We start from the raw sequence: 70291 nt of genomic DNA, 5'->3' as shown, positions 1-70291 counted from the left end.
CAAACCCTAGGCAATATAATTAGTACAGATTTATGTGGGGTTCAATGTCCACTGCAGGTCATAGTTTAGGGCACCCCCTTGCCTGCCGACACTTTTTATTTTTGCTCTCTTATTTTCCAAGAGACAAATAAAATATTGTGCTCCTCACGCACAGAGTTCGATTTTTTTTTTCTTCACTTAAATTAGAGCAATTTAGAATATCAATCACTTTGCTAGAAAAAATAAAAAATAAAAAAAATGAAGAGAATATGGTATCAATTCAACTAATGCAACATACACATTTAAAAAATAATAATAATGCACTATACAGAGAGTTTTACATGTGTAAAATCCGAAAATTCAAATAATTAACAAACCTATCTGGTGTTGGAATACAATATTGGCACCAACACTCCACACAGAAGCAGCAATACAAAGGCTTGAATTGGACAAGTCCTAAATTCTTACACAACAACAACAAAGTCTTATCCCACTAAGTGGGGTCGACTATATGAATCCTAAAACAACGTTGCGCTCGGTTTTGTGTTCATTATCATAAGAATTCGATGTGAGACCGGAGTGCCGACTGTCGACTACCTAACGTCCTCTCCCTCCTTCTTTATCCGGACTTGGGACCGGTAGTGTAATATAAGTCCTAAATTCTTATATGTAAATAAAAATCAAGAAAACAAATGATTGCAGCAATACAAGGACAAGAAAAAAAATCTAGAAAATAATCCATAAGGGCAATTTTAATGAGAAGGAGCTATTTTGGCATCTGCCTCTTCCAATTTTGGAAACCAAGCATTCTCTTATTCACCCTTTATTTTTTAACTTTTACCATGATTTTTTTACCTCAAATTTTTAGCTCATCTGCTCACCAATTAGATCAAGACCCACCAGTAAAAATGAGACACCTTGGAATAGTAGGAAGTAAAAGTGTACTCCTTGTGCTGATAGGAGGCTCCTGACTGCAGCAGTGAGCAGTAAAAATGCCAGAGCTAGCTCTTTCTTGTATATCTTGTTCAATTTCTTCACATGAGGAGGTTTGGGAGCAGCTTCTTGTTGCTCTTTTAATTTGCTGAGCTCAGAGAGACCGCTATCGGATGTTCCTCGGTACAGTTGGGGGTGAATCATGGCCTTTGTTTCCCTCTCCTCTAGTTCTAGCAGGTCGGGCTCTGATGACCGACCAGCCTTCTTGGTAACAACCCATTCGTAGGAGCTCCCCAACTTGAACAAACCGGAAACCATAGCGTTGAATTTGGTCACGGACATGGTGTTTTCAAACAGGAGGTAAGGGACAATGAAGGGGAAAGATCTAAGGGAAGGAAGAATGTTCATGAATGACATAAATACAGGCACATAGCAGATAACCCACATGGAAAGCTCAGCTTCCGGGACAAACATTGTCAGGGGAAGAATTATGCAGAACAACGTGAAAGAATAAAATGGGAGAATTAACTTCCTAAGAAGAAAGAATAGTAGTATCAAATTTGCTTTCTTCCAGAACTTCATCTGCAATACGGCATTTAGCAGAGTTATTCTCAGAACGGTACGATTCAGGACAATAAATTGATCAAAAGGAAGAATTAAATTGCAACAATACCTTGGAACGAATGATTGCTGGAAGGCACAAACGGAAAAGATGCATCGGACCAGAATGCCAACGATGTTGTTGCTTTTTGTAAGCTTCATAAGACTCCGGAAGCTCACAAAGAACCTGAAAAATCAGTTTCTTAAACTTGAGACATCATTTGAATTTATCATGTGCAACATGGAAAATAGCTTCCCATTAGATACACACTAATTTACGAAGATTCCAAATTGTCGGAAACTAAACGAAGGATCAGGTAAAGTTGGATTGGGGCTTGAATTGATTAAGTTACCTTGACATCATTGAGGAATATGAATTTCCAACCACAAAGATGGGCACGAACTGCTATATCCATGTCTTCTACTGTTGTACGCTCCAGCCAGCCTCCAGATTCTTCAAGTGCTTTGATTCTCCAAACTCCAGCAGTACCATTGAAACCAAAGAAATTGAGGAAAACCCCATTAACCTGCTGTTCAACCTCAAAGTGGAAGCACAAATTGATGTTCTGGAGGCGTGTCAATAAGTTCTCATCCGTGTTAACAAAACACCACCTAGCCTGAACCAACCCGAGCTCAGGATTGTCCTACCACACAAGTTAAATTACAAACCAAAATCAGTCACCTAAACCAGAAATAGCTAGAAACTGCAGAGAAAGAACTAAATGAGATCTAGCCACCTTAAAATGGGGAACTGTGAGCTTGAGGTAGTCAGGGCTTGGCTGGAAATCGGCATCAAAGATTGCAACAAACTCATAGTCCTTCACATAATCACAATTCATAGCAGACTTGAGATTTCCAGCTTTGTAACCGGTTCTAACCAAACGATGCCGGTAGATAATATTGACACCCCTTTGGTTCCACTTGGAAACCTCCCCCTTAATCAACCACTGTATGCTCTCATCATCAGAGTCATCTAGAACTTGAATCAGCAACCGTTCCTTCGGCCAATCAAGTTGGCAGACTGCTGAAATAGATTGTTCATACACCTAAATACATTTTTATGTTACAGTCATTGTCACCAATAGAATGAATGATATATTGAAAACTACTAAAACAGTGCCTAAAACATCAATTTCCACAGTTATACACACATATAGTATTAGTTAGTAACCCTTCCAATTATAAAGTTACTTAAATTTGAACTAAAAGGATCAAACCAAATTAGTAATTTTGTAGAACATTAACCCGAAAAAGCATTGAGATTATTACCTCTCTTTCATTGCACATAGGAATTTGAACAAGAACTTTCGGATAATTGCATCCTGGACCTTCCAAATCATCTGATTTCAATGGAACCTCTTTAAGTTTTGGCTTAATCTTCTTAAACTTGATCCAGAAGCAACCTAAACACAGCAGCATCCGGTCGGCGGACTGGATTAAGAAGAGAGCAACACAGAAATTAGTCAAACCCTGAATTGCAGGAGCAATGTAGCCAGCCCGGAACTCCAACCACGAAAAGTAAACCGAATGAAGCCATCCTCTAATCTCCAAACTTTGTGGGATATGCAAATGCCATCCCTTCAAGTGAGCCATCAATTCAAAAGCCAGAAAAGCTAAAGCCATCACTAAGAACACCACAATAACCCTATACAAAATCCTCCCTTTCCCAGATTTCTCAGTCTCCAGTGTCCCAAAAATCAATCTTTTTTTTATTGAAACAAACAATGACCAAACAATGTTTCCAATCCAAGAAACAAAGCCAATTGCTTTATGGGCCTTGAGAAGCAAAACCCAGGTAAATTGCTTAGCATTTTTGCCTCTGTCCTTATCAACCGGCCTGAAAACTTCATCTGGACCGTTTATCTCCAGCACTGAGTAATTACGGTTCTCCATGGTTACCACCACTGGATTTCCCCTACTTGTACTCTCCTTTCCCCACCACCTTGGAAAATCTAGACTTGGTACCATTATTTTGCTCCCAAGCTTCAAGCTTTTACTGTTCTGAAGTAGCAAAAATTTAGAATTCAAATCCAACTATGAAGTGAATCTACAGAAACCAGATCACAACATTGAAAATCTCAAAAACCCATTTCAGAACTGAGGACATAAAGCAGAACCAACACTAAAGACTGAAAATTTGGCACTAAATATTCAAACCCAGAAACCAAAAGTGAAAAAACTCACAAACCCATTTGGGGACTGGTAAAAAAGAATCAGATCCAACACTGCAACAACTTGACAAACACTAGTTCAAACCAAATGCAGCAGAGTACAAAGGCAGAGAGAGAGAGAGAGAGAGAGAGAGAGAGAGAGGAGTGAGAGAGTGTGTGGGAGTGGTTTCTCTTTGAACACTAACATAGAGCTCCAGAAGCTGAGGCTACCAGAAATGTGTACTTTACCTTTGTAGCGAAATGTTTTTTCAGCATTCCTTGAACGTTTAATCCATGTGGGCGGCATTAATGGTAGCTTGATTAACCCAGTATAGAAACAAAGAGTAATCTGTCGATTTGCCCCCTGAACTATCACTCAACTTTCGATTTGCCCTCTGAACTTTTTAATTGGAAAATTAAGGACTTAAACTAATTTTTTTGGCCGATTTGCCCCCTGCTGTTAATTTTTCATTCATTCCATCCAAATTTCTGTTAAATGGAAGCATATGCACAACATGTGTAGGTAGTTCGGTCGCTTCATTCTTTAAAATAATTGAAAACCTTAGATTTCTAAAATATAAACCTATGCAAATATGTGTGATTCTATAGCTTTTTTGTCTGAATGTCTAGTGAAATGACGCTTTTGTCCACAAATGAGAGTTACGTGGTTTGCACACGATAAGAGTTAACGTTAATTTGGATGAAATCTATGAAAAACTAATGGTAGGGGGGAAATCGGCAAAAAAAATTAGTTTAAGTCCTTAATTTTCCAATCAAAAAGTTCAGGGGGCAAATCGAAAGTTGGGTGATAGTTCAGGGGGCAAATCGGCAATTTACAAAACAGAAACCCCATGCTGCCCTTCCACATATTACCATTACCGGATTGGAATTAAAATAGATTCTAAAAATCAGACAAATGATTATAGAAAATTATATGAATAAATAAAGTGATTAACTAAATCCTTCAGAAACTACGTATTAATACAGTTGACCAAAACAGGGTATTCAGCTCGGTTGACTTTGAATCTCTTTTATAGTGCATTAAAATATTTTAGAATATTGGTTTATGAAAAGAAGAAAGACTCACTAATCCCTTACTGAGATGTAGTAGCAGATCGTGTGAGAATGAAAGCAAGACTTCATGAAAATTCTCTCGTGTTCTAATATATTATATATTGTAAATTTTTTAATTGTTTAATCCTAATTATTGTATCTTAAATTAATAATTTAACGATTAAAACACTTCTTTTTGTGGAAACTTTTTGTTTTTTTTTGGGAAACACGATTAAAACACTTCTAGTATACAAGATTTCAAATTATAATAGAAAAAAGTAATATTAAGTAGATTAAATTTGCAATGAAATGATTTATCATTATAAAAAATAAACATGTTAGTTAATACTTACATAATAATATAACCATCTTCTTTCATGTTATTTAATATATAAAATTTTATCTACAAATTCAATCTTTTTAGAGCAACTCCAGCGGAGGCTGGTTGCTCGGGCGACAGGCGAGGACAAAGGGCCCGAGGGCCGGTGGAGAAAGGTCCAGCCGTGTGGAGGCCGAGCGAAGGTGGGGTGGGGAGTCGACGGGCCTGTGGCCCGAGGGCTTTGCAATTTTTTATTTTTTTTGTGTCAGAGAGAGAGAGAGCTTTTGTAATTTTTTATTATTTAAACAAACAAAAAAAACCTATTATTTTAATTGCTTATTGCCAGGAGGAGGGTTCCAAGGGTGGAGATGTAAATGACAATTACTGTTCATTAATGGTAGTTACTATTCATTTAAGGCAGTTACTGTTCAATATGGTAGATTGAATAGTGGATTGCCAGGGGGAGAGCTCTATGGGTGGAGTTGCTCTTAGCATTATCCTAATAGAAAATCCCAATACTTGAATCTTCTTGTTAAAGAAAGAAAGCACTTTGTTGGTATTGGTGTTTGGAATTTGTGCTTTTGTATTAGAGTTGCAGAAAATGGGGAAGATGAGCCCTTTGATTAAAATAATCATAACTTACCAGAATAATATGATTAAAGATAGAGAAATTTTATTTGAACTCATTTAATTTCTTTCTACACCTAACTTAAACTTTAAAAGTGAAATACCTTTATTACCTTATTGCATAATTATCATCAAGTACAAGATAAAATTAACAAATAAAATAAGATATTAGTAAACCGACAATCGGTAACTAAACTCTAACCATTATGTACCTTTTAACGTACGTTTTGTTCTAACAAAAACCCTAAGATGCTTTCATAAAAAATAAAAAAAACTCTTTCTGACGGATGGAGGGTGATTTTGAAATTTTTAATACTCCAACTAAAATATAAATTTATTTATGCGAGAGTTGAATTATTGATTTTTTTATTTATATGCCATATACTAACATTATGACTATTAGCTGTATAAGTTTACCAAGTATTTGGTGTTCTTTTTGGACACCATATACCAAAGTCTTCTACTTCTTAATTTACATATAACCATAACATCCTGCTTTTGTTATTGGATTACGTATCAATCTGCTACTACTTAATTCGAGAGTTACAGTTAGATAATAGACGGCATTGATTAGCTAAGTTCCTCATGTCTGCGTTCGTATAATATCTTACTGATAATATTAGTCATAGCTTTGCAATCTAAGTTCTAATTAGCCAAACCACCAATAGCTACATCCTTTGCATCATTGTTTTCGCATGTTTCCTAGCTCTTTTCATTTGATTTTGGTATTTTTTTTTAAATGAATGTAAAGATAAATTTACATCCTTGAATTGGGTTTGTGAGGATAATTTAGGCAATAAATTTGGATTTAAAGAGATTTTGAAAGTTTAATTAAAAATAATATAGGTGTAAAGAATAAATTGGATGTAGAAAAAGATTCAACGGGTTCAAATACAATTTTTCTAAAAAAAATACAATAAAATAGATAGAGAGGAATGGCCACAGACAATGCAGATCCCAAGTCTTATCTGCCCTCCTTCCTTGTCTTTTAACTAACCTAAATTTGTCGATGACCCACACACTCACACACACTCTCTCTCTCTCTCAGACACACACGCACACACTATGTCGGTCATATTAAAAAAATTGAAAGAAAAAGCCTTTTATACAAAATCATTTTTTCATGTATAAATTAGATAGTTATATATTATATTAGATCATGTTCAGAAATCACAATCATGAACATTGACTGTGTCTAGCAGTAGTAGGAGATTAGGATTCTTTCTAAGTAAATAACTTACAAGTTTCGAGTCAAAACAGGTTTACAGGCAAAGTTAATAAGGGATGCATTTTTGAGTCTCACTTTGAACTATGTTTTCATAATCTTAAAATTATATCTTAAAGTCTTAATCATTTATTTATCCAAAAAAAAATTTATTTTATATCATATATATTCTCGAAAACAGAGAAGGAAAAAAAATCTCTCCAAAATATAATCTAATGTGTCTCAAATCATTATATTATAAAGATGGTTAGTATATTGGATCTGAATATTTTCTGATTTCACTATTTTGATAGAAAAATTATATTAATATACTAAATTAAGAAGACCTCATTGCATTTTCATCTAAAGTCTCAGCTTGTATTGGATGACTATGTTCGAGTGCATATGTGCATACTTTTTTTTTTTTGTCTCTCTCCTCATGTGATTAGAGAATGAAAATACAATGGTTAAGTACAACCGGTACTAGTAGGTTTCTTTCCGCTTCTAAATTGTATTGATGTTCTTTAGGTTGCTAAAGGAAAAAAAAAACTATAATCTCAATTTTTTATTTTGATGATTGCTAATTAACAAGTGATGAGATGTTTACAAAGATATTTTATGACCAAATTACGCCACTAATATTGCTGGTTTATCACTTTATCATACTCATTCCTATAAATATATGTATCGTGCTTGCATTTATATGAGTTCGAATCTCTCCAACCAAGTGGTGACAACTTACAATCACCACTCGACTGACGACTCATGGCTTGTTGTAAGTGCACTTTTTTTTTACTCAATTGAGAGAAAATGAAGATTTAAATTCATACTTTAACACAAACACTATTGCAGTGTAGTTGAAGGCGGTAACCATTTGAGTGAGTATATTGTTATTGGGTGTTTGACGTCCAAATTTTACATGGATGGTCAACGTTTGGTCAACATTGTCAGCGAATATTCTTTATATTCGATCTACCCCTCAACCAATATTCTTTGCAAGTAATAATAGAAAGACCACTTATTTGGACTGTATTAGTGAACCGTGTGATGTGATAAATAATGTATGCATGTATATTACTTGTTATATCAAATAAGGGGTTTGGATTCTCTTTCACCCTTTTTTCCTTTCTGGCCCTCCCCTCCTCTCTAAGTTTTTTTTTCTTCTTTATCTCTCCTGCAAAGAAGGTAAAACAAGATGATGATATGATTTAATCTTGAGCGTTTAAATAGGAAGGGATTGAGAGGAGGACAAAATAGAAAGGAGATAATCCAGATCTTTGGTATAGTACACCAATATAATAGTACGAAAATGTGGTTTTCCTTATCGAGGTATGTCATGTTTATTTCCATATTGTTACTCATATACGGATTTGTTGTAATTGTAGTTTTAATACCATATGGCGGCAGATAGATTTGGTTTTTTTAGGATCATTCATGCATGTATCTGCTCTAATAGCTTTCCAACTATAATCTTGCCAGTGTTAAAGCTTGATTTGGTATAAAGATTATACCATTTCTAAAAGTAGTCTTGCAATATAGAATTTCAGTGTAATACAAATAGGATGTTCCTACCACACACCAATCGTCCATCACATACATCAAAGGAGAAAAGGAACAACTATGACCAGCATGCCAAGAAAATCTGTAAAACTACAAAAATTCTATGTTAACGAGTTAAATCTTAAAAATTCATCTCCAATAACTCTAGAAAGAACACTATACAATAGTAAAGTGAACAGTCGCTCTTCAAATTTATAGTCACTATTCATTTGTTAAATGTCAAAAAGTATCTGGTCTAATATCTTAGTAGATAGGGTGTTAGGTTTTCATCCAATATCCAAAGTTTGTTAAAATAGTGTGTTATTGGATGTGAAAAGTTAAACAGACTAGCTAATGTAGTTTTCTGACACTGTTCACCCGCTAAACTAGCAAAACTGTTGCAAATGCTAATCAATATACTTGAGAATATGGCTTCCATCAACTTTGTTGTTCTTGCAAGAGGCCTTTTCATGGCGCTCTCTTGTATGTAAGACTTTAGCATACTTAGTACCTGAGCTCAGAGGGTGTAGGCAAGATTTTCTTGTACTTAATATACCAAAACAATATTGTGGGAATAAGGTTGTTAGTACAAATTCTAGAAAATAGCCTACATTTTTCATTTTCTTTGAGTGTATCCCACTAAAAGAAATTAAGAGTGCGTTTGTTGCATCAGACCAACTCGAATTGGATTTGCATCAAAGACTAAGTTGGACTGGCTTGGCATGGACAAAGTAGTACTAGAATTGTGAAACATTTGGTGCAATGTTGGACTAGCTAAGGCTAAATTTTTATTTTTTATTTTTTATTTTTAATTATAAAAACTTCCACTTTCTTGTCTAAAAAACTAGAATACACTATAAATAAAAACAAGACCAAAAATTAGAGTTTATACCAAAGAATCAAAATCTTGAATTTTCTATCTTTCCCATCAAAGAGTTGAGTTGCAGATGTGAAAGTGGATGTGAGGGGAAGAAGCAGATGTGAGGGGCGTAACAGAAGGGCAAAGTGGAAGCGTAGCAGAAAACCAGAGACAGTTGTAGAGAGTCCTATGGTTTGGGGAGGGTCTCGCTAAGAACTTATATTGAGGTCTCTAGTCCAAGCGAGTCCCCTTTATTCTCATTTAAGTTAGTCCCACTTAGTGAGCCCAAACACACCCTAAGGGCCCGTTTGTTTTGGCTTCACTAAACTTCCTTGCACTAGACTAGATTGTAATCCGGTGTTTGTTTCACGCGGGGACTACATTTAATAAGACTCGCCTAGACTAAGTTCGACTAACAGCTTTGCTACAGGTCTTGCGAGACCCCCCGAAATTGGGCGGACTGCTAAGACCACTCTACTCCGCTTCACTCCTACCCACTTCGTCCTCCCATCTACCTCTTCCTCGCGTCCCACAACCCATTTCAAACCCAGATCCTGCAAAATCTGAAACAAAAAAGCAACAAAATTTCCTAAGGTTCCCTTTCAGAACCAGATCCAACTCCCAAAATTCGAACCCAGAAAACCCAAACCAGATCCAACCCTCATCTTCTACCTTCGAGCCAATCACACATGCACCTCGCCTCCTTCAATCTCTTTCTTGCTATGTGTTTTGATTTTAAGATTTGCAACCGATTTTGTGAGAGGAAGTGAAGAGGCAGAAGGCGGAGAGGAATGAAGAAGCATAAAGGATTTGCTTTGGAAATATCGGTATGTTCTTCAAAAAATAAAGGTTGTTCTGCTAAAATAAAAGTAAAGGTAGCAAATGAAACATTAATTAGGATTTTAAAAGTTAAATAACTTCAAATAATATTTTAATATTTGTTGTTTTGTTGCTTTTAAGCGTAAAAGTAAATAAATAATAATAATAAATAATTAGTCTGTAGTTTAGTCCAAACTACACCAAACACTTCACTATTCTTATCCAGTTTGGTCCAGAGCAAGCCAGTTCAGTTTAGTCCCTGAAGCTAGTCGAGTCCGAGATTGTCCGATGCAACAAACGCGCCCTAATGGTTTAGGGTTTAAGGACTGGTGAGCAAAGAGGGATGGTGTTTCTTTCATTACCGACTAAATTATTATACTCTAAACAAGATTGTCACTTAGTACAACGATTTAGTGATATTCCTCTTCATTTGTAAATGTGAGGTCTTAGGTTCAATTCTCGCCAAAGGTGAATTTGAACCACATTATTGCTAGCTCATTGTGAGGTTTAGCTCAATTCCCTACCCCCTTAGTGTATGTAATATCATTTGTTAAAAAAATAAATAAATATATAAACAAGACTAGGTCATTGTTCACCAAGAAGGAGCAAGAGTTTGAACTGGGGTTGAAGAAGTAGGCCTATTCACCAAAACTATCCACCACTTGTGCAAACTAAAAAAGAATGCACTTTTTGGCAACAAATCAGCAATGTTTAAGAGAGGATCATGCACATCCATAAATTTTCCGTTTATCGCTCTTACAAAGATTTCATTTCTAAAAAGAGTTGCAAAGATATGAATTCAATGCAAATTGTAAAATAAAAGCACATGCTCTCTCTCACCACATGATTCAATCATCCATCGCGATACAGCAAAAGAGAGAAAAACAACAACTACTAAAACTATACATATCTTCGACAATATGACTTCCACCAACTTTGATGTTCTAACAAGAGGCCTTTTCATGGTGTTTCTTAGCGTCGCCTTACTTCGTGTGAGCTCAGGTATGTACTAAGGTCATCTAACAAACGTTGCGTCGTGCACATTCACATTTTACGATCATTATATATGTGAAGAAGGTTGAGATTTATAAGTGGTTTCCAAGTTGCAGAAGTCCCCGCAAAAGCACCTGCTGGATGGGTAGATGAACTTGCCGTGGGGTCGTGCGAAATTTTTAAGCCTGACTGCAACCAATGGTGCCTGGGTCATGAAAACCGTTTATATGGTGGATATTGCAAAGTTAATGAAGGTGGAATAAACATGTGTTTCTGTCGAATATGAGATGAGAAGAGCTGGAAAAACCCTAGCTTCTTTAATTTTCACAACTTTATGAATATTTGAGTTTTACGAGTTCCCAATTGTTTAATTAATAAAACATATTTACCTGACTGTGATCGGATATTTTTGTGTTTGTTAGAACTACGAAGTGGGTGTTATTGTATCAGATGGGATGGTGAGAGCAAGTCCATCCCTAAAGATTTTGCGCCAGTACCTAGCGTATTTATCCACTTAAGTGAACAGTAATAGACCCCAGTGAACAGTAATAGGCCAAAGCATCTCCACTCCTAAAAATATGCTGGCACCCAGTCAATCTAATATTATATTATTTTATTCATATCAATTAATATTTTATCATTTAATTTCTTTCTCTCTGCTTCCATTTCTTCTCCGGCAGAGCACCTTCTCTCTACCCTCTCATTTTTCCCCTTTTTCTCCATGTTTTCTTCTTCAAATGAGCTGATGCCCGTGAAATGGACCTCTTCCCCCAAAAATGGGAGCTCGCCGTGGAGCCACACCAACGGATGGGACCTCGCCGGAGCTCCACACAAACGCCTGCAGGCACCTCGTTGTCGTCTCCTCACCGGAGCTCGCCATGGAGGTGCTCCACACCCAGGGAGTCGGATCTCGCCGTGGAGGTGTTCCACACCAACTCTCCTAAAAAAATGGACCTCCTCCTCCTCCGCATGACCTGGCTGGCGTTAGCATGAGTCAGATGTACCGGGCAACACCTCAGTCAATTTTGGATTGGGCTAGAGACCGGCTTGAGCTAGGTGCCAATCAATTGGGTCGGGTGGAGGGGTTTCACAAGGTGCTGGGCAGTTTTTTCAGTTGGGTGCTGGGCAAAATGCCCTCCGCTGGAACTGCTTTGAGGGGAAGTGAAAAGTGTAATTGCACCGGGCCCCAAATTTGAAAGGGCCCCTAAAATTTTTATTACCTAATATTTATATGTAATGATGTTCTATATTTAAAAATTATTTTTGTTAGCACTTTAAAATCTCATCTTGCATTCCTTATAACATTTAATTTTTTTCCTTTCTAAATATAAAAAATTTGGAGTACAATGAGATACTTTTAATGGCAATAATAATACCTTTAAAAAGGGTATTTTTTTTTTTCAAATTATTATATAATAATGTTATATATTAAAGCGAAACTTTAAAGTTAGAGTTTTTGAAGTTTTTTTTTTCTTGTTTGGTTATTTAAGATTGAACTGCTTTTGATTATTTAGTGAACGTTATGTTTGTAGTTCTTTTTATTTATTATTAATGATATCTTTAAACTTGCAATTAGTAAGTGCTAAACTTTATTTTGATTTAAGTGATTACTTTCTAGCGTCAATACATTGTCCTATCTTAAAAAAAAAAACCTATCTTATATAGGGGCCATTTTATTAATTTTGCACATGCCCTCCAAATCTCAGAGACGGTTCTGTATTGTATGCGAAAACCAGTTGGAGCCTCATCGTTTAAAACCAAGTGCAACAAAGTAGAAAGGCTACCGGAAAGGATTAAAACAGCATTATAAAGTAGCTAGAGTTCCATGGATCTTATTATCAAATAAGTCAAATCTTAATCTAAGAATAATTACATAAAGTTACTAAATTGGTTTCTTATTTTCATGATGTTATTGGTAACAAATCTGCAATTAAGAGGACATAATCACATATTTAATCAAATGATTTAGTAGTGAACCAAGAGGATCACCATGATTACCTATTATTTACCCATAAAGTTCCCTTAAGAAAATTCGTTTTTAATGTAACTTTCATAAAAAAATATAGTTAAAAACGTACATCAAAAAGGCATATCCAGTGTGGTTCTTGGAACAATTTATAAAGAAAAAAAAGTAGTCCTTAGAACAATTCAAAACGCGCCCACACATGTCAAAACACCACAATTCCACATTACAAACTCATAAAAAATAGAATACAACTCCTCGACCACATAGGTCCACTAATCATGAACCCAAAACCCTAGTCACAAGAATTAAACATTGCAAGTTGAATAACTAACGGCAACATGATTATCTTGTAATTGTCGACAAAGAAGCACTGATGTGAGTAACTTCTAACAAGTCCTCCTCATAGTCTTTTGTCAGCACACAACCCACAAAAATCATCACCTCATGTCTGAATAACAAACGCCAAAGTCAACACAATGACCACAACCATGAAACTCCCATTGACAAGTTAAGAGAGCGACCACAACAAAAAAAGACTCTCCTCAATAGAGCACGAGAGAAACCATGACTAAAAACAAAGAAAAAAAGTGAGGCAACAGATCTGGAAGGATTTCCGCCAACTGTAAGATCAAAACAAGGAGTCCACGGCTAGGATTTTTCTTTCAAGAGCTAGGTTTTTTCGAGTAAAAGACAAATTAAATTCACTAATTTGACCTTCATATCTAAACAGTCTTGAAAGATAGCTACAAATTTGATGTAATATAAATAGACCTGCCGCATTATTCAGTCATCCGTCATAAAGAAAAAGAGAACAACCATTAAATTGACAATATGACGATCCAGAGGCCTTTTGAGATTTTTATTTTTATTTTATCTTTTATTTTACTTTAGCATTTCAACAAACACATTTTATATAGGAAAGTTTTTTCTTCTCATGACAACGTATTATTAGATTGAAATACTACAGTAACGGTAAACACATTCCATATAATTGTTCAAACCAAATGCCAGCTGCCAGCCTGCCACTTTATTCGGATCATGGGGATCTTCTTAATGCAGTATTACTGGTAACAGATCAACACTAATAAGGAGGAAATCGTATTTATCTCCATGAATGAAATTCAGTTCTTGCATTGGCATCAATCATTTAATACAAAAAAAAAAAAAAAACGTAATTATTAGTATAACGTCATATCTCTCTCACGATTTCTCCGTCTTCAATTTAAAGCAATTTTTGCAACTGTGGTTCATTTATGGTGCAAAATCCCATTTGATAATAATTTTTTTTTTTTTTAAATTTTAACAAACGATATTGCCACTCAGTACTACGGTATGATATTCTTCTTCGCTTATAAGTGAGAGGTCTTAGATTCGAATTTCGTGGATAGCGAATTCGATACCAAATTAGGTTGCCCATTGTGTGATTTAGCCGAACTCCCCATCCCTCTAGTGTAAAAATATCAATGTACTAAAAAACAAACGATATTATCTATACGGGGGAGGTGGTTAGCTTAGCCTCACAATAGGATAGCAATAATGTGGTTGAAATCCGCTTTTGGTGAGAATCGAACCTAAAACCTCTCACTTATATGTAAAAATGAATACCACTAGACCATAGTACTAAGTGGCGATAATAATCTTTACTTGATTACATGAAATGAAATAAGCGAACCAAAGTGATCATTAAACCGATTGTTTTGGTTCATATTTGCCACTAGTTTGGGGACTAAATCGAACCAAGGGAGGATTGGAAAATATAAAAAACCAAATTTGGGCTCAAAGCCTCTCTAAGGCATATATTTTGGGGTGGGAAATTTGGAATTCTGGGTTTTGGGGTGGGAATTTGGTGCTATCTGTGGAGCCTAAAATAATCCCAAAAATTCTAGAGGCAACACGTGGACTTTTGCCCAAGAAAGATAATATTGCCCTCAATAAATGAGCAAGCTTCTCAGATGCTCTCACGCGCAGCTTACACCCATGAAGGTCCCATCAACTGAATACGATTGCCCATAGCTCACTTGCCCTTGGCAAAGAAAAGTCAAAGCATTAAAGATAATGATTAATTACCCAAATCCTACTTTAATACATTCCCAATTGAAGATTGACTCCAATCAAGTAATTATCCCAATTTAAATCAATGAGGGATAATTACTCCATTATCTCAGGATACTATTTCCTATTTAATATCTTGAGAATATTTCTTCATAAACCCTAACGCTATGGCCGGCCCTATCCCTATAAATACTCCATATTCTACCAAATTTCGGTAAGCTTTTGCAACCCTAAAAAGCCCTAAACACTTTATTCTCCTCAGAGAAACTGACTTAGGCCTCGGAGATCCATCGGCCTAACCCCCCCCACCTAGTGGGCATGTAAGGCTTAGGTCCTTGATCAAATGTGTTAATTGTTTTGTAGGTGCATTTTCATCAAAACCAAAGACGGCAGAAATTTGCATCGACAAATTGGTGCTTTCATTGAGAGTTGATTCAAGTACTCGAAGAAGTGCCAACCAACGAGCCCAAGCGCTCCAGGCCCAGGCCTATGCCTACGAAAACCCAACGGAGATGGCCCAGCTAGCAGGAGTGGCCCACCGGCATTTGTGAAGCCTAAAACAATCCCAAAAATTCTAGAGGCGACACGTGGACTTTTGCCCAAGAAAGACAAGAATGCCCTCAATAAATGAGCAGGCTTCTCAAATGCTCCCATGCGCAGCTCACACCCCTAAAGGTCCTAGCAGCTGAATACGACCGCCTACAGCTCACCTGCCCTTGGCAAGGAAAGGTCAAAGCATCAACGATATGGATTAATTACCCAAATTGTATCTTTAATACATTCCCAATTGAAGATTGACTCCAATTAAATAAGTAATCCCTATTTAAATCAATTAGGGATAATTACTCTATTATATCAAGATATTATTTCCTATTTAATATCTTGAGAATATTTCTCCATAAACCCTAACACTATGGCCGGCCCTATCCCTATAAATATCCTATATTCGACCAAATTTCAGTAAGCTTTTGCAACCCTAAAAAGCCCTAAACACTTTATTATCCTTAGAGAAACTGACTTAGGCATCGGAGATCCATCGGCCTAACCCTCCCACTTAGTGGGCACATCAAGCTTAGGTCCTTGATCAAATGTGTTAATTATTTTGCAGGTGCATTTTCGTCAAGACCAAAGACGGCAAAAATTTGCATCAACATCCACCTTATATAGATAAGAAAGCAAGTAGATTGTGGGACCCCCATTGCAGCAGCATCGCATGACTCCCTAGACAGAGGTGGGCCCTGTGCCTATGCTTCCTCAGTGTGGACGGATCGGCTGAGGGCGAGTGCACATATTCCACACTTTCTATAGTTGAGATTGTCTTACAATTGAGATCTTGTGGTTGAGGCGTGTTCTTGGGTTGTGATAAGTGTGGTGGCCCCAGCTACAATCCGTTCCAACGGGTCTTTATTCTGTGGCTCAGATTTTTTGACCATTGGAACCCAACGGTTAGTTTTGAATGTTATGGTAAATACGGGGCTAAAATTATAAAGTTGGGGGTGGAAATTATAGATCTCTTACCATTGGAGGAAACAACTGTCTAACCTCATGCACATAGATGAATAGTTGAAAACATAGGGCTAAATTTTGGAATTTTTCCACCCTAGGTTGAAGATAGCCTTACTAGAATTGACAGAGATATATTCATATAATTGGGCCTTCTCTAATGGCCTCAAATAAACATAAAACTCGATCAGGCCCATAAACAAAGCCCTTTCGGGATTAACCACCACTGCAAATTAAAGGGGAGGTTCGTCCAGGTCACATTGACTGACACACAGAGAGAGCTAAACCAGAGAAAGACAATGGCATCGAACGCAGCGGCACCATTTTGGCGCGCAGCCGGTATGACCTACATCACCTACTCCAACATCTGTGCGAATCTGGTTCGGAATTGCCTCAAGGAGCCTTACAAGACCGAAGCCATTTCCCGCGAGAGGGTCCACTTCGCCGTCTCCAAGTGGGCGGAAGGCAAGCCTGAGAAGCCCAGTAAGCTCATCCCCTCATTTCTATTTCGGATTCCAGATCTTCATTTCTGTGATTTGTTGTTCATTTGGATGCTAAAAATCTCATATTTTGATCGTTGTTAGTCGTTGATTTCAATCTGTGCGGTTAGGATTCGGGGTTTTTCTCTGATGGAGTGAAATTTTGGGGTTGTCTGGTGAAATGAGATTTAATTTTGTGATGCGCTGATGGAATTCAATTTGCAATGTTGGGTTGTGTAATTGGTGCGATGGAAATGAGTGGCTCAGATGATGGACTTTTCGGAAAGTATTGTTGTTGTGGTGGTAGCGAATAGTGGTGAAAATGCATTTGGTTGAATTAAGATTATTTAGGTTCTTGAGTTTTCTTCCAGTTTAAGATTTTTCGATATTGTCAAAGGTGTTAACTTTTAGATGAATCTGGATTTTGTCATGACTTAAAGCGCCTGCATCGAAGAAAACATGTTATGATCGCATGCTTTGTGTTAGTAAGTTTCAGAGTTGAGGTTTGTTAGAATGTATCTGAACTTTGCACCGTATGACTAGCTTCCGTGGGAATGTATCTCCATTGTGCAGTTTTAAAAACATTTTGGACCCTTTTTAGCAGCTGCACATGTTTGTATTTTCCTTATGATACCATTAAGGTAATATGAGGACTGCACTTGCTGGGGGATTATCGTTGATGTTGCTCGGACACTCTGAAAACCCTAAGTGTCGGAGTGTCGGATATTAGAATAGTATACCTTTGTGTTTAAGAGGTCGCACTTGGTGCGATGGCAAGTACCTTTGCCCATGAGCGGTAGGTCTCGGGTTCGAGACTTGGGAGCAGCCTCTCCATAAATGGGGGTAAGGCTAGCCGACATTCACCTCTCCCAGACCCTGCGTAAAGCGGGAGCCTTGTGCACTGGGTACGACCTTTATACCTTTGTGTTTAAGAGTAAAAAAAAGTAATCTCTGGTTTGTCATCTCAGGTTATGTTGGAAAATAAATTGCAATCCTTCTGTATTGTCAGCTTAGGTGTGTTGCTTTAGGTTAGTTGTGCTTGAGGAACCTCTCTTTGGGTTCACCTGCTTACATATAAGGAATTAAACCGAGAACAAATCCCTCGGAAGATGGAGGGCAGAAGTTGGGTCCCATTGAGATATTGCTCATGATTGGAAGGAACTCTTCCACATAATATTGTTTCTTATAGCATGCCTATGTAAATTCTTTTATAACATGTAAGAAATCCGAAACACTATTGAGGCACAATCCGCCTTATTATTGCTCAAGGTGGGGCTTCTTATGTTTCATGGAATGTGCTTGAAACAAGGCTTTCTTGCCGGCGGCTCTAATATCTTGTATTCTGGGATTTCTGTTGTGGGTTTTTTACATGTTAAAGTTGTGAGTTGGTGTGCTTGTTATCGTTATGTTGCATGGTAATTTGATTTTTTAACTTTGTAAACCGAATTTTTATCCCGCCAAGCCAATATTCTCATGGGTGTTTTTTGTTTTCTCAACAGCTGTTCGTACGGATACACCTGAAGCATGAGTTGAGGGAGATGAAGAATTGCTCATGCGCTTGCGCTACACAGATGCTTTTCTTTATGTTTTTGTTGTCAATTTGATAGATGTGATCTGTGTCTCTGCATGATCTTTCTGTTATAATAATGTAATTGACACTTATGAACTGCTTGATTATTCTGCAGCGTAATGTATGTGACCAAATGTTAAATTGCATTTCTGTATAACATGACATATCTACTCACGCTCGCTAGTTTGGCGACGGCATAACTGAGGATGAGCCATCATAATTGGAGTCATTAGGCCTAAGGTAAGAAGGAATGCCTGGATGATCAGCTTAATTAGCAATTTAGCACCAATATCATCACCACAAGTACCCTCTTGGAATTAATTAATTTCTCTTGCCTACCAGTTACCATATCATAGCTTTCCCTTCTTCTTCGGCTATCTCAGATGAGTTATACACAAACCAATAATATATATAAGATATGAACTTTCATGTCAATAATTTACAAATAATCAAAATAAGTTAATATTTCACAATTTAATATGAAGATTATTCAGAGTATGATAATTTGTCCAAAAGTTGATAAGAATAGTTAGCTGGCGGCTGTTGGTCTGCTCTGAGTTTGCGGGTATGGTCAGTGGCAAATTCAGGGTTGGAACATTGGGGTTTTAATGTTGAGCAGTTGAAGGCCTAAGTTTTTAAATAGATATTGAGCGTGAACAAGGACGAAGCCAAAAATTTAATTAAGAGGAGGTATCTTAAAAAATTTGAGCTCCTTTTTGGACAAATAAAGCTAGTTTTTTTACAAATGCTGAAAAAATTAATTACAAAATGCCTAATTTTATTACTCTATTGTCTAATTTTGTCTTTAATTGTTGACAATCTAATGCTCATTTGTACTAATTAACCAAATACATGTAACTCAACAAGGTTTAGACATTAGTGCGCGAGAAAAATATCCAAGACGGAAGGGCATTTAAAAACTAAAAGAAGATTTTCACTATTTTAATATGATTTATTGAATAATCTGCAAAGCAAAAAAAATGGAAATGATTAATTGAATAATTTGTAATGAAAAAAAAAAAGAAAAATATGAGAGGGGCATGTGCCCCCACTAGGCCTTACCTCCATCCGTCCATGAGCGTGAAGTGAACAAAAAAAAAAATTAGTTTATTCATTGTGTCATTTCATCAAACACTTGGTGAGTTTGTTGTTGTCGAGAGAATTTGACAAGTGCTCTTGACTCAACCTCCTGAGTGCTATCATAATATGCCTAACAATCATTACATCAAACGTTTGGCGAACATAAAATGGACGAATACCAAACATTCAGAGGGCCTTTAAAAGACCTTCATATCTACATTTTTCGGCTTCGGATGGCCCTAGGACGGACATTTTTCGGCTTCATATCTACATTATGATAAGAACCTTTCATAATATTATTTTGCATTTATTTTTTCCCTTGGCGATTTATGATTTAATTTTGACAGAAGTTGACATGAGCTTATGTAAGGCTGTAGATTATTGAAAATATTATCTCTTCTTTTACCGAAGCATAATATTCTGTAACTTGAAAAAAGAAATAAAATTTACGATACTTTGAAGTATATATATTCGAAAGTAAAATTTTGAGAAAAGGGTGGAGCAAAAAAGGCATATGCTTCCCCAACCACTATGGTGGTGGTGAGGTGATGCATCTAAAGGGAATAAACTAGCTAAGTACCAAACCACTTTCTACCAAACATAAATAAATAAATAAAAGATTAAGAAGAAAGAGAAAAAAGAAAAAGAAATGCATGAAGATGGAGGTGGAATCTAACCACGGCAGCAGCAGCAGCAGCAGCACAGCCACAGCCTGTAAAATACAGCAGGGTAGCACTTGGCATGCAACACAGTTGTTCCCTCTTTATTTTATTTTGGATAAGGATTTTGCATACAATATTCCATTATTTCCAAAAAAAAAAAAAGAAAACAAAAACAACCTGAGCACTGTTGTTGGTTGAGCCAGCTAGCCATTCTCCAGTGATGATATATATATTTTACATATATTTAGTATATTTTTATATAAAAATTTTGTACATTGCAGATTGGCTCGGTGATTAAAGTTTTTTTGTTCAACCGGCTGTGTTTTTGTAGTTTAAACCACTATCCTAGTTTTAGTGTAGATTAGAATAGTAATATCGCGTGTAATTTTTGTTTTTGAATCAATATTATCTACATTTGAGGGTGAGAGAGTCGGTTAAGTCTCACAATGGCTAGCAATAATGTAGTTTAACTTCGTCTTTTGTGATAATTGAATTTAAGACTTATCAAATATAAGTGAAGAGGAATACTATTAAACCATAGTACTAAGTGGCAGTATCACTTGTATTTAAGAGCTGGTTGACAAACCTAATTTAATTAAGAAATGACTAAAATGTTTGACCAAGAAGAATAATCATGTTTTAGATGTTGTAAAGCCGAAGTTAGTCATTTCTTCCATCATTGGTTTAGTTGAAAATGTACTCAATTTTATGAATATTTGTGTGAAGACTCTACATTATACAAATGTGGAAAAATAAATCATACAATAATTACGTATTTGTAATAACGGTAGTCCTAAATCAAATAGAATGAACGAGAATCAAACTTAAAACATTCTGTTTACTTAAATGGATAATACTAAACCGTAGGTTGTAATAACGATGTCGATTGAAGTAAATCAAGAACTATCCTTTTGTTTTTAGGTAAGAAAATCCCAAAAAAACTATAGAAAGATGTAGTAAGTCCACAAATCGAGCCTTAAATCACAGTCAGACCTCATTCCTTTCTATATATTAACCTCTGTCAAAATCTAGTAAATCACAGCCAAGCCAAACCAAACCAAACCGTCCTTCCATCACATTCCCGTTTCCTCTCTCTCTCTTCACCAAAACACGCTTCGGGAGCACTCCTCTCTCTCTCTCTCCCTCTTCGCTTAGCTCGGAAGCTCAACTTCCATGGCCTAATTTCCACCGGCGAAAAGTTTTGAAATTCCCTTTTTGCCCTCACCGGATCGATCGCCCGTTTGCTCCCCGCATCCCTAATTTCGGAGCTGCTGGTTCAGCTGATTGATCTGATCTGTCCGGCGATTCATGGCTTCGGCGAAGACGGCCCGGTCGAGAGGCGCGCCGGTTAAAGAGAATGGTGTCAAGCTCGAGGAAGGCCTCAATGTCTTCAAGTCTGACAAGTTCGATTCCCAGAGCTACGTCCAGTCACGATGCTCCCTCAACGAGAAGGTACTTTCTTCTATTCCTATACATATACAAACGTATATATTTGTGTACGTATGCATGTTTTTTGTGCTCAATGTTGTATATTTTATGCTGTTTGGTTGCTGAGAAACCATGGGAAAGTGAAAGAACGAACTTTCAGAATTCTTGAATTGTTGATGGAATGGAATTCTATCTTTGTTTAATTGTAGAATTTGGTTTCTTGAAACAATTTGGAGAGATGCTATGAAGTTCGATTTTTCAAAATTGCGGAATCGTAAAGGGATATAGTTAAATATATGTTTTTGAACGCTTCCTGCAGGATATAAGACAATTATGTTCATATCTTTTGGACTTGAAGAGAGCTTCCGCCGAGGAAATGCGTAGAAGTGTCTATGCTAACTATTCAGCATTCATACGGTGAGTTTTCGTTAAATGGTTAATGTGACAAGTTGATGAGTTCATAGTGTATATGCAACTTTACCGGTTTATATTCCGAGGTGCTTCGCAATAACAGCACTCCCTTCGCTTGTTGGTAATGCTTAGTATACGGTTGGGGATTTGGGTGGCCTAGCTTGATACATTTGATTTACGCAAGGTTTGGATAGTGCGATTCTTTAGTTTTAAAATGTACTTTGTAAAATATCCCACCACTTCCAGCTCTAAGTAAAAAGTAAAAGAAAATCTCATTTGGTTATTTAGAGTTTAGACCATGTTCACAAAATATAAAATTTCACCTGTTTCAAGTGGTTGCATGGCCATTCTTCTCTTAGTAGTTTGGATTTTGCTGCTGTGTTTATGGCATAGTATTCCAGCTTACCCTGACTTATATTTTTTAACTCTTCAGAGTTTAGAATAATTAAACTTGAGATACAAAATGTTATTTGTATGTGGTGCAGATTATAGCAATCGTAATTTTTTCATTTATGAGTTAAAAACGTTTTGGATTTGTACGTGTTTGTTTATTGTTGCTTTATACAATTGTTAAAAGTTGGTATTCATGGTAGTTTTAGTGCCAATATAGTCACAGTCAAAGTGATTGTATATCTCCTTAAACTTTCATTTTTTTTTTATGTTTCCGTTTTTGTTACTAGAATTTCTGTTCTTGTTTCTTTAGATGATCCAATTGATGAAATTTGGTATCCAAGGTTGTTTAGTGCCAAAATAGTCACAGTCAAAGTGATTGTTTACGTCCTTAAACTAGGACTTAATTTTTTATTAGAAATTTCCGTTCTTGTCTACCTATTGGTTGGGTCAACTCTGTCGGGGTAACTTTTATGTACCTAGTTTACTTGAATGCAATTTTCAAATTCTATTGGAAGGTTAAGCCAGTTAGTCTTCAGTTTGAGTCATTCCTTTTGATACAAATTATTCGTCGAGTGTAATTTGGATTTTACGTAAATTGCATTTCTTACTCACAGCACCTCCAAAGAGATATCAGATTTGGAGGGAGAGCTATCCTCTATCAGAAACCTGCTATCCACTCAAGCTGCTTTGATTCATGGTCTAGCTGAGGGAGTAAACATCGATTCCCTATCTAAATCTGTTCCTGAAGGTTCTAGTGAAAATGGTGTATTAAGTTTTGAAGATAGAGATCCTACAGACCTGGAGAAATGGTTAATAGAATTTCCTGATCTCTTGGATGTTCTATTAGCGGAAAGGAGAGTGGATGAAGCTTTAGATGCCCTAGATGAAGGTGAACGCGTGGCTGCTGAAGCAAAACAACTGAAGAAGTTGGATCAAGCTTTACTCGTGTCTCTGCAGACTTCCATTGTTGAACGCAGGCAAAAGTTAGCTGACCAGCTTGCTGAGGCTGCTTGCCAGCCTTCTACGCGTGGTGGTGAACTTCGTGCAGCTATCTCAGCACTGAAAAGGCTTGGGGATGGCCCTCGTGCACACAGTTTGCTGCTCAATGCACATTTCCAAAGATATCAGTATAATATGCAAAGCCTTCGTCCATCAAGCACCTCATATGGAGGAGCTTATACTGCTGCACTCTCACAGTTGGTGTTCTCTGCTATTGCTCAAGCTGCCAGTGATTCGTCAGCGATATTTGGCAAGGAACCAAATTATATTTCAGAGCTTGTGATGTGGGCAATAAACCAAACCGAGGCTTTTGCCTCTCTTACTAAAAGACATGCATTAGCATCATCAGCTGCTGCTGGGGGGTTAAGAGCTGCTGCAGAGTGTGTTCAAATTGCATTAGGCCATTGTTCCTTGTTGGAAGCTCGTGGTTTGGCACTTTGTCCTGTACTTTTGAAACTCTTTAGGCCTAGTGTTGAACAAGCACTAGGCGCTAATTTAAAAAGAATCGAGGAAAGCACTGCTGCCTTAGCTGCTGCTGATGACTGGGTACTTACATATGCTCCAACTGCTACACGGCAACCTGGCAGGCCTTCAACTACATCCCTCGGTAATATGACAGCGTTCCAACATAAGCTTACTAGTAGTGCACATCGGTTCAATTTCATGGTCCAGGTAAATCATTTTTCTTCCGCATAAAATCAATTAATCAATTTTCTGTGTAGTTGTATGTGATCCCTTATTTTATTGTGGCCTCATAGATTACCTGATCTTGCAGGATTTCTTTGAGGATGTAGGACCATTGCTCAGTATGCAGTTGGGCGGTCAGACATTGGAGGGTTTGTTCCAAGTATTTAATTCATATGTGAACATGCTCATAAAAGCATTACCGGGTTCAATGGAGGAAGAAGCAAACTTTGAAGGTTCTGGGAATAAAATTGTCAGTGTAGCTGAGAATGAAGCCCAACAGATTGCTTTGCTGGCAAATGCATCCTTATTAGCAGATGAACTACTTCCACGCGCAGCCATGAAGCTGTCTCCACTGAATCAGGTTGCTTACAGGGATGATCTTCGTAGAAGATCATCAGATAGGCAAAACCGGCATCCTGAGCAAAGGGAGTGGAAGAGGCGGCTTGTCAGCTCAGTTGATAGATTAAAAGATAGTTTCTGTCGTCAGCATGCTCTAGATCTCATTTTTACAGAGGATGGTGATAGCCATCTTACTGCTGATATGTACATAAACATGGATGCGAATGTGGAAGAGGTTGATTGGTTCCCATCCTTAATATTCCAGGTATGCTGAATAATGATTTTGTCTAGTATAATTTCTGCTTGAACTCATTTCTTTTCCTTCTTTTTAGACATCATGCTATTCATAGGTGGTGCTACTCAGTTCTAAATGTTCCTCTGCTAGTTTGCTTTGCATGTTTCATTCCCTCGCCGACGTCCTCTATGGTTAAGAAAGGGTTAAGAAAATTTATGAGGACCGCCCTTTGTGCCTTCTGTTGCCTAACTTCTTGTTGGAGGATGTCAAAGTTGTTATAAAACAAATGTCTTATATATAATGAATGTTGTCTATATATATATATATATTATGTCTTGTACAACTAACATCAGTTTTCATGTATACATTAATATATTTTTGTTATTTTAAGTTTATCCTTTTTCCCCATACCATGACTTGAAAGTTCTCTTACCAAAAATATTGTCAATTGTTGCCTGCACTTTAAGTGCCATTCTATTATTACTCATTAGAGAGATTCTACATATATAGGCTACACATGTAATGGCAATTAAACTTATTTTCAAAATATTTCAACAAAAAAAAAAAAAAAAAACGTATTTGAAAAATATTTCTAACACTGTAGATTTTTATATTCATGTCTCCTTGCATGATACCTTGAAATTGGACTAATTACCTTAAGTGATATGGTCACATGAAGATTATCAGGTGTGGCATGCTGTCTTTACGTGATTCATACTTGTACTTCTTGTTCATTATTGTTCAATTTGTAAGCGAGAACATGAGAATTGACCAAAAAGTTCTGAGGGTCATATGATAATTCCGCTTTTATATGTGTATAATGTATATGCATATTCAACTTTTTTGTGGTTTATAAGATCCTGAGTATTTTAAACTATTTACATGCTTTATTTATTGTCTTTTTCAAGTCCTAATTTTCTTTTGTTAACTTTTCCGAATTCAGGAACTTTTTGTAAAACTAAATAGAATGGCCAGTATAGCAGCAGAAATGTTTGTAGGCAGGGAAAGATTTGCTACATTGCTTCTAATGAGACTAACAGAAACTGTCATATTGTGGCTTTCGGAAGACCAGAGCTTTTGGGATGATATTGAGGATGGACCACCTTTAGGTCCTCTTGGCTTACAACAAGTACGTAATTTCTGGTCGCACCATCTTATGTACTGTTTTTTGTTGTGTTTATTTTGATCATCTGTCGTCGTGAATCCAGTATAACAACTCAAACCTTACACCGATAAGCAATAAGAAACACTTAGTCATAATCATGTGAAGGGATGTTCCTATTTTTGTAACGTGAGAAGGAACTATATCATATAAGAAAGAAGGAAAGTAGGAAAGTAATCGAAGATCTAACATGTAGAAACAAAGAAAAGAGGATGGAAGGAAAAATCTTGGATTGGTATATTTTGTGAGGGAGGGAGAGAAACGCCTGCAACTGCAATAATATCACAGCTCTAGTTGTTTACGAAGCTCTCTTTCCATGCTAACTGTATCTCCAACCTATCAAACATGAAAAGGACTTGCCCGTATGTCATGATACTAAGTATTTGTAGCCTGGCCTTTCGGGATGATATGCTGATTCCCAGTTCTTTCCATTTCTTGGCTTGATATTTCTTCCCAGGTTACTAACTGATAATTTATACAACCTAACATTTGGTGCCCACAACATTGTGATGATATTGATTTGACCCTAAATAGAAACATGACCTTAACATCGTCATTGAATCTAAAGCAATTGTGAGGAAATAATGCAGACTACAGGAAATGGTGGCTAGATACGAACGAATATTAAAAGGGTCCTAACAAGAACTCATACTCGATACATTGATAGCTGTCTTCTCCCGTCTTAATTTTGGGGAGTCTCCTCATTGAACACCCACTTGTATATCAACTTGTTTCATCTGTGTGCAGTTCTATCTGGATATGAAGTTTGTCATACTCTTTGCCTCTCAAGGTCGTTACCTATCTCGAAATTTGAATCGAGCTATTAACGAGATCATATCTAAAGCCATGGCAGCATTTTCTGCAACTGGCATGGATCCCAATAGGTATGTTTCTTCATTTAGGTTGCTCATTTTTCATCAACGATAATATACATGCATACATGTAGCCGGTGTATAACCATAAAACACCTGTCGTTAAAAAGTTGTGTAAAACCTTCCAATACGACACCCATCTATTTTATGCTGGACACTTTTATCCTTACACGGAGTTCTAATTTTGCTGTGATTGCACGACGTATTGTACCGCTTTTGAGCAGTTGATTTAACTTGTACTGAGTTTTAAATTTTGTTTCAGTGTGCTCCCAGAAGATGAATGGTTCAATGAAGTCTGTCAAGACGCAATTGAAAGATTAAGTGGAAAACCAAAAGCTGTGAACGGTGATCGGGATCTTAATAGCCCAACCGCCTCTGTTTCGGCACAGTCAATCTCATCTGTTAGATCTCATGGGAGTTCCTGAGGCGCATCAAGTTTCATCTCTCTGTAAATTAAATAGAGAACTATCCTTGTATCCTTTAGAATTCTTTTTCCCCTCCAATATAATAATTTTTGTTTACCATTTTTAGTTTCCGTCATCCTTCTTCCTCGCTTTTTTTTCTGTAGGACGACGTTTCGTGTCACAAGGCTAGGAATTCTTTTGAATGATTTGAGTTTGTAAAGTTGTTGATTGCAATTGTTTGCTCGGAATACAAAGTCTGTATGATTCTTTGACAAGGTCGGGTGGAGTCCCAGAATCTGAATTGAAGTCGTCGATACCCCGAATTCATGTGAACAATGTTTTGTTTGATGGAGCCATGGGCAGTCGTTCTCATGGAAGATCTGTTTCTTTGATCGAGTATACTTTCTTTTCACTGAGAAAAGATGACATTCCAATACAACACTATTATTGGACCAGAATGCCAGGCGGTAGCGAACCCTTTCCATATAAGTTGCTACAGATGCATCGCTAACCATCCACTAAGGGGGCGTTTGTTTGCCCTCACTAAGTGGGACTGGACTGGACTGGACTAGCTGTTAGTCCAATATTGTGTTTGTTCCATGCTGGGACTAACATTAATGAGACTAAAAGGGACTAGCATGGACAAAACACTTCACTAAGAGGTCTTAGCGAGACCCCCCAATAACCATAGGACTAGCTAAGACTATCCTCTCTCGTCCTCGTCATGCTCAACGACCATTCCCGATAGACTCCTCGTCATCTCCGATCACTTAGATCATAATAAAATATAAATAATTTATATATTAAATAATATAATATTAGAATTTGTTATTATCCAGCTTCTTAGTCCAACACTGCACCAAACGCTTCACTAAGTTAGTCCAGCTTAGTCTAGTCTAAGCCAGTCCAGCTTAGTCCTTGAAGCTAGTCCAGTCAGAGATAGTCCGACGCAACAAACACCCCCTAAGAGTACACCCAGTATAAAGCAGAGTAAATATACAGGCAACAATAATCGATCTGGGAAAGTTCAAGAGCTAGCCCTTTACGCTTCTCACTTTGGAATCTGCATCTAACAATTGCTTGATCACATCTCTCATTGTGGGTCTACTTTTCGGATCTTTCTCAGTACATCTCAAGGCCACCATAAGCACGTCAATAACTTGATCCATGGTGTTTGAATCCAGAAGTTCCTCCTTAAGGCTTGAATCGACCATCTGATCTATTTGTTCCGTGCTGCTCCACACTGACCTAGCCCATTCTACAATGTCAGTTTGCTCCATAAATGATGGATCCAATGCCTTCTTTCTTGTTATCAGCTCAAGTAAAACAACCCCATAACTGTACACGTCAGATTCCACGCTCTTTGCTGTTCGAAATGCATTTTCTGCAACAGACCATGGAAAATACTTGGTTCATTGAGTGCATGAATGTACAAACATTTCTGAATCGAAAATAAACCAGAAGAATTACCTGGTGCAATATATCCAGTTGTACCCACAACTGCGATGGATGTTGCTGCAGAAGACTGATGATCCAAAAGTTTCGCAATACCAAAATCACCGATATGGGGCTCCATGTCAGAGTCCAAGAGGATGTTCATTGGTTTGATGTCTCGATGCACTATAGGGGGATCACAATCATAATGGAGATATTCCAACCCGTATGCAGTTCCAAGCGCTATCCTATAGCAGACATTCCACTTGAGAGTTGGCGGGGGTTTGATTTCATGTAGAACATCATGAAGGCTCCCATTTTGCATGTACCGATACAATATCAAACCGTGGTCTTTTCCCAACCAGAAGTCTTCCAATCTAACCAGATTCCGCTGCCTAATCAACCCAAGTGTTTGAATTTCTCTAATCATGCTCAAACGCCTTCCTTTGTGCCCTGCAAATTGAAGCTTCTTGATTGCATAATCTTTGTCTGGAGCCAAAGAGGCCTTATAGACTGTTCCATGGGCTCCTCTCCCAATGATATAGTGATCATTTAGGTTTTCTGTAGCCTCCAGTACCATGTTGAGCAAGGTAGACGGACCCTCCAGAGCAGAGATCTCAAAGTCGTGCTTGGTCTTTTTGTGGAAGAGGAACAGATAAATCAGCCCATAAAGCACAAAAACAACAAACATCGAAGATCCTAGAGCTATAAATGCAATTTGCACTTTACTAAGGCCTTTCTGGTTGCTTGGTGGACTGTTGCAAGATTTAAAACTGTTGTTTCCTGCGCACACTGAGCCACACGATTGAAGGTAATTGACACATATGTAGGGATTGCCCAAAAATGACACTGGGGATGAGCTCAACAGGTTCATCAACGTCTCTGGTACTGGACCTGTGAAGTTGTTGTCTGAAACATTAATCTCAGTTAGTGAACTCATATCGCCGAGAACTTTTAAAGTCCCTGTCAAATTGTTATGAGAAAGATCTAATCGTTGGAGCCTTATCAGCTTCCCTAGCTCTGGAGGAATCAGACCTGTCAATGCATTGTTGCTAAGATTTAATGCATAAAACATACTCTGCAATGTTCCAATTGATGATGGAATCACACCTCCGAACAGATTTCCACCAAGTTGTAGCTCTAAAAGCTTTTCGAACTCCGACAAGAAAGTTGGGATGCCGCCAGTAAAGTTGTTGTCGCTTAAAATCAGTGTTGATAAACCTGTCCAGCTTCTCAGACTTGACGGAATGGAGCCATTCAACAAATTGGACCGCACATCGAACTTATCCATTTTGGTACAATTCGATAGTTGAGGTGCCAGAGAACCAACCAAGCTGTTCTGGAAAAGAACCAAAGTACGAAGCTCTGCAAGCTTCCCCAGCTCCTGCGGTATAGGTCCAGTTAACTTGTTCGTGGACAAATTGATGGTTGTGAGGTTGCCACAGTTTTGCAAGCTTGATGGAATGGCCCCACTTATCTCATTGCTACTGATGTCCATATAATCGAAGTTTGGATTTTTTGCAAATTCCGGGAGAGCTCCAGTCAGGTTATTCTGTTCAAGCTTCAACCTCCAAAGTGTAGAGCAGTTTCCAACGCCAGAAGGTATGGAACCTTGAAGTCGATTGGAAGCCAAAGTCAACACCCTTAACCTCTTTCCATGGCAAAGATTTGGAGGGATTGTACCAGTGAAGTTATTATTCAGAAAATCTAACTGCACTAAACTGCTGTTAATCCCCAGACCTTGAGGTATAACTCCAGAAAACAGGTTGTTAAACAACGAAATATTCTGCAGTTGCTTCAGCTCAGTCATCTCTACAGGCAGCTCCCCGGTGAGGTTATTATTGTACACAAGGATTTGCTGAAGACTCTGAATCTTCCAAATGCTAACTGGGATTTCACCAGTTAGCCTGTTCTCAAACAATTCAAGATCCTGCAATTTCAGCGTCCCCAATTCACTAGGAATTTCTCCCTCTAGTTGGTTTGAATACAACTGTAGTCCTGTTAAGGACTTGCATTTACCAAGTTCGGGAGGTATTTTCCCAGACAAACGGTTCTCAGGAAGGAGCAGAAGTTCAAGCTTCTCTAGTTGGCCAAAGGAAGACGGGATAGTCCCCGTTAAGTTGCTATTCACAGCACCAAACACTGTTAAATTACTACAATTTCCCAGAGTTGATGGAAGACCTCCACTAAACTGATTGCGTGACAAATCCAAGAAAATCAAATTCTTGCAATCCCCAGAACCCAAATCAATCCTACCGTGGAGACGATTACCACTAACTTGAAGATACACTAGGTTCCTAAGATTGTTCAGACTCTTGGGCAGGACTCCACTCAAATGGTTGTCATCCAAATACAACTCCTCCAATTTACTCAAATCCCCAACATTTGCAGGGATGGAACCATTCAAACTGTTCCTATACAGATATATTTTAACCAAGCCGGAAATCGAAAACAAGGGTTTAGGGATTTCACCAGAAAATCCATTTTCTGATAAGTCCAAGTACTCAAGTAAACTACAGTTGGCCAACCCAACTGGGATTTTGCCAGAAAAACTATTGGAACCCAAAGCAAGAGTCTGCAGATACCTAAAGCTGCCAACTTGAGGCCCCAGTTGGCCAGAAATTCCAAACCCAGTGAGGTTTAAGGCAACCACATTGTGGGATTTATCACATTGGATTCCAATCCATTGGCATGGATTGGAATCAGAGTTATTCCAGGTGGAGGATATGGGGGATGGGATTACAGTACAGTGCTTGAGGAGGGACAACAGCGCCACCCCATCAGAGCTCAAACTAGATACAATAGGTATGGGCACGGAGAAGCAGAATAACAAGAAGAAGAAGAAGAAGAAGAAGAAGAAATTGAAGGGGTAAAGCTTCATACTTTGGTATATAATTAGTTGAAGAAAAAGAAAATTACTTGGTAAAGATTTGAGCTTTAGCTACTGCATGCAGATTCAGCTTTTCTTTGCATTTGAATGAGTTGGAAACTGAGTGGAAAATGTTGAGAGAGAGAGAGAGAGAATTGTGTTGGGATTTTGGTAAAGATTTGAACTTTGGTGGTGAGCTAGCTGCTTTAAGATCGCATTAGAAAACCCAGCAGTATGTAGATAAGTAGACTCAATTGGCCTTTTGAGAAATAAGCTGGAAACTGAGTAGAAAAATGCTAGAGAGAGAAACAGAGGAGAGAGAGGATTGTGTTGGCTATTTGGTATGGGAGGCAGATTCTCTGCCCTCTCACTTCCTGTGCTATGTGGTCACGGTTAAACTACGTCAATATTTTATATTACTATTTATTTTTATTTTATTATCTCTATAAAAAAATATACATAATATTTACATGACTTAACCGTGACTACATAAAATATATATAATGCGGTCATGTGGTCGGATCCACGTGTTGGAGACTTTCTGTGGACTTTGAGTCATGTTTCATACTCCAACAGAAGACAGAACCGAGAAAAGATAAAGACTCTTTCTTGTGTTTGTGTGTGTGTTATTTAACAACCAAAAAAGTTATAAAAAAAATTCAAATTGTGTGTTTTTGTGTGTGAACAAAACATAAGGATAAATACTTTAAAGTGGAAATTATGTGATGAAATCAGTGGGGGTTTTCACACACACCATACCTGCGAGGAAGAATGGCTTCCACTTTTTTACCACAACTTTTTAATATAATAAAAAGAAAGGAATTATTATTAACATTTCAAAAATTTTGTTCTACTTTCCTCATAAATTTATTTCTTTATAATTATAAATAATAGCAAATAACAATTACCTAAAAAGAATTACTTTAATATTACTTAGCACTCGATGTTAGTCGTCCATTACCTACTATTGAAGAAAATTGCAAAATATATGAGTTTTTATTCTATTTAAAGTTGGTTGAAACTGAGGATTGACATTTTTTTTAATATTTTACCAACCATGTCTCGATCCCCCCGTTCCCTGTCGTTACAAGGCATAGGAATAAACATTGACACGACATTCGCATGCCTTGGATGTAATAAAACAGACTTGATTAGTTTTTTAAAAAGACTTTATTAGTTTAAAAAGACTTTACAAGGCAGAGGAATAAACATTGACACGACGTTCCCTGTGGTTACAAGTTTGTGATTTGAGAATTGGTTATGTCCTCGTTAAATAATAAAAAAGACTTTATTAGTTTTTTTTTTTTTTTTTTTTTTTTTTTTTTGGCAAACAGATTTTCATAACCGGGCAAAGATGCCAAACAGGAACACGAAAGCCAAACAAAGTGGCAAACAGACAAACTACACCACAGCAGAAAGGAGAATAAGAAGGTACAAGGAACCATGACGCCGCACCAAATGCTAAAGCGTCCCTTCTCAAACTAACAAAAAACAACTATGGAGGGCAAGGAAGGCCATCATTACTTAAAACATGGACCAGGGAAGATGGGGGTCTAATGACCCATACATGATCACATACTTCCTTACACTTGCGCGACGCCAAACAGTCCGCTACCGAATTGGCCAGTCTTGGAACCCAAGACCAGCGGCAAGCTTGAAAAGCCCTTCCCAATCTAAGGCACTTCCTGAGAACTGGAAAAGCATCCCAATTGCCCTTCTTAGCCGGATCCCACAAACAGGAGATAGCATCGTATGAGTCAGATTCAACACATATCGAATTCCATCCATTGCTTACCCCCAGATTACACCCATGCAAAATGGCCAAAGCTTCCGCCATAGTAACACCAGTAGCCTTAATCTTCTGCCTAGAGGCAGCCAAAAAACAACCCTGCTCATCCCTCGCCACAACCCCCGTGAAACCCACCCCCGACTTTGCCTCCCAGCTGGCATCCACGTTTATTTTGATAACACCAGGCTCCGGATGAGACCACCTAACTCCATCTCCCAAACTCGAATGGTTTAGCAAAGAACGGGAGCTCTGCCTTAAGATTGTCCCCTGGTAATCCGAGACCGATCTGGAGACAGCAGCAACCACCCTGCTGGGATAGATAACCTGATTGTTGAACTGAAAATCACATCTAGATTTCCAAATATGCCAGCATGTAAAAGCAATATAGGAAATTCGATCAATCCTCACCTCCGCTGTCCCATTCTCTGCCGCACCCATTTGCACGAGCCAACTAGCCCAACTCGGAACATGCTGCCGGTTAGGTCTCAGATTCAGCCTTCCTCCAAACCAAACCACCTCCACCCAAGGACAAAAAAGAAAGAGATGTTCTATGGACTCATCAAAAGAGTTACACAGAGGGCAGGTGGGAGAGGGGGAAGATCTTCGAATATATAAATTCTTCATTGTAGCTAAAGCCGCATGCAGGGTCTTCCACATGAAAGTTCGAATTTTAGGAGGAACCTTCAACTTCCATACAATTTTCCATAAGGTAGAAGGAATGGAGACCAACCTCGAAGGTTGTTGGCAACGAACATGGGATCGATTGAGACTCCAATAGTAGCCTGATTTCACAGAATAAGACCCCCTCTTATCAAAGGGCCAAACCAATCTATCCTTAAGCATCGGATCACCGGTGTGCAAATCCAATATCGCCTCAACTTCAGAATCCGCCAAGAAAGGTTTTAAAAAATCCAAGTCCCATTCCCCACTCACCGAACAGATAAGGGACTTCACCTTTAGATTTTTCGAAACTTGAACTGACCCCAACGGGGACGGTCTCCCTAAAGGGATGGGGGGGATCCATCTATCCACCCAAACCCTCGTGTCATTTCCGTCCATGATCTGCCAATGTGCACCTGCCCTAAGAATCTCTCTTCCAGCAAGAAGGCTAGCCCAAACCCAAGAAGCTCTCCCACCCTTCTTAGCATCAAGGAATGAGCAATTAGGAAAATAACGGGCCTTAAGAACAAGGGCCCATAATGTGTTAGGTTCAGAGATCAATCTCCAACACTGTTTGGCCAACAGAGCATCATTGAAAATCGTAAAACTCCTTAAGCCGAGACCCCCTTCCTCCTTAGACCGACCCAATCTCTCCCTGGAAACCCAATGGATCCGATTTTCACCAAGTTTTTGACCCCACCAGAATCGAAAGGCACTTAACAAAAATTTTTAATCATAAGGACAAAAGTCAACATTGAAATTGAAAATAATAAAAGATAAAATTAATATAAAAAAAACTCTTTTTATTATAATTCTTAAATTAATTGTCATTTATATACTTTAAAAATTTACACATAATAGAACAAAATACGATTACAGTGTATCATATACGTCTAATATTAATGTGTTGTGTTGATGCACAAAATCAGTGAGGACTTTGGTACAACAGAAAATGTTAAGTTTGTGACCTTCACTAGATTGCTCCGGTCACTAGTGTGAATAAGTATGTAAATGGGTAAGGTTAGGGAAGCAAACACAAGATGTACGTGGTTCACCCAGATTGGCTACGTCTACGGAGTAGAGGAGTTCTCATTAATTGTGAAGGGTTTACACAAGTACATAGGTTCAAGCTCTCTTTTAGTGAGTACTAGTGAATGATTTAGTACAAATGACATTCGGAAATATTGTGAGAGAATAATCTCTATTTATAGAAGAGAGTTTCTAGTTTCATTATGACATTGACACGTGTCGTGTTGTGATTGACTTCTGTTGTGGACACGTGTCGCGCTATGATTGGCTTCTGGTGTAGACACGTGTCGCGCTGTGATTGGCCTCCTGGTTGGAGGGAAACTCTTCTGGGTCATTGACGGTATAACGTTGACCGGTGCTCAGTAGTTTCGGAATTGGTCAAGTATGGTACAAACAATATTCCCCTAAGTTCTTGAGTGAGGGAAGTTCCTCGATTGGGGACTTGCAAGATCCAAGCCATTGAGTAATCACGAAACTTCTAAGTACCGAAGTGTGGTATCATTTTCACTTGCCTTATTTGTCTCATATGTAGATGTGGCATCTTCTCTGTAAGTACTTTTCCTCCATCCAGGGGTGGTATCTTTAACCGATGAAGATGCACAAAGTAATGTATCAATTTCACTTGAAGCTTACTTGTAGTTTCGGGCTTGGTCAAGTGCGATACAAACCCTATAATAGGAGTTCCCCAAGTCGTCGAGGTAGGAGATTTGCCGAATGAGGTAACAGACAAGGTAAGCAATCAGACTTCCAAGCAAGCAACCTAGATCGAAGGTTCGACTTCAGCTTCCGGTTGATTGTTCTCTTTCTCCTTGTGTCGTAAACAGCAACAAGGATAAGGAGAAGCAAATGAAGAAGAGATGATATGAGATACTTTTGCTTTTGAAGAAGTACCTTTCCACAAGCTTATTCTTGAAATGGGCCGGAGGGTTTTCTGGTTTCCTCCAGAGTATAAGGCCGACTCAAGAATTTGAGGGTCAAAACAAGTCCATTAAATCTAGAGTACGTTCAACTCTGATGATATGGGATACTTTTGCTATTGACAAAGTAGTGGATGTATCAGCACATTTTCTATTACGCTTGTCTCCACATGCTTCCTTGTATCATTCTCATTTGCCCTATTTGTTCCTCAGGCAGATGTGGTATTTTATCTGGAAGCATAAGATGTTGAAGATGAGTACTCGAGAGCAATGCCAGGTAAGTAATCAGGCAATGGGTTCCAGGCAATCAGTTACTGACTGGAAACTTGATTCCAAGTGCTGAGTGATTGCTCTCTTTCTCCTTGTCTTGCAAGTAAGAACAAGGTCAAAGGAAAAGAAAGGGAAAAAACATGATATGGGATACTCTTCCTTTTAACCCTGATGATATGAGATACTCTTGCTCTGGTGTGGCTTGTTTGCAGAGGTATTATCGGGAGGAAAAGAAGCTGAGTATTTCGAGAGACTTTGCTGAGAGTGCCCTCTCGGATGTGAAGAAAAGTTGAGCATTTTTTTTTTGCAGGTCTGCCTGGCTGTCGAGGATGGAGGTCAACATATATAGGAGTCTCCCTAACAACAAGTAGTAGTGTTATTCCTTTACCCTTCTTGGCCATAGCAATGTAGTGAGAGCTGCAAGCTTCACGTGTTTTAACTTTGTCAGAGTACTTTGAAAAAATGGTCTGTGATATCTGGAAAGCTAATGTTGCGTGTGGAGATTGTAGCCAAGCTTTATCCAAGGAAATCTGGCTCTCGAAGTTCAAAGAGCAGTGCCTCTTCGGTTTTCAAACAAGCAATCTTGTCGGGGATCTGGCTCTCGAGATTCAGAGAACGGTGCCTCTTCGATTTTTGAGAAAGCAATCATGTTGGGAGTCTGACTCTTGAGATTCAGAAAGCAGTGTCTCTTCGATTTTTGAGAAAGTAATCCTGTTGGGAGTCTGACTCTCGAGATTCGGAGGGGATGCCTCTTCGATTTTTGAGCACGTAATCCTGTTGGGAGTCTGGCTCTCGAGATTCGAAGAGCGGTGCCTCTTCGATTTTTTAGATAGCAATCATGTTGAGAGTCTGACTCTTGAGATTCGGAGAGTAGTGTCTCTTCCATTTTTGAGAAAGTAATCATGTTGGGAGTTTGGCTCTCGAGATTTGGAGGGCGGTGCCTTTTCGATTTTTGAGCACATAATCCTGTTGGAAGTCTGGCTCTCGAGATTCGGAGAGCGGTGCCTCTTTAATTTTTGAGCAAGCAATCTTATTGGGAGTGTTTTCTCGAATGTGAGTAAAGGTTGGAGATTTTTGCCAGTCTGCCTTGCCACGGAGCATGGAGGTTGACACACATTAAGACTTTCTAGTTATAAAGCAGTGGTGCTGTTCCTTTACCATTGTGGGTAATAGTAGGGTAGCTGGACCTTCAAAATTTATGTGTCTAACATTTGTCAAAGATCTTTGGCAAAATTATATGTGGTACTTGAGGAGCTGATGTTGCGTGTGGAAAGTGGTGCCTTTTCGATTTTTAAACTAACGACCCTGTTGACCTTTCTTTTATAAGGGCACCAATTGTGTGCAAGAAGTACATTCAAAGAGTTATTGCTTGTAGGAATTTTCCCCTTATTTTAGAGATTTATTGCACCTCATTTCTCCTTCATCATTTCTGAAAATGTCTTACCCATCCGACCGTCGTTTTGACTTGAACTTTAATGAATAGGCAGCCATGCCTTCTCAATAGCGCCCATCATTCTTATCCCTTACTGGTCCTTTTATCGTTGGGGACTCTATGATGAAGAATGATATGATTGTTGCGGTGGTGACCATGAACCTTCTCACTCCCAAAGATAACAGACTACTTTCCAAATGGTCTGACGAGTTGGTTGTTAAGGATTCTCTGGCTCTCAATGTTCAGTGTGCAGGTTCTATGTCTAATATAGCCCAATGCCTATTTGCTCGAACCCGCCAAGTTGAATCATTGGCGGCTGAAGTAATAAGTCTCAAACAGGATATCAGAGGGCTTAAGCATGAGAATAAACAGTTGCACAGGCTCGCACATGACTATGCTACAAACATGAAGAGGAAGCTCGACCAGTTGCAATAATCTGATGGTCAGATTTTACTTGATCATCAGAGGTTTGTGGGTTTGTTCCAAAGGCATTTATTGCATTCGTCTTCTAGGGCTGTACCGCGTAATAAAACTCCAAATGATCAACCTCCGGTGCCTCATTCTTCTAGGGTTCTGCCTAGTACTGAGGCTCCGAATAATCACCCTCTGATGCCTCCTCTTTCTGGGGCTCTGCCGACTGCTGAGACTTCTCCTGAGCAACCTTTGTGAAGGCTCTCTCTTGTTTGTTTATTTTGATTCATGTATATGTACATATTTGTGACTTATCAAAGATATCAATAAACAAGCTTTGCTTCATTTCAACGTATTGTGTTAAATACACCAAGGCATTCTTCACTAAGTTCTTTGAATTTTTCATTTTGTTGAAGCTTTGTGAGTGAAGCATGTAGGTTGAGTTAGTGCTCCTTTAATTTCCCGAGCGAGGAAAACTTCTCGCTTGGAGACTTGAAAAATCCAAGTCACTGAGTGGTCGTGAGACTTCCGAGTATCAAGGTGCAGTAGCATATGGTAGGAGTTCCCCAAATCTCCGGTCGATGGAGTTGACGAATGAGGCATTTCCTTTCTAAGTGGTAGCCCAAAACACTTCCTTCATATATATTTGTTATAAAAGTTGTTATGCCTAAAGAAGAGGAAGCCTAGACAATTTTTTTTTTTCAAATTTTCGAATTTTTGAATTTTTGAATTTCTGAAATATATATATATATATATATATATATATATATATATATTTAAGCTTTGTAGATGAATCTTTAGTGTTGAAGCTTTGTAGGTGAAGTTTTGAGGTTGAAGCTTTGTTGGGCACCATGAATTGATTTTGCTTCACACTATCTTGATCAAGATAGTGTGAAGCTTTTGTAGGTGAAACTTTTGTGTTAAAGCTTTGTGGGTGAAGCTTTTGTAAGTGAAGCTTTTGTGAGTCAAACTTTTATGGGTGAAGCTTTTGTGGGTGAAGCTTTTGTATGTTAAGCTTTTGTAGGTGAAGTTTTTGTGGGTCAAGCTTTTGTGAGTCAAGCTTTTGTAGATCAAGCTTTTGTAGGTGAAGCTTTTGTGGGTCTAGTTTTTGTAGGTGAAGCTTTTGCGGGTAAAGCTTTTGTGTTGAAACTTTTGTGGGTAAAACTTTTGTGTTGAAGCTTTTGTAGGTTAAACTTTGGAGTTGAAGTTTTGTAGGTGAAGGTTTGGAGTTGAAACTTTTGTTGGGTACCATGAATTGATTTTGCTTCACACTATCTTGATCAAGATAATGTGAGGCTTTTGAGAATTTGTAGTTGTCCTTCATTGATGAAGTTTTGTTGGTGAAGCTTTTGTTGGTGAAGCTTTCGTGTTGAAGCTTTTATTGGGTAACATGAATTGATTTTGCTTCACACTATCTTGATCAAGATAGTGTGAAGCTTTTGAGAATTTGTAGTTGTCATTCATTGATGAAGCTTTTGTGGTGAAGCTTTGTTGGGTACCACGAATTGATTTTGCTTCACACTATCTTGATCAAGATAGTATGAAGCTTTTGAGAATTTGTAGTTGTCCTCCATTGATAAAGCTTTGTTAAATTTCCCATTTTTTTTTTGGGGAAACTAGAAATTTGAAAATGTGGGAGAGACAACATATACAAATTTTGCTTCCACACTGTTGAGCAAGAGATTGTGATGCAAGCCACACCTTGTAGTAGTCGAAGGTTTGGATGAACCATATAAATTGAATTTGCTTCGAACAGTCTTGAATTTGTTTCTAAAGTTTGAAAATTGTAGTTTTCCTCCATTGATGAAGCTTTTGTTGGCACCATAAATTGGTTTTGCTTCACAGTCTTGATAAAGAGTGTGTGAAGCTTTTGAGAATTGTGGTTGCCCTCCATTGATGAAACTCTTGTTGGCACCATAAATTGGTTTTGCTTCACACTGTCTTGATCAAGAGTGAAATTTTTGAGAATTGTGGTTGAACTCCTTTGATGAAGCTCTTGTTGGCACCATAAATTGGTTTTGCTTCACACTGTCTTGATTAAGAGTGTGTGAAGCTTTTGAGAATTGTGGTTGCCCTTTATTGATGAAGCTCTTGTTGGCACCATAAATTGATTTTGTTTCACACTGTCTTGATCAAGAGCGTGTGAAGCTTTTGAGAATTGTGGTTGCCCTCTATTGATGAAGCTCTTGTTGGCACCATAAATTGGTTTTGCTTCACACTGTCTTAATCAAGAGTGTGAAGTTTTTAAGAATTGTGATTGCCCTCCATTGATGAAGCTTTTCTTATCACACTGTCTTAACAAGGACAACATTTGCTATCCACGTTGGATAATTGACTTCGTAGACGAAGCATATGCCTTCGAGTTTTTCAACTTCTGCATTCATTGCCTCGTACTATTCAGCGTCATAAGATCTTCGCTTCTGTCTCACTGGCTTGGTCTTGGGGTCAATACTTAAGCAATGACAGATGATATCGGGAAAGATGCCTGGCATGTCCTCGTATGACCAGGCGAAGACCTCAGTGTTCTCTTACAAAAAAGAAATCAATGCCAACCAAATGAGTGGTGACAAGATGATGCTAATCTTCACTATGCGATTCGGATAATCTTTTGAGATAGAAACCTTCTCCAACTCTTCAGCGGGTTGTGCTTGCTGGGTGAAAGAGTTATCTCGATGATCATCGGGTTGACTGTTGCCACCGTGATGATCCAAGTTGGCTTCGTTTAGGCTGGTCTTTATAACTTGGTTATGTATAGAAAAAAGGTTTCCTTGGGCACAGACAGGTGTTGTTGCTTGACCGAAGTGTTGTAACATGATCGGGCACTAAGTTGATCTCATCTGATGTAACCATTGCCATAGAGGGTTGAAAATTTCATTAACAACATATGTGTGGATACCATGGCCTTGAGATCATTGATGCATGTGCGTCCGAAGATGACATTGTATGCCGTTGGGCAATCAACCACCAGGAAGTTAGTGGTAATAGTAGCTGTGTAAGGGCATGTACCAATGGTGAAAGGTAAGTGTATGCTCCCCAAAGGTTGCACGATATCACCGAAGAAGCTTATCAAAGGGGAAATCGAGCGATCGAGCAAGTGTTCAGCTACATTAAGTGCCCTGAAAGCTTCAGCAAACATAATATTGACCGAAGCCCCCGTGTCTACCAAGATTCGTCGTACTTCAAAGTTGGCTACGTGAGCTTCCACGATCAGTGGGTCGTTGTGAGGGTAGATGATACCTCTTTCTTCCTTAGGGTAGAAACATATTGGATCCCAGTTAGGCTTTTGATACTTACCTCCCCTGATGTCTTCCACGTGAAACACTTAGTGGCCAGACCTTAAAGCTCGTTCATTATTTTTCATGGCCCTGTTGGAAGATTTAGATATGGGTGTGCCACCACTTATGGAATATATCACATTCACCTGGCGTTGGTTACGGTTACCCATTGGAGGGTGAAGGAGGAATTGATCAATTTTTCATTCACATGCCAAAGCTTCAATATGATCACGAAGGATGATACATTTCTCGTCGTCATGGCCGTTATGCTCATGGTAGCAGCAAAACGTGCCCATGTTCTTCGTGGGCTTGTAATCCGGGTGCCTCGACTTAGGCTTCGATATCAAGTGTGCTATGTTGAGGTAAATGACCACGCATGTGGCGTTCAAATGTGTGTATGCTTCATACCTTGGGGTAGGGGTCGTTTTGACACATGCTCGACCCACTGTGTTGACTGCTTGGGGTCGGGGATTATCTAGCGAATAGTGTACAAGTCATCAGTTTAGAGCTCTGCCAGAGAGGGTGGAAGGGAAGAAAAGACATCGCTCTTCATCGGTGTACATCCGATATGCCATGGTGGACTCAAAGAGGTTAAGGTGTTCAATTGGGCCCTCCCTTCCAGTATAGAGTTGTAAACCAAGCTTTTGTTTTGTCTTCGCTTAAAGGGGGTGTTGAGGATCCTTCTTGTGAGAGCGCCAAGCCTGGGTTGGTTCTAGTCAGGTATCTCGGCCTGACGTTCGGCCTTCAACTTGTTTACTTCCTCAAAGAGCTGTAGGACAAGGGGGTCCTGAGTGGAGTCATATACCACTGGAATTTTCTTTCGTAAGTCTCCATCGCCTCTTGGAAGTAGGAAAGTTTGAGCAAGAACGTGTGATTTTTTCTTGGACTCGCCCCTGATTTCTAGGGCAAGTTTGTTGGAATACCTTAGAGTCTCCCGTACCTTCATGTTCCTCTGGGACCTGTCGTTCCTTTCCTAGATTGACAGCTGGCCTGGGTCGTGGGAGGGGACTGAGTCTTTTAGAAACCCTTGGGTCATTGATCTTCGAGCATATGTGGAGGGGATTCTCTTGACGTTGCTTTAGGAAGTCTCGGCAGTCACGATAAACGACTTTCGATCCTTCCAACCCTTCTGCAAGAAGGTGTCTTCCTCCACTTCTTCTACTTTAGGTCGAAGCATCTGGGTTGAGAGAAGTCTCATGTTGATCAATGTTTTGATGATTAGCTCGCTCCTCATCAGGGATACCCATGTCGAAGGAAAGTGACCCTTCGTGTTGTGGGGCACCCAGATGATGATTAATGTCAACAGGGGTAACGAGCTTGCATGTTTAAGTACGCCTAGTTTTGTGGAGCGTCTCAAAGAGCTTCTCATACTGCTCCTGGAGGACCTCACTCTTCATTGTTATCTTGTTGTTCTGAGCTTCTAGCTCATCGACTTTAGCTTGAAGAGCAACCCTCTTTCTTTTTTTCTTTCGTTGCTTCGCACTAGGTGCAAGAGGGGTGTCATTCTGTGTGCTATAGCTTCCTTAGCTCCCCATGTTGGAGAGGGATGACTGGTAAAAAAAGAGTGTACAAATGGTAGAAACCAGCTTGACAAAGCTGAAAAGAGTGGGAATAAGTGTCGTTCCCACATACGGCGCCAAATGTTAATGCACAAAATCAGTGAGGACTTTGGTACAATAGAAAATGTTAAGTTTGTGACCTTCACTAGATTGCTCCGGTCACTAGTGTGGATAAGTATGTAAATGGGTAAGGACAGGGAAGCAAATACAAGATGTACGTGGTTCACCCAAATTGGCTACGTCTGCGGAGTAGATGAGTTCTCATTAATTTTGAAGGGTTTACATAAGTACATAGGTTCAAGCTCTCCTTTAGTAAGTACTAGTGAATGATTTAGTACAAATGACATTCGGAAATATTGTGAGAGAATGATCTCTATTTATAGAAGAGAGTTTTTAGTTTCATTCTGACATTGACACGTATCATGTTGTGATTGGCTTCTGATGTTGACACGTGTCGCGCTATAATTGGCTTCTGATGTCGACACGTGTCGTGCTGTGATTGGCCTCCTGGTTAGAGGAAAACTCTTCTGGGTCCTTGACGGTATAACATTGACCGGTACTCAGTAGTTTTGGGATTGGTCAAGTATGGTACAAACATGTTGTATATGACATATTTAATCACTTCTTTACTGAATAAACTGTCATTCGACTCCTTAAACTATTGTCCTAGTAATTACCTTGAACTATTTAAAATGAGCTAATTTACTCCTCACCATCAGATTTAATCAAACGCCATCCACTTTGCAATTAAATAATAGTACGTGATTCAATATTGTGGATAAAATTGTGCCAGTACTAACATAAGGTGAATGAAATTTTATCAAATCTGATCTGACAGTGAGAGGTAATTTGATAATTTCAAATAGTTAAAAATTGATGAAAAAAATAACTAAGGTGTCAAATGACAATTTACCCTTAAACCAGCTCTAAATAAAATGTCAAACTATAATAGTCAAATTGCAATTGATGACACATGTGTCAAATGTTATTTTATTATTTAAATAGAACTTTAAATTATCGTAATTATTAAAAAAATATTGAAACAATTTTTATTCGTCGAAATGTTAGTCGAACAAATGACTTACCATTAAAATGAAAATTAAAAATAAATTTGATACTGATGTTAAATTTGACTCCAAATTATAAAGTTTTCAAATTCAATCAACAAATAACATTTCAGTTGAATAGACTTTTGATGTCAAATATACATAGTAACATTTCATCAAAGATTTTCACATCTTTGAAAATGCTCTTATTTATTTATTTATTTTTGGCAAAAGGCAATATTTAAGCAGAGAATCCAGAGAAGACATTACGCAATGTGAATAGAAGGTATGGAAGTTGCGACTGGAAGTGGACTCCGTCGTGTCCACACGTGGAGTTCATATTTGTATTAAATGACTGCACACAACCACGTCAATACTCAGACAACAACAGGGGACAGAGATACCAGCCAGATCTCACCCCATCAAATCTTAATAATTCGAAGATCCGGACGGTTAAAATTTAATTCAACGGTTATAAATAAAAAGATTCTCTAAAAATGATAATAATTGCAACCGTTGGATCAAATTTCAATGCTCCGAATCTCCTAATCCTTAGAACCTGGTGGAGAAGATCAGACTGGAATGAGGGAGGGAGGCCCTACTTACTACTCAATTCTGTGACTTCTCCCCTTCTTTTTTTGTCAATCTGTGACTTCTGACTATCTCCAAAATAAATACATTTTATTTGTCAAAAATATAAATAAGTGTAATAGTTGGTGTGTGGGTGGGTAAATTCAACATTTTGTCAATGAAATAGTAAAGAATCAGCTACATTTATTGTTTATTTGGAACATTATTTGTACTACTTCTCTAATAAAAACAGATCTCGTCAACACATGTGAATTTCTAATATAGTACAAATAAATGATAAAAATAGCATTTTTAAATAATAAATAGTAAACTAGAAAGAAACAAAACACCTTGTTAATGATAAATTTTACAGAAAAAACACTTTAAAAGTTTAAAACTTTAATGGGAGATCAGGCCTTTATTTGTCCACTGAGTTTGGGAAATTCATTTGTTACTAAATAGTATGGGTTTGGTTTTTCTTCTTATATATTGAGTTTATAATGTTTTTTTATTTATAAATTATGATGTTATTCAGGTCTTATATGAAAAATAAATAAATAAATAAATAAAAGTTGAAAATTTTCATTGTGATATATAATAGGACAAATAGAAAGAAGGGCGTACCAATAAAGCATGTGATGCATTCTTCCTTCATATGATTTTGGAACAATATCGTTTTCGTCCTTGTTGGAATAGGGAAAATATTTGGTCGCCACTGCATCAAGAATGGTAATCACTATCACCACATAAATTGTCGTTGGATGAGCATATTTCGAGATTTGTATAAACTTCAAGATTTGTATAACAGATTAAATCACACTCGTTCAAAAGCAGTTGATGCGATGGTAATGCTCACCACAAACCGATAAATGGTGAAATGAAATTAGGTGTTCCAACTTTCTACGAGATTTCTATGAAAGCAAATGGGGCAAAGTTGTATCGCACGGAATGCGACCCAGTTTTACAGTCAAATCAATTTCTAATTAGAGTTTTATCGACGTTGATATCCAAGTCTTCAATGATAAAACGTTTGTTTTCCCACTAAATATTCCTAATCCCCTTTCTTGGCCGGGAAAAAAATTTTGGACTGAGAAAAGCAATACGAACCGATCAATTCAACTTTGATTTTTCCAAAAGAAAAAAGTCACTTAAAATAAAGGCATCTACTCTTTCTTGTGCGCATCTAACAAACACATACAGGACCAGCCGATAGCATGGACCGAGATCCAAGACCGTTAAATCTTTAGTCATTAGATTCTTAGTTAAAACTCTGATGGCTATAGATCTCGGTCCATGCTTTCGGTTAATCCATTCTAAAATTGGGAGCAAAAGAATATTCTTTCTTCTTTTCCTCTCAATGGAAATTTCCATTAAGTCTTCACAACTTATAACTCATTTCACGTATAAGTAATCAATGGCACTCAAGGACCAACGCATAGTTCGATCATATTTGCTTCAAACTTGTAATGTGCAAAATGTGTTTCCCCTCATTGATAAATGTCAAGATACCTACTAATCTCAAGACAGCTTTAACCCGAGGCACAAGAAAACTTCATGCTCGATGTAAAAAACCTCATTAAGTTCTGACCGACAGTAACCTTTGCCTAGTGAAGTAAACATTACCTGAAACAAACGAGCAGCTGCAGACACCAGACCTCCTCAAATGTATAGTGCATTCTCATTTTGTATTGGAAAATCCTGTATATAAACCACACAGCATATATAATACCCAACGTCTTACTGAAAAGCCATGCTTCGAACATCTTGAATGGTAAAACTGCATGTCTAACTCTCCTCGCTTAAACGATGACCTATGATTAGTCTAAGTTATTAGAATGTCATGGGGATGGAAATGACAAAGGTGATGGAAGGGAAAACATGACAATTAATGGCATGTTTTCCTAAGTATCCACATCCGAATGAAAGTTATGCCACGAAATAGAACTGAGGAACACCTTCAGATGATTGGTTAAGATAATTGAATCTCAAAACCATGTAAACAAAAAAATGTAAAAGTGGCAAGATGTCTATATGGACGCCTTCCTAATTTCAATGTGCAACAATTTAATATAAAGCAAAAAACACTCCAATCTAACAAATCTGCAGACCCATGCACCACCCTACAGATGATAACCATATTACTGTCCCTAATATTGCATTAACAGATATACTGCTGAAATATGCATGTCACAAATACGGTATAAGATGATAACAATATTTGAGCCCCTAATATCCAGGCATTAACACATACTGCTGAAAATGCATGTCACAAACACGTTATAACATAGCCAAATGGTATGTTCATGATGCCACTATGTGCATTCATTCACAAGAGGAGAGATGCTAATGCTGATGACGTGACTATGAAATGGATGCATGCAACAGCTGCAAGATGCATCCTATCATGTGGTTGTGTTTCTGTAGCATAAGGAACAGAGTACATCCCCTTCAAGCTACTGGTATGTCATAGTCGGCGGAGCTCCATTGGCAGTAGGGACAGCACCAGGGTGGTTTCCATCCTTCCTTCTCCCAAATGGGTTCTTCGAATATGTATTTATAGTCAAGGAAAAACATATATTGCCAATCACAAAAGAAACATAAACAAGTCACGAGCGACATATATAACTGTGGTGAGGTGGATTAAAAATTCAGAATATATATTTTAAAGTTATTTAGCACAAATTTTGACCTATGCTTATTTATGGTTCAATAATATTAAGTTGCATAAACAACAAACTAAATATCAGCCATACAGAAAAATTCCAAAAGGATATTGTATTCTCATGCCTACAGAACCAGAACTGGGGATAACAGCACCCTGCAAAGCCTGGTGTACATTGGTGGCACTGTTCACATCCTGCATGGATTATACAGAAAATCCATTTAGAAAATAGAGAAAAGGGCATCCCAACATGAAAACGTCAATAAGCAGAGCATAACTACGAAATAAATATTACTTACTTCAAACTCAATGAAACAAACAGTATGCCTTTCTTGTCTTAGGACCTTCATTTGCTTAAATCCAGGTTGTCTGCATTACCAAAAATTCATGTTTAGCATGACATCTTTCTTATGAAACATAGAGATGAAACACATCCTAAGATAAGGGATGAGACATTCATACGAGCTGAAAAGGCCCCTCAATTCTTCCTCATTAATGCTCTCTCCCAGATTTCCAATAAATAAGGTATTGCATGGTGGGTTATCTTTAGTGTTCTGCAGGAAACAAGAACCATTGTAAAAAAAGAACAAATTATAGGCTTCCTGCATCATGAACAACCAACATTTACAAAGAATTTGGGCACTACGAAACAACAAAAGTACAACATACAGGAAGAAAGATAGTGGGGAACACAAAAAAAAGGTCGTACCCAGTGCACAAGGCTCCCGCTTTACGCAGGGTCTGGGAGAGGTGAATGTCGGCTAGCCTTACCCCCATTTATGGAGAGGCTGCTCCCAAGTCTCGAACCCGAGACCTACCGCTTATGGGCGAAGACACTTGCCATCGCACCAAGTGGGGAACACAAACAAGGTAAAAATGAATAACCAAGGTAATCTGCTTATTTAGTTTAGTATCATTTTACAGCTGCACTTATGGTATTTTTCTTCAATATATGATGCATTCATTTATCTAAACAAGAGAAGAAGGGGCACGGGGGTTGTTTGACGAAGTAATAGCTAGACAAGCTATATCTCTTGATAAATATCAGTATCTCAACTCCCCACCCCACACACACACATCCCAATCCAAGGAAAAAAGGAAATTTGTGAATCAGTCCAAAGGTTCATGCGAACTCATCAATTAGCAAATGCAAACTTTTTACCCAACATTTTACGCACAGGAAGCATAGTGGATTACCAGAACAGGTACATAACTACTTGGTGCTGGTGCTGGTACAGGAGGAGGAGGGTGCATTGGTACTGGAGGAACAGGATAACCACCATATGGATCATACGTAGGGGGTGGTGGAGCCATATACCTGGGCCACACAAGTAACACTCACATGAGAAAATGTGATATATATGGAAAGGGAAACATATGCTCTACCGAACAGCAGAAACAACTAAATTTTATTTTGAAATTAGATGAGCAATGTTTGATTACCCATGTGGCCCCCAAACAGGTGGAGGAGGAGGATGAAAAGGAGATGGACTACTATAACCACCCTGTGAGTAGTCACCACCAGTTCGCAATCGTTTACTTTGATCGTAAGCACTTGTATCAGCTACAATTCCTACAGTTTCCAACTCATATTAGTGACTCACAAAATATTCAATCAAACTCTCTAGCTAACCAAAAAACATTGATATTACAATTCAAACCAACATAGTGTGGTATGACAAACATGGTGTGGTATCCCGCTAACGAAATTGAAACTTTAAACCAAAGACACTGATTACTCCACAATGTAGGTAATACTCTACGAACATACCAAAAACACTAAAACTCTCGATTCAAATTCAAAACAAAAACAAATTTGATCACCATCCTCACCTCTTTTAACAAAAAGATTCTTCTTCGCCATCTCCGTGTGCAGCACCGCCTTCGATTCCGAATCGAAAATCATACCCTAAACCCCAAATTCCAACAAAAACTCAAAATTTCAACATAAAAATTAAAAATCAAAATTAAACCGTAAGAAATGATTCAAAGCTAACCTGAAGGGCGTCTTTGGCAGCAATGGCTTGCTGAGCAGTGGAAAAGAGAGCGAAACTCATAGGTTTCTCGCCTTTGTTGTTGACCTGCGAGGCCTCGTATCCCGGCAGCCATCTCAGGAGGTTCTGTATCTCTCTCTCCTTCACATCCTCTGGAAGACCAGTGATGAATATGGTGCGGACCTCTTCGGTAACGGCTCGGTTTGGGTTGTCGACGAGGTGGTGAGGAGGAGGAGCGATGGAGCCGACAGCCGGGGGCGGCGGATGAGGAGCGGCGGCTGCGGGAGGCCATTGCTGGTGGTATGGATGGATCCCAGCGCCGGCCATGTCGAATTGTACCCAAAAACCAGAGAGAGAGAGAGAGAGAGGGGGGGGGGGAGGGGGAGGGAGGGAGAAAGTTGAGATTTTTCGGAGGTAAAAGACGAGAGTTTGGATTTGGATGGGATGTTGCCGCGAGCGATTGGGAATTTGCCGATTTGGGATTTGCGGGAAACTGAAACTGTTTAGGATGCGGAGCCTCAGCTTCACTTACCTAATCGTTGAATCGTGTGTTGACACGTGGCTAAAATAAATAAACAACTTAATTAATTCCTCATAAATTTTAGATATAGTACTATATGTATCACACTAAAAAAACTTCTCATCATCTCGAAAAGAGAATTACAATTCAATTACGATAAATAGATCTTTGCATTATTTGACCCAAAAAAAAGATTAATCTTCGCATTATAAGGTTGGATCCTCTAATTACTTATATATGGATCTTGTGTTAAGTACCAAAAAATGTCATTTTGGAGTTGAAGGATTAAATGTTATGAGATTAGGGATTAATCAATAATATAATTCAATCTAAATCTTTCTATTCTAATTACAGATTAGTAAACGAGAAATAAAAGTCAGAACTAAAACAAAAGAATACTCTTATTGTTTGATCAAGCTTACAACCACTAAAAGTTTATCAAGTTGCTCATGGTAAAATATTTTGAAGGTAAATCTTCAATGCAAGACCAATCACTGTGTTAATAACCGTATCTTAGGACTGGTCGTCATGTTACACACAATTGATCTTGTTATTCACAATTTGGCAAGGTAATTATATTGTAGTAGCACCAATTCCTCAAGATTTTGCCTCTACCAGAGCTTGGAAGCCCAACTTAATTCAGCATATAGCTTGCTTGCCCCCCAAGACATTACCCAATAAATACCAAGCTTAAAACAAATTTACTGGTGAACTTAATTAATCATAATTATATGCTAATTATTGAAACTTGTGCTAATTATTAAACCTCTAGCATTACTGTCTGCATTTACCAAAAGAAAATTGAAAATTTTCAATGGAATTACCATACTGTTGTAAAAGTCATTCAATGTGGATGGCCACTCATCCCACTACCACTTTACAACTCATCTCACTACCACTTTAGAACTCATCCCATTAAACTTTGTATAACATTCAAGCTTTGCCTATAAAACAAAGGAGCAAATGAAGAAAGTAAACCAACATATAGAAGGAAGAGGAAAGAAAGAGAGGAAATTATGGAGGAATGGAAAGAGAGGAGGAAGAAATTGGAGAATAGAGAGAGTTATCTTTGTACTCCTATTATTTCAAATTATAAGAAAGCACCACTGCTGCCCTAAAGAAGTATTCCAGCCACACTGACTGTAGAGGAACCTCGTAAATATTGTGTCTTATTTCAGTTATTCCACTGCACATATATCGCTAATTTTACAACACGTTATCAGCCCGAGAAGCTCTCGTGTCAGTGGAAAGCACAACGCCACAAATCCGGTGAAGCACTACCTACCTCTTACCTCTGTAAGCTGGAATCTCACAAATAAGAAAATCTTTTCATTTCATCTTCAAATCTCTGTACTACTGATTTTCTTGAAGCAACTATATTTCTTGTTGTATGACTGTATATCACCATTTGCTCTGAACTCAACTTGTTAACCTCGGATTGAAATACTTTCTTCTTGAAAGTTGTTCGTCCACCCAGTTCCTATAACATATCAAAATTTCAGAAAATTCTAACGGTGTGATCGTCGCAGATGTCTGAAATACCAACCCAGTTTCCAATTCCGTGGACAACTGGATAGACATCTTATGCGTACTGAAACTCTTTTTTTAGTAGCTTAGATCGAAATTGTTTCTTCACGAAAGTTGTTCGGTATCCTCTTATCTATATCATACTAAAATTTGAGCTAAATCGAACGGTTTGATATTCTTATAAGTTGCAGGCATTACTCTTGACTCCAAAACTTATGGGAACCGTTTCAACTCTTTCGAAACTCACCGGATGAGGAACACAAATTGAGACTTATTGTTACTATAACTTCTTGGGTAACTAAAAAGACTTAAGAGTTATAAAAATAAAATAAAGTAAAAGGGATGAAAACAAAAGGAACTGGCATACAAAGAAAAAGAAAAAAGAAAAAAAAAAGATGGAGACTTAATCATAACCCTTTTCTGTTTTTGCTTTATTTATGTGAATGATGTTGATTTAAAGCCCTTTCACAAGTTCCATTTACTTAAAAACAAGGGTAAAAGACTGTTTACTACCCTCATGTTTCGTGGTTTTCAACATTTAGTACATCAAGTTTTTTTCGTCTCAGAGTCATACCTAAAGTGTTAATTTTGGAACAATCTCATACATCCGTTAGTCAAACTGTTAATTCTCCCGTTAATTGATGACGTGGTGCCTATGTAGACAATGATTAGGCGCCACGTGTCATTAAAGCGTCCACGTGGAAATTAAAAAAGGAAAACTAATGAAAAGGGCTTGAAAACTTTGAGTTTTAATGATAAGGACAAAATAAAGGGTAAAGTGAATAGTACCAGGATTGACTTTTTAGTGTTAAAATGTGGTTTTTCGTTAAAGTGAATAGTACCGGGTACTTTTCGTTAAAGTTCCCAATTAAAAATTAAAAAAATATAAAATTTGGTCTTTTTCTTCCTCCCCAACATTCCCTTCCTCCCTTATCCCTCCATTCTCTTCTTTGCACGACCCACCAAATCCCGAGTTCCTTTCAAACCCTCGCCGCGGAGTTCCCTCCCCTTACTCGGCGTGCCTACTTCGCAGCCACCATCTTCGCCATCGACGACATCTTATCCTCTGCGTCCAGATCCTGGACCCACCGCCACAGCGGCGCTGTTGTAGTTCTTGGCCTTTTCTCTGCTCTTCTGTCTCTTTTCTTCCCTTCTTCTTCCTTTTTCATTTTGATTTTCCTTTTCCATTTCCGTTTTCTTTCATCTCGAAAGAGACCCCAATTTTTTTGGGTTCACAAAATAAACCCAATTAGTTTATTTGAATTTTTTTTTCTTCTAACTTTATAGTTTTCTGGAAAATTAGGAGGATTTGGGTCTCTTCCACCTGGGTTCACAAAGAGAAGATCCATACTTGAAATACCAAATTCTTGAACCGATTCCAACCAAAACCCTTTTGGATCAAAACCTAGTAGATTTGTACCTTTAGAATTTGAAAAATATAACCCCAAATTGTTGAACCCACTCACCAAATCGCCCGAATAATCAAGGAGGAGTACCTGAATTCGCAAAGGTTAGAAGCAACAGCTTGGAATCTTCTCACTTCAGCTTTTATGAATCTCTGGATGTGCGAAGAAGAGAATGAAAAACAAAACAAAAAAAGAAAAACAAGAATCAGGGAGGAACCCACCAAACCCTCTAAATCATCCGTCCGTCCCTCGCTCATTCCCTTCTTCTCCCTCCATTCTCTCCTCTGCACGAACCCACCAAATCCCGAGTTCCTTCCAAACCCTTGCTGCCGAGTCCCTTCCCTTCACTCGGCTTGCCTACTTCGCAGCCACCATCTCTGTCATTGACGACCAGCTTTTTTCCTAACCTTGTGGTTAAATGCTCCAGCATGCACACCCATGGTTAATGGCTTCGAAAGCTGGTCCTGGATACGATGGTGAGGAGATCAGTCAACGATGGTGGATCGGAGCTGAGAGTTGAATCAAACGAGTCCGGCGGTTGCGGGATCTGGGTTCTGTGGGGGTTTGGTAGGTTGGTGCATATATCCACACCTTGAGGAGTTGAATCAGAGCTAAGAGTTTGGTGGGTTGGTGCATATTTGGGTTCTCAGCTTCGGACTCATTGTGGGATATGAGACTTGTTTTGAGGAGAGAATGGAGGGATAAGGGAGGAAGGGAATGTCGGGAAGGAAGAAGAAACCCAAATTTTTTATTTTTTATTTTGAAATTTTAATTTCCACGTGGACGCTTTAATGACACGTGGTGCCCAGTCATTGTCCACATGGGTGCCACATCATCAATTAACTGGAGAATTAATAGTTTGACTAACGGATGTATGAGATTGTCCCAAAATTAACACGTTAGGTATGACTCTAAGACGAAAAAAACTTGATGTACTAAATGTTGAAAACCACGAAACATGAGGGTAGTAAACAATCTTTTATCCTAAAAACAATTTATTTACAGTGGGGGGAATTATCACCCTTTGCTTTAATTTTTTATTTGTTTATGTGAATTGTGCTGAATTAAAGTCTTTGTCACAAGCTTTATTTATTTAAAAACAATTTATTCACCATTGTTGGAATTACCGCATATTACTTTAATTTATTTATTGTACTTTTTTGTTATGATAAGTATATACATGACCCGAAGTTCCTTGATCAAATTAGAGCCTGCAGTTTCTTGATTCTCATCATATAAAATGATTGGACCCGAAGTTCCATCATGTAAAAAGATCGGACCTGAATTTCTTTGATCATCATCATATAAAAAGACTGGGCATGAAGTCCCTTATCCTCAAGATCAGACATGAAGTTCCTTGATGAGTACAGTAAGTTGAAGTGTCGCAGTGCCACAACTTAATTGTAATAAAGGTCATAAGACTCTCAGTCCACAAACAATTAAATAAGGACCATAAGTTCCTTGATTCATGTAAATAATGATATAATCCATGTATATTTGCTGCAGAGTTTCCATCTCAAATTTTTTATGATTATTGCATGTCACTGGGCATTGATGTTGAACACCATGTTCCTTATTTCCATACTCAAAATGATTTAGCAGAGGCATTTATTAAGCGGATGAAATTGATTACCCGCGCTTTACTCATGAAAACGAAATTATCAGTTTCTACATGGGGACATGTCATTTTACATGATGCATTATTAGTTCGGTTAAGACTTGTTGCCAACCATTAATACTTCTCAGTACAACTCGTGTTTGGGCACAACCAAACATTACACATTTACGAATTTTTTGTTGTGTTATCTATGTGCCTATTGCACTGCCACAACATACTAAAATGAGGTCTCAACGCAAATTGGGAATTTTTGTTGGATTGGATTCACCATTTATCATTTAATATTTGGAACCCTTGACTGAGGATATGTTTACCATGCAGTTTGCATTGACACACCCCGACTGGAGTCGAGGCATGTTGGCCATCACCCAAATGTGACATAACCAAAAGTGGAAGTATTGTAAAAAAATGTGAATAAATTAAAACCAAAACTAGAACTTATTTAAACTAATAAAGTGAGTGCGCAATAGTGGATAAAACCCATAGAATACAAATATTCAGAGCATAGATGACAAAAGAGTGTGCAGTCGAAACTAGTAAGTACTTAATACACGATATGATAAGTTCCTACACTTAAACAGGGATACGTTAGAATCGCCGGCTAATCCTCGTACACCACAGAGTAATTCAACTATCTAAGACCTGGATGTTCGAAAAACAGAAGGGTGAGTGGGCAAAAACAAAAGTTTATAAAATCCATTTATTTTATGAACATACTAACTCCTCGCCGTAAAACATGTATAGTTTCTAGAAATCATACTACATATAGGTATGAAATCAAATGCAAATCAACAGTAAATCTAGAAGTATGCTACATCACAATATCTCAACAGTAATATAAATAAAATCAGGTATTTAATCAATCTATACTAGCACACAAGTCGGAGTTGCATAATGCGACTTGTACGACTAAATTGATGCTCATCAATCTATGCTAGCACACGAGTTGGAGTTGCATAATGCAACATATACGACAGGACTAGGTGTAATCATAATATACGCTCTAGTGATATAATCACGTGAAAACTGGAGCTATTCGCGATTACCTACGAGTCGGAGTTACCTAATCCAACCTATACGACAAGACTGGCACCTACTTGGATCCAAGGCGAGCGTGCGATGCGGAGGTGAACATACAAGTGAAAAACTGGCCCTGATTCTGGGCGAGCACTAACACCGGGTTGCAGCAATGATGAGAGATTACATAAATATAAGCATGCCATAATGATTCAATAATTCTAATCAACATAATAAACTTACTTGCGCATCCCATAGGATTATTTTAGCATTTCACAACAGTACAACATTTCTTATAACGTTATTTAATCATGGCATGATATGCATAAATCAATTCAAAAGCATTTGTGGAAACTATAAAGTTTCTATATATGTATATAGAAAATGAAACTGAAACAGATTTCATTAGGAAAGTAGAACAAGCTTTTCAAAATCTTGAACTCAAACGTATCACAAATAGAAGAGTCAATCCAACCACACTTACCAAGAATTGTTATCCAAGACCTACACCTCCAGACATTCAATTTGAAGAAAGAAACATTCAAAACCAATTCTTAGTTTTATCTGACAAACTCTATGAATGGAATATAGAAGGATTATTAGAACAAGAACTTTAAACAAGTTACAACATATCTTCATGGTTGCTAATAGTTATATTACCAATCATAATCTTAGTCAATCCCAAGTTGTCGATCTTCTGGTCACTGGATTTATAGGAATGCTTCATTCCTAGTAGGAAAAATATCTCACCGAACAATCAAGAAATGAAATAAAAAATGCAGTTAAAAAGGATGAGGAAGGAATTCCCATTTTTGATGAGCATATAGGACAAGGAGTCCTAGATGCAATTAACACATTATTTTTCACCATTATAGAACATTTCATAGGGACACCTAGTAATGTCACTTCCAGAATCCATGATCAACTTAGTAATTTAAGATGCCCAACTCTAAGTGATTTTAGATGGTATAAAGATGTTTTCATGTCTAGAGTCATGCTTAGAGAAGATAGTAATCAACCATTTTGGAAATAAAAATTTATTAATAGATTACCAAATCTAATCCATGATGTTTATGATATTAAAGAACCATATGGATTGAAAATTATGAGTTGAATACTCAAATGATTAATCAATATTTAGACACTAAGAAGAATCATTTATCTTCGTGAGGATAAAGATGAATTGATATTTGATCCAGAAGTATATGCTTTATTATATTTAGCACAACACTATTCTTATTTGTTAAAAAGTTCATCGATTTATATTCTTGGAACTAGAATATTTCATCGTTTCCTTATTTATTTATTGATTATGGAACCATAAATTTTCATGGGTTTCTATATCTTACAAGCTGGAATAAAAGTTTTCAGGCATAATGGAGGAATAAAAGGTTCATCGATTTATATTCTTGGAACTAGAATATTTCATCGTTTCCTTATTTATTTATTGATTATGGAACCATAAATTTTCATGGGTTTCTATATCTAACAAGCTAGAATAAAAGTTTTCAGGCATAATGGAGGAAATTTTTATACATTACTTGGCAGAACCTCAGAAGGAGGAGGTGTTACATCCTGGCCCGGGCTCCCACCACATTCCGGGCTCAACTCTACTGTAGCAGATATTATCCGCTTTGGGCCCGATTATGCCCTCACAGTTTTGTTTCTGGGAACTCGCACGATAACTTCCCAATGGATCACCCATCATGGGATTGCTCTTGCTGCGATCTCGCTTAACTTCAGAGTTTCAATAGAACCCGAAACCGGTGAGCTCCCAAAAGACCTCGTGCTAGGTAGAGATGACAATATACATATAAGGCTTACATGATTCATTCCCCTGGGTGATGTGGGATGTCATAGGAGGCACTGGAGACAGATTATGTGGAGCCTCAGTATTTGTACTCCTATTATTACAGATTATAAATGAAAGTACCACTACTGCCCCAATGACGTATTCTAGTCACACTGACTGTAGAAGAACCTCGTAAATATTATGTCTTATTTTATTTATTCCACTACACACATACCGCCGATTTTACAACAGTACAAATAAGTTCACATACTAGCAGAAGAACTACTTCTGCTACTACACCAGCACTGACAATAATCGAACAACAACAACAATCGAACAACAACAACAGCGACAGAATGCGGGTAAAGAATTGCCAAAACTAACTAAAACAACAATTCTGAATACCCCGGCTTCTGGCATATCATACACGTTGGCGCGGAATACATTACCATGTAAACTAAATTCACGGCGCAGCCAGGGACACGCAGAGCTGGCCGGCCTCTTTGTTTACTGCTGAAGAACACAACTTAAACCAACTGTGATTGTAATTTTCTGCACCAGAAGCCTTCTCGTTAGTTTTTCACTATAGCTTAAGGAACACGAACTCTTCGATATCAGGCACCTTTCCGATTTTATTTAGCAACTCCTCCTTCGGTTCCTCATCCACTCCAATCGCCATTATGGCCTTCTTCTGAATAGTTCTTCCCACACTCATAAAGTTCACATTCACATTCTCAGTCCCAAGTATTTTCCCCACCTGCCCAATCATGCCTGGCTGATCCACCTGCCGGCACAGAATGAGATTGCCCTCGAGGCTCACGTCCACGCCAAACGATCCCAACAATGTCAGATGGGGCTTTCCATATTTTACTTTCCCCTCAATGCTTATGTTTCCATTTTTGGAAACACAACTTGCGAATTTGGACTCCACATTGGTAATGTGTACCTGGATTGAAGCAACGGGGAACTCAGGGGATGAGTCTATAGCTACCCTTTCCTCGGTTATGCGTAGGCCTTTATCCTTTGCAACGAAATCTGCGTTGACTAGATTGATAAACGAGGCAGATATTGGTTCGATGATGCCTTTAGTGATCATGGCCCTGAGAAGCCTGGTATCCAAGTCATCGGGGTCGCGAGCTGTTTTGTAAACCACCCTCACAGATGTGATCCCACTCCCTCCTGCTACTAATTGTACAGCCAACTTCCCCAGCTTCTCGGCTAGCACTACATAAGGAGACAACTCAGCCAGAACCTGAGAACATGAAAAATTTGTGAGCTTAACTAATCTTATGCGAGTCTTGCTATTCCTCTTCTATCAATAAACAAACATACCTCAGGAGGGACCATCGGAGCGTTGACAGCGGTTGCAGAAAGTTCACCTTTCAATGCTCCAACTACAGCCTCGGCTATTTCAATGGCAACACCTTCCTGGAAAAATAACATTTCGTGCAGAATTCGATGAGTTAAGGGATGTAAAGATATATCCTTCGATAAAGTTTTGATCGGTATCGGAGAAATTAAACGTGCCTGCGCTTCCTTTGTGCTGGCTCCTAGATGAGGTGTGACTGTGACATTCTCGTGTTGCACTAGCTTGCTATCTTTGGATGGAGGCTCCTCTGCGAACACATCAAGTGCAGCCTGTTCCGAAACAATGTAACAAACATAACCGCATTTTAGCATACATGAAAACAATACTAATGATGTTTCTCCCTCAATAGAATAATGCGGAAGGAGAAAAGTGGGGTGCGGAAATCGCTTTGTGCCTCGAAAACATGCTTATACAGTTCTATGTTCAACATGGTGAGCTTTGACATAAATTAGAGGATCATACCTGAGCAACAATTCCACTATCAAGAGCTCTCACTAGTGCATCCTCATCAATGACTCCACCCCGGGCAACATTAATGATTCGGACTCCCTTCTTCATCTGCGCGAATGTTTTGTCATTCAACACCTTTGATGTTGTAGGAGTCAGAGGCATATGCAGTGAGATGAAATCTGCAGTGCCAATTGCCTGCTCAAAAGAGACCAATTCCACACCAACAGCGCGTGCTCTGTCAACCGGGGCATAAGGATCATGCGAAATAACGTGCATTCCCAAGCCTTTCGCACGTCTAGCAACTTCGGATCCAACTTTTCCAAATCCCATTACTGCCAATGTCTTCCCAACCAAAGAGACGCCAACGTACTTGTTTCGTTGCCATTTGCCTGCAAAAATCCGGCACCAAATTTAGCAATATCTGCAGGATATAGCAGTAGAACTTCAAGGGAAATATGCAGTCCATCCTGACACTTGCGCAAAGGAAGTGTGTCAACATGTTCTTGAAAGGCTCAAAACTAAAACAATATGTGTCAACTAAAATTCTCTGCGATCGATTTAACGAGCAAAATTAGCGAAATTTAATGATCTGACAAATTATGGTAATTGCAACCCTCTCATTCACCTAGCAGAACCAACATCTTAGTGGAATTAAGGCTTTTTCATCATTCTGTATGTTTAGTCCGGAAACAATCGTACTCAAACATTTTTACTTCTACATTTCTCCTCCTGTTTCCAACCTGTAATTCTCCTTTGATTTATTCAGTCCAAAGTCAGAAGAAACTAAAGACTGCATGGAAATTAAAACGAGAGTGCGGAAATCATTTCTCGATTAGAAACCCGATCAAATTCTGTCAGGGTACATTAACAGTGCTAGATTTCCTCAGAACCTCAACCAGTCATCTTTGTCTTTGATAATCAAAAGGGGTCCCTTCATTCCTAGCTATCAGCAGATAAAATATACCTGTCGGAATTTGATTCCTGTTCTACTTTGGAATAAAATTGTTCCTGCATGCCATGCTCACATGTGAAGCACGTGCACCCACCTCTGGAATGTGTCGGTTGAACATCATCCATTCAAATTGTATATATATATATATATATATATGCAAATATATAGATATACGGAGTCGTGTTTGAACACTTGTTGCGTAGGACAATCATATTTCTACCCAGAAAGCGACGGATGACGTATAAATTCAATGCACACCCACTAAAATTCAAAGAGTTGTATAAAGTACCAAAGCGGAAACCCGACCCCGGCATGCTATGTGACATCAAATCAGTAGAACTTTAACCCAACAATGTTTACTTTTTGCAAATTATTTTCCTCAAGTGAGAAAATAAACCCACCAAGTCTATCTTTTAGCTTAGATTTTTGATCCTGCAAGGGGATTGCAAGTATTAAGAGCTTTCGCCTTTATATCTAAGACCGTAAATTTGAATCTCTATCTCTTAATATTGGTTATTTTGGCCACTTAGTATTACGGTCTAATGATATTCTTATTCACTTATAAGTGAAAAGTATTAGGTTCGATTCTCGTCAAAGGCAAATTTGAACTACATTATTGCTAGCACATTGTAAGGCTAAGTTCACATCCCCCTAAACGCTAATAATATAGTTTGTTAGAAGAAGAAAATAAGTCACTTGTATTGAAAAGAAAAAAAGGCTTAGATCTTTTGATCCCAATGGTAAATATTTATTTATCGACAACTAAAGCATACAACTAAAATTTATACTATGTTAATCGAAAGTTTTTTTTTTTTTTAAGAAATGTATGATATTCATTGAAGTAAATCAGAACATGCACAAACTGAGGATACTATGCACAATGTGCCTCGATAAAACCTTGTTGGGGCTTTCAACCCGATCAAAGGGCAAAGAGTGTCCCGAACGACCTATCCTCAAATGACAATACATAGACAAATTATGAATATCTTCTAACAAAATATCCCTAAGCAAGTCGGGGTTCTTCAAACCACAAAAACTGTTGATCTATGTTAATTGAAAGTCAAATCTACAAATTTAGAATTTTCCTTCTTGCTAAAAATTCACAGATAAGTGATTTTTAGACGCTCTTTTTCTCCTTTTGGATTCTTTTCACTTCGCAAATCCAATAATGAACCCAAATAGTTGGCCTACCAAAATCTGTCCTTGCCTAATACATGTAATTTGCAGATAATTGACAACAACAAAAAAGTAATATAACAACAAAAATTAAATGTGTTAATTACCAGCTTTGATGGAAGCATCAGCTTGTGCAACATTTCGTGACATGGCAGTGAGCAGAGCTATCCCGTGCTCTGCTGCAGCCACGGTGTTTGCCGTGGGCGCATTAACGACCAGACATCCAAACTCCGTGGCCGCCTGCAGATCCACATTGTCTATTCCCACACCAGCTCTTCCCACCACCTTCAACCTCCCTTTGGCGGCCTCAAACACCTGCCTGGTCACCTTCGTGCCGCTCCGAACAATCAAAGCGTCGCATGTCGAGATCTTGGCGCAGAGCTCCTCAGGGCAGAGGTTGTACGCGCACTCCAAGTTGCCAAAGCCACGTAGGACTTCAAGACCGGCTTCTCCGAGTTTTTCGGTGACCAGGACGGTCGGAGTTGAATCCGAGGACGTTGGCTTGGGAAGCTGGGAGGACTTGGAAAGATATGTGTCGGATGATGACTCGGCTTTTTTTATAACGTTGGTTATGAGAAAAGAATGGGAATGCGAATTATGGGATCGAGAACGGGAGAGTTTTAAGGAGATGGGGCGGGAGGTGGCGTGGAGGAAGGAAAGAAGGTAGGGTATGGACGGTTGTGGTTTGGTTTGAGACGGCGGAGGGGAGGCGGTGAAGGCGGAGGAGGAGATGACCTTGATGCAGGAGGAAGCCATGGAAGCTGGGAGGTGTTTTTGTGTTTCTTTTTTAGGAAACTGTGTGATTGTGGTGGGTTGGTGTCAAGTTTCTGGGATCTTAAAGCAGAGTTTTTAATTAACCCAATTTGGGGTAATTTTTTAACTTTTAACTTTTTTTCTTAGGTAACAAGAATAGATATTATTCCAAAAACAAAATAACTAAGAATAGGTATGTTTTTTTGGAGAGTAAAATTTGTTACTTTTAATTACAGCCACTGCAGTTTTTGTCCTCTAAATCATCGGTTGCAGTTGCAAAACTACATTTACGTCTAGTTTGGGTTTTTTATTTTTCACTAAAAAGCTACTTTACTTTAAAGTTAAGCAGTAAAAAGTGTATAGTAAAAATAAAATATTCTGCTTATTTTAAAAGCAATGGCTTTCAAACAACAATTTTAAAAGCAGTTGAAAATTGTTTTAGTAAAAAGTGCAGTTGAGCCTTTAATAAATATTTTTAATTCATATAATGCGTGAAAGACAATAGCATATAGTTTGTATACTCAACTCAACAATAAAGTGAGCCAACTGATCATTAATATTTATAGTAGTACAAGAGGAATCTGTGTAGAAGAGGAATACATAAAACATAATATTCAATTAGAACTAGACTAGAACTAGGAGTAGAACTTGGACTTGGACTTGGATAAATCTTCAGTATTAGTGTCCATATCGAAATGTGACTGTTCTGCACCAATTGGAATCAGACTTGGTTTATCACTCCCTCGCAAACTGACCGTGACCATGTACGGGAAGTTTGGACAACAAGAAGGAAAACCGAACAACAAATAAACCCTTGGTAAAGAGATCAGCCAGCTAATCTGTGGAAGAGACATAGCTAACAATGATCTCCTTGCCAGTGACTTTCTTACGGATGTAGTGATAGTCAACTTCCACATGACGTATACGTTGTTGATAAACTGGATTAGAGGCAATAAAGATGGCACTAATATTGTCACACCATAGTCGTGGAGGAGTAAGAGGAAGATGGAGTTCACGAAACAAAGTACAATATTAAGAAAGAGCAGCAGCGGTGTAAGCAAGTTGGCGATACTTAGCTTCTGTACTTGAACGAGAAACACCACGTTGTTTCTTTGAGCTCCAGGAGATGAGATTGTCACCTAGGAAGATGCAATAACCACCAGTACATCGTCGATCATCAGGGTCACCAGCATAGCCTGCATCAGCAAAGGCAGTGAGATGAAGAAAACTGGGGCGATATACGATGCCATGATTGGGGGTATCTTTAAGGTAAGGGAGGATTTGCTTAACAGCAACCCAATGAGTCATGGTTGGTTTATGCATAAACTGACAAACCTGATTAACAGCGAACGCAATATCGAGTCGAGTGAAGAGAAGATATTGCAAGGTACCCACAACACTACTAAATTCAGTGATGTCAGATAAGGGTTCACCTTCGCTTAAACTGAGACGACGTCCACTAATGGTTGGTGTGGAAATCGATTTACACTCCAACATTTTGGTGCATTTGAGAAGATTAGTGATGTACTTTGTCTGAGTGAGATGAAGACCGGTGCTAGTGTGATGAACTTCCATATCGAGAAAATAATGTAGAGGGCCGAGATCCTTCATTGAAAACACCTGACTCAATTGATGAATTAGACGTGTAATGTGAGGTAAGCTATTTCATGTACTAAGGATGTCATCCACATAAATCAATAGGTAAATAGCCACAGAGCCATCAAAGAATATGAACAATGACGAATCAGCATGTGACGATACGAAGCCCAAGTATTCCAAATGTTGAGAAAAACACTGAAACCAAGCACGAGGCGCTTGTTTGAGACTGTAGAGGGATCATTGCAATTTGCAAATATGAGAGAGACGTTGTGGATCGATAAAGCTTGATAATTACTGAATATATACCTCTTCATTCAACGTTCCATGTAGAAATGCATTTTGGACATCAAGTTGATGAAGTGGCCAATTAAAGTGAATAGCAATGGAGAGAATTAACCAGATAGTTGCATGATTAATAACAGGACTAAACGTCGCACCGTAGTCTAAGCCTTCTTGTTGATAGAACCCATTAGCCACTAACTGTGCCCTGTAACGCTCTATGGAACCATCAGAACGATGCTTGATTTTGTAAACCCATTTGTTGGGAAGAATATTCATATGAGGTTGAAACGGCACCAAATACTACGTGTCATTCCTTTGAAGAACATTGAACTCGTCAGCCATTGTCGTCCGCCATTCTGAAACTTTATTAGCCTAACTAAAACACGTATGCTCAACAAAGTCGTGATCAACAATAGTATCAAAAGCATATTTCAAATTAGATTTATGAAAATCAGCTTTGGCCCGAGTAACCATTGAATGAGTCGAAGCACTTACCTCGGAAGCAGATTGAACCTTTGTACCGATGAAGTGTGCAAGTGGTCGTAAATTTGCAGGTGGTGGCTGATCTGGAGAGGGAGAAGATAAGGATGATGGTTGGGTAAGAAGGACAAGGGGCTGGACTGAAGACACATACTTGTTTCTACATGTATAAACTAGCAAATGACGCTGAGTTGCAGGCTATAGGTTAGGTACGGTTGAGATTGTGAGAAAAGATAGTGGGGCTGCGGCATCTGGTTATGAAGAGGGTGCAAAGGCAAGGACAAGATGATGTGATGGGCTAATGTCAATGACTGGATCCACAGACAAGGAGGGCGACAATGGGCGAAGTAACAATGGATTCTTTATATGGAAAGCTGTTCTCATCAAACACAACATGGCGAGAAAGAAAGACATGTCCCATAAAAAGATCCAAACATCTATAACCATGGTGATTCAAAGAACAACCTAAGAAAACACAACATTTAGAATGAAATTGCAATTTATTGTTTTTATACGAACGCAAATAAGGAAAACATGCACAACCAAAAACCTTAAAAAAAATTATATTGAGGAGGTTTATTTATGTTGTAAAAGACAAGTGTGCAAACGATTAATTATGTAATTAGCAATGTGAAAAGATTCGGCCCAATAAGAAGTGGGTAAGCGAATTGAGCTAAGAGAGTAAGGCCAGTTTCAACTAAATGTCGATGTTTACGTTTGTTGATGCACAAAACTGGAGGTCTTGGAACAACGTAAATCCGACTGTGAATCTGCATGAAAGTAAAGAACACAAGATGTATCGTGGTTCACCCCAATGTTTGGGCTACGTCCATATTGATGTTGATATTGTTTCACTCTGAATGGTGAATATACAAGAAGGCTAGAGGCAGTGTGCTCTCTAGCCTATTTTCTCTCTTCCCATGGCCTAAGCCTTGCCTTCTAACTTGACCTCTCTTGACCTTCTTAATAAAGAGAGTGAGGAGTCATTTTATAGAATAAGGGCTCCTCACTTATTACATATTTGCCCCTTCATTTATTACATAATTACATTTGAGTCCCCCGAGTATTTATACGAGATCTAAATACGGAGGCCCTAAGTATGGTACAAACAGTAGTCCCCCAAGTCTTCAGTCAAGAGAGTCTTTTGGCTGGAGACTTGAAATTTAGTCCACGTGTGGGCCGAAGTAACCAGATGTCATCTAGAACTGAATACTCGGTATGAGGCGGTGCTCAATGTGAAATGATGCTCTTCTAAAAGTAGCACATGTTGCGAGGCTGCTCGACTTGTGGCTTATGTTGCCTTGGTTGGCTCGGCTTGTGGTGTTGAAGGTGAGGGAGTCCCTTTTATAGAATAAAGGCTCGCTCCTCAATACATAAGTGATGGGCTAAGAGTGATGCTCGCGGCGAGGCAGTTGCTCAGCTGGCGGCGATGCTCTCTTATGATGGTGAGCGAATCCCTTTTATAGAATAAGGGTTCACTCCTCAATACATGAATAATGGGTGCTCTCTAATAAAAGTGAGGGAGTCCATTTTATAAAATAAGGGTTGGCTCCTCAATACATAAATAATGGGTGCTCTCTAATGAAAGTGAGGGAGTCACTTTTATAGAATAAGGGCTCGTTTCTCAATACGTAAGTGATTGGCTAAGTCCCCCAAGTATTTTTCATGAGGCCCAGTTGCGGAAGCCCAATATATGGTACATAGTGTAGTCCCTCAAGTCTTCAGTCAATAGAGGTTGTTGGCTGGAGACTTCAAATTTAATCCATGTATGGGCCGAAGTGGCGGTTGTTCGGAGACGGTCTTTGTATACCATGCACTTAAGCTTTGTAGGTGTAGCTTTGAAAGTGAAGCTTTGAAGCTGGAGCTTTTGTAAATGCAGCTTTGAAGTCGGAGCTTCGTAAATGAAGCTTTCGAAGCTGGAGCTCTCGAAGCTGGAGCTCTGTAAATGAAGCTTTCGAAGCTGGTTGACATGAGTAATGCTCATGAATGTTTATATGAGTGATGCTTATGAATGTTGACATGAGTGATGCTCATGAATGTTGATATGAATGATGTTCATCAATGTTTATGTATGATTGACATAAGTGATGCTCATGAATGTTTATGTATGATTGACATAAGTGATGCTCATGTATAATTTTGGAGTACTGGGCGTACTTTTGATCACCTGGTTGGTGATAATAGCGGCAGGCTGCCGAATAATTTTGGAGTACTGGGCGTACTTTTGATCACCTGGTTGGTGATAATAGCGGCAAGGTACCAAATAAATTTGGAGTACTTGACATACTTTTGATCACTTGGTTGGTGATAATAGCGACAGGGTGCCGAATAAATTTGAAGTCATAGGGCCTGGCTCTTTTGAGCATATGGGCCTTGGCCCTCCACATAACATTCCAGCCTATTATTTTGGGCTTGCCGTTTTTTTTTATTACCCTCTGATTGGGTTTATATAGATGGATTCGAAAGATAAGAAAAATAAATCACATCATTCAAAAATAAATCCGACCCTCAGCTCAATAGGTCACGCCCATAATTCCCTTTTTCTGAATGCCATCATCACCACAATTATGTCTGCTTCTTTTTATCTTCTTTTGCTTTATGCTTTTGCTTTCTGCTTTTACTTTCTGCTTTTCTTTCTGCTTTTGCTTTTGTTTTTACTTTCTCTTTTCCACAGCACCTCTCTCTGTCTCTCTGTCTTTGCGATGTTGTCATACATGTGCATCTAATTAATCATTAATACCTTCTTTGCAGTTTGTCCCCTACCCACCTAAGGTCCTACCCAGTCAAATCCCAATCTCTAAGATTTTATTCTCTTCTCTTCATTGTTGACCATCACCAAGCTCATGCTCTCCGGCACCAACCTCACCGGCTCAATCCCGAAATAGATTTCTACCCTTAGTTCATTCTCCTTGCAGAGAGAAACAAAAACAGTAGCAACTTGTATCTTAACTCCAACTGAACCTGATCAAAGAGTGACTTCTCTATTGAACTGTTTCTCCAATCGAGCTGCCAAAACCCCACCTTCGTCATCCTCCTGCACCCTGATAATCTTAACAGCAACAGCTTCGTCATTGTAGATACCATGGTAAAGCCTGCTATGCGCCCCATGAGCAAATTTAAGCCCAAGAAACAGCTTCGACAAATCAACGTAAAATTCATTAGCAGCGTCCACGACATTGACTCTCCCGCCAACATGATCAAAGTACTTGGCCCAAGGCGACTTCTTCCGGCTCTTCGTCTTGTCATTGACTTTCATAGAAGCCAAGTGCCTGAGGGGGTTCGTATTCATCGAATTCGATGACTTACTCTGCAAATCCTTACTGAACAACCTTCCCAACCCCTTTCTCTTAAGATGTGGTGTCGAAAACCTCTTCGTATCAGACTTGGCTTCCTTAAACACATCGGAGATGTGGATCTGAGGCACAGAGGACAAAGATCTCTGCTTATTGGTAAGAAGATTTCGCCTAACCGGCATATGAATAGAATTCCTCTGAATCTTTGAATTACTAGGACTTGATTTCTGCTTCAAATGAGTTGCTTCCGCTTCTGCCACCTCTGTTAGTGCAGGACTTGACTTTAATCCAGCAATCTGGACGTTCTGCAGGGCTAACGAAAGGGCCGCCAATATTGAAGAATCAAACCAATGAGAAAATTTTGTTCTCCGAATCCAAGAATACGCCTCTTCCTCCATCCTCCCCAGTAATTCTACCAAATCCCAACCCAACTTTACACCCACAAAACCACCCTAATCACCTCCTCCTCGTCCCGAAGCCAAGAAGAAGGCCTAAATCCAACTGGGAAATCCTCAAACAATCTGAATTCAGCTAGTTTGGGTTGGGCCAGGAGGGAGGCGAGAAGGCGGAGATGGTGGCCATTGGAGGAGGAGGAGTTGGGTGGTGGGATTTTTGAGGATTCTGACAGCATAAATGTTGTTGAGCTTGGGGGATGTTATGGCAGGAGAGATTGATATTTTTTTAGTGGGAAATGTAGATAGAAATGAGGAAGAGAAGGCCTCCATACCTGGTATCTTTGATCTTCGCAACAAAACCCAACAATTGGATTTTGCTGAGAAATGGTAGATCCATAGGTTGAAATAAATAAAGGGTGTTAGGAGCTTGGGATAGCGGAAGCAGTAGCTAGTCGATTGGGTTTTGCAGATTCACGGTGGATAGTGGTGAGGTTGTGAAGGTTTCACGATGGTGATATGAAAATTTGAGAGAGAACCGACATAGCTTTTTGTGTCGTTTCCCACAGACGGCGCCAAATGTTGATGCACAAAACCGGAGGCCTTGGAACAACGTAAATCCGACCGTGAATCTGCAAGAAAGTAAAGAACACAAGATGTATCGTGGTTCACCCCAATGTTTGGGCTACGTCCACACTGATGTTGATATTGTTTCACTCTGAATGGTGAATATACAAGAAGGCTAAAGGCAGTGTGCTATCTAGCCTATTTTCTCTCTTCCCATGGCCTAAGTCTTGCCCTCTAACTTGACCTCTCTTGGCCTCCTTAATGAGGAGAGTGAGGAGTCATTTTATAAAATAAGGGCTTCTCACTTATTACATATTTGCCCCTTCATTTATTACATAATTACATTTGAGTCCCCTGAGTATTTATACGAGATCTAAATACGAAGGCCCTAAGTATGGTACAAACAACGTTCGGCCAAGCCGTTTTGTTCAGGATGATAGAGGCATGTGAGTCGATGTAAAATGCCATGTTCATTAAAAAAAAATTTAAAACCATGATTAACAAATTCACTGCCACCATCCGTTTGAAAAGCCTTAATCTTAACATTAAACATATTTTCAACCAAGTTTTTAAAAGTAACAAAGTTGGATAAAACATCAGATTTTAACCGTAGGGGATAAAGCCAAGTATAACGAGAGAAATCGTCCACATATACCACATAATACTTAAAGCCATAAACCAACAAAGAGGGTGAAGACCAAACATCAGAATGAATTAATTCTAAAGGAGAAGAAGACATGGATAGAGATAAAGAAAATGGTAATTTATGACTTTTACCTAAGGGACAAAATTTACTAGAAAACGAGCCTTTAATTGGCAATTTATTTGTAGAAATTAAATGTTGTAAAATTGAAAATGAAGGATGACCTAACCTAGAATGCCACAAAGCATCAGTTACACGTTCACCTACTAAAGCAAATACACCATGAGTTGGATGAAAGGAATGGCATGGGTAGAGTCCATTGTTACTCAGGCCTTGTAAAAGTGTATTCCCCATCCGCGAATCCTGCATACGATAAAAACGGGGATTTAAGGTAAAGAAACAATTATTATCATCCGTAAAATAGTTCAAAGAAATTACGTTAGTGGAGGCTTGAGGACAAAAGAGAGTATAAGGCAAACGAAGGGAAGCAGTTTTAGTGCAAAGAAATGAATCACCAATTTTGGAGATTTGCAAACCTGGACCACCATGCACACCACGAATTTGATCAGTACCATGATACTCACGAGGATTGTGAAGTTGTCCCACATCATTGGTTATGTGGGAATTGACGCTGGAGTCGAAGAGCCATTGTTGTACATATGGGGCAGCAGGAGCAATGGTAAATGCACAAGACGAGAGGGTAGACGCATAAGCTTGAAAATGAGACGAAGGAACCCCACCTTCATATGACATGTTGAGGCAATCGAAGCAATCGAAGCAATCAAAAGCTGAGTAACCATAACGTTGACAAATATGACACTGAATATGTCCAGATGAGGAAAAGGTTGGTGATGTTGGAGCAAAACCACTAGAACCAGAAGCAGGGTTGAGGATGCCATTGGAAGAGGAAGGGCGACCACGGGAGGGGGCTGCAGAATAAGAAGATTGGGAAAAATTAGAGTCACCAATATAGTTTCGGGAATAGCCACCTCCACGAGAAGAGCCACCACCGCGGACACCACGAAACGAACCACCGCGGCTGTGGGAGGCACCACAATAGGGAAGAGAGAAAGCGTTGTGACGTTGTTCTGCACTCAAGAGTAAAGCTTCCAGGGCATTGCAGGTGATGGGAGTATCATGGGCTTGTGCGAAAGCAACGGTGGTCTCATACTGAGGACCTACCTTGCTCATAATAATGGCAACTAAATCGGATTAAAAAAT

The 70291-nt window shown here is 38.6% G+C and overlaps 7 protein-coding genes and 1 long non-coding RNA gene across 11 annotated transcripts; 2 read left to right on the top strand and 6 right to left on the bottom strand.

Annotated features, from left to right (window-relative positions):
* Positions 1-258: 258 nt before the first annotated feature.
* Positions 259-4004, bottom strand: LOC103405214 (probable xyloglucan glycosyltransferase 5). 2 transcript variants are annotated; one of them, XM_070816732.1, is made up of 6 exons: positions 3912-4004; positions 2782-3513; positions 2250-2558; positions 1866-2156; positions 1586-1699; positions 259-1494 (listed from the first exon to the last, which is right to left on the bottom strand). In XM_070816732.1, the coding sequence occupies exons 1-6, from the start codon at positions 3936-3938 to the stop codon at positions 844-846; spliced, it is 2124 nt and encodes a 707-aa protein (XP_070672833.1). In that variant the 5' UTR covers positions 3939-4004; the 3' UTR covers positions 259-843. The 2 variants fall into 2 exon arrangements, with proteins under 2 accessions (XP_070672833.1, XP_070672834.1); XM_070816733.1 differs by having other exon boundaries at positions 3697-3943.
* A 12776-nt stretch (positions 4005-16780) lies between these two features.
* LOC139193847 (ATP synthase subunit epsilon, mitochondrial-like) lies at positions 16781-18791 on the top strand. The gene is made up of 2 exons (XM_070817588.1): positions 16781-17079; positions 18575-18791. The coding sequence occupies exons 1-2, from the start codon at positions 16896-16898 to the stop codon at positions 18601-18603; spliced, it is 213 nt and encodes a 70-aa protein (XP_070673689.1). The 5' UTR covers positions 16781-16895; the 3' UTR covers positions 18604-18791.
* A 2484-nt stretch (positions 18792-21275) lies between these two features.
* On the top strand, positions 21276-27437 carry LOC103405211 (exocyst complex component EXO84B-like). The gene is made up of 7 exons (XM_008344186.4): positions 21276-21839; positions 22135-22232; positions 23234-24290; positions 24394-24909; positions 25823-26008; positions 26789-26925; positions 27176-27437. Exons 1-7 carry the CDS (start codon positions 21696-21698, stop codon positions 27336-27338), a joined length of 2301 nt encoding a protein of 766 aa, XP_008342408.1. The 5' UTR covers positions 21276-21695; the 3' UTR covers positions 27339-27437.
* Positions 27438-27683: 246 nt separating this feature from the next.
* Positions 27684-31932, bottom strand: LOC103405209 (receptor-like protein kinase). Of its 2 annotated transcripts, XR_011578352.1 has the most exons (3): positions 28788-31932; positions 28278-28701; positions 27684-27835 (listed from the first exon to the last, which is right to left on the bottom strand). XR_011578352.1 is itself a non-coding variant. In XM_008344185.4 (2 exons), the coding sequence occupies exons 1-2, from the start codon at positions 31630-31632 to the stop codon at positions 28352-28354; spliced, it is 3195 nt and encodes a 1064-aa protein (XP_008342407.3). In that variant the 5' UTR covers positions 31633-31923; the 3' UTR covers positions 28099-28351. The 2 variants fall into 2 exon arrangements, 1 of the variants encoding a protein (XP_008342407.3); XM_008344185.4 differs by lacking the exon at positions 27684-27835 and having other exon boundaries at positions 28099-28701; positions 28788-31923.
* Positions 31933-44118: 12186 nt separating this feature from the next.
* On the bottom strand, positions 44119-44740 carry LOC139193846 (uncharacterized). The gene is made up of 2 exons (XR_011578353.1): positions 44611-44740; positions 44119-44363 (listed from the first exon to the last, which is right to left on the bottom strand). It is a non-coding gene; the product is annotated as an uncharacterized lncRNA (long non-coding RNA).
* A 2006-nt stretch (positions 44741-46746) lies between these two features.
* LOC103405208 (uncharacterized) lies at positions 46747-49734 on the bottom strand. Its single transcript, XM_017324282.3, has 8 exons — positions 49238-49734; positions 49074-49149; positions 48684-48813; positions 48438-48558; positions 47703-47794; positions 47540-47609; positions 47353-47435; positions 46747-47128 (listed from the first exon to the last, which is right to left on the bottom strand). The coding sequence occupies exons 1-8, from the start codon at positions 49559-49561 to the stop codon at positions 47032-47034; spliced, it is 993 nt and encodes a 330-aa protein (XP_017179771.2). The 5' UTR covers positions 49562-49734; the 3' UTR covers positions 46747-47031.
* A 7573-nt stretch (positions 49735-57307) lies between these two features.
* LOC103405207 (D-3-phosphoglycerate dehydrogenase 2, chloroplastic-like) lies at positions 57308-62348 on the bottom strand. Of its 2 annotated transcripts, none has more exons than XM_008344180.4 (5): positions 61169-62348; positions 58946-59322; positions 58642-58752; positions 58447-58542; positions 57308-58366 (listed from the first exon to the last, which is right to left on the bottom strand). In XM_008344180.4, the coding sequence occupies exons 1-5, from the start codon at positions 61815-61817 to the stop codon at positions 57698-57700; spliced, it is 1902 nt and encodes a 633-aa protein (XP_008342402.3). In that variant the 5' UTR covers positions 61818-62348; the 3' UTR covers positions 57308-57697. The 2 variants fall into 2 exon arrangements, with proteins under 2 accessions (XP_008342402.3, XP_070672668.1); XM_070816567.1 differs by having other exon boundaries at positions 58447-58538; positions 58638-58752; positions 61169-62068.
* Positions 62349-67140: 4792 nt separating this feature from the next.
* LOC103405304 (uncharacterized) lies at positions 67141-67866 on the bottom strand. Its single transcript, XM_070816371.1, has one exon. The coding sequence runs from the start codon at positions 67864-67866 to the stop codon at positions 67141-67143; it is 726 nt and encodes a 241-aa protein (XP_070672472.1).
* Positions 67867-70291: the final 2425 nt, after the last annotated feature.

Source organism: Malus domestica, chromosome 17 (assembly GCF_042453785.1).
Source record: "Malus domestica chromosome 17, GDT2T_hap1".
Classification (NCBI taxonomy): domain Eukaryota; kingdom Viridiplantae; phylum Streptophyta; class Magnoliopsida; order Rosales; family Rosaceae; genus Malus; species Malus domestica.
The sequence above is the reverse complement of the archived record's forward strand: the minus strand, read 5'-3'. Positions and strand labels throughout refer to the sequence as shown.

Bases quoted from the DNA above. Each gene is read 5' to 3' on its own strand.
- LOC103405214 (XM_070816732.1), bottom strand. From the start codon at position 3,938: ATGCTGAAAAAACATTTCGCTACAAAG. The intron at 3,514-3,911 runs GTAAAGTACACA...TTGCTACTTCAG, and splicing joins AAAAACATTTCGCTACAAAG to AACAGTAAAAGCTTGAAGCT. The intron at 2,157-2,249 runs GTGGCTAGATCT...CTTGTGTGGTAG, and splicing joins TCACAGTTCCCCATTTTAAG to GACAATCCTGAGCTCGGGTT.
- LOC139193847 (XM_070817588.1), top strand. From the start codon at position 16,896: ATGGCATCGAACGCAGCGGCACCATTTTGGCGCGCAGCCGGTATGACC. The intron at 17,080-18,574 runs GTAAGCTCATCC...TTTTCTCAACAG, and splicing joins AGGCAAGCCTGAGAAGCCCA to CTGTTCGTACGGATACACCT.
- LOC103405211 (XM_008344186.4), top strand. From the start codon at position 21,696: ATGGCTTCGGCGAAGACGGCCCGGTCGAGAGGCGCGCCGGTTAAAGAG. The intron at 24,291-24,393 runs GTAAATCATTTT...CTGATCTTGCAG, and splicing joins GGTTCAATTTCATGGTCCAG to GATTTCTTTGAGGATGTAGG. The intron at 24,910-25,822 runs GTATGCTGAATA...TTCCGAATTCAG, and splicing joins TCCCATCCTTAATATTCCAG to GAACTTTTTGTAAAACTAAA.
- LOC103405209 (XM_008344185.4), bottom strand. From the start codon at position 31,632: ATGAAGCTTTACCCCTTCAATTTCTTCTTCTTCTTCTTCTTCTTCTTC. The intron at 28,702-28,787 runs GTAATTCTTCTG...GGTCTGTTGCAG, and splicing joins AACTGGATATATTGCACCAG to AAAATGCATTTCGAACAGCA.
- LOC103405208 (XM_017324282.3), bottom strand. From the start codon at position 49,561: ATGGCCGGCGCTGGGATCCATCCATACCACCAGCAATGGCCTCCCGCA. The intron at 47,436-47,539 runs GTAAGTAATATT...TAATCCATGCAG, and splicing joins TTTGTTTCATTGAGTTTGAA to GATGTGAACAGTGCCACCAA. The intron at 47,129-47,352 runs ATATCCTTTTGG...GACTATAAATAC, and splicing joins TCTGTAGGCATGAGAATACA to ATATTCGAAGAACCCATTTG.
- LOC103405207 (XM_008344180.4), bottom strand. From the start codon at position 61,817: ATGGCTTCCTCCTGCATCAAGGTCATCTCCTCCTCCGCCTTCACCGCC. The intron at 59,323-61,168 runs GTAATTAACACA...GGATTTTTGCAG, and splicing joins TGATGCTTCCATCAAAGCTG to GCAAATGGCAACGAAACAAG. The intron at 58,367-58,446 runs GTATGTTTGTTT...TCATGTTCTCAG, and splicing joins CTCCGATGGTCCCTCCTGAG to GTTCTGGCTGAGTTGTCTCC.
- LOC103405304 (XM_070816371.1), bottom strand. From the start codon at position 67,866: ATGGAGGAAGAGGCGTATTCTTGGATTCGGAGAACAAAATTTTCTCAT.